General features: G+C 39.8%; 3 protein-coding genes and 3 pseudogenes across 3 annotated transcripts; all 6 read right to left on the bottom strand.

The window, feature by feature from the left end:
* Positions 1–23,613: 23,613 nt before the first annotated feature.
* On the bottom strand, positions 23,614–24,690 carry Taar7f (trace amine-associated receptor 7F). Its single transcript, NM_001010839.1, has one exon. The coding sequence runs from the start codon at positions 24,688–24,690 to the stop codon at positions 23,614–23,616; it is 1,077 nt and encodes a 358-aa protein (NP_001010839.1).
* Positions 27,934–28,652, bottom strand: Gm6884 (predicted gene 6884; annotated as a pseudogene).
* Taar7e (trace amine-associated receptor 7E) lies at positions 35,510–36,586 on the bottom strand. Its single transcript, NM_001010835.1, has one exon. The coding sequence runs from the start codon at positions 36,584–36,586 to the stop codon at positions 35,510–35,512; it is 1,077 nt and encodes a 358-aa protein (NP_001010835.1).
* A 9,315-nt stretch (positions 36,587–45,901) lies between these two features.
* Positions 45,902–46,978, bottom strand: Taar7d (trace amine-associated receptor 7D). Its single transcript, NM_001010838.1, has one exon. The coding sequence runs from the start codon at positions 46,976–46,978 to the stop codon at positions 45,902–45,904; it is 1,077 nt and encodes a 358-aa protein (NP_001010838.1).
* Positions 52,396–52,969, bottom strand: Gm15136 (predicted gene 15136; annotated as a pseudogene).
* Taar7c-ps (trace amine-associated receptor 7C, pseudogene) lies at positions 59,676–60,730 on the bottom strand (annotated as a pseudogene).

The following is a 72,089-nucleotide window of genomic DNA, read 5'->3' as shown; positions in this document are numbered from 1 at the left end:
GGGTGTACAATGCTAAGCTTGGGACTGTTTTATGAAGTATTGCATGATTACCCTCTGGCATTAGTATCATGTGCATATGTGTGTATGTTTGGACAAAGTAAAACATCTAAATAGTTTCCTATGAGATTCTTGAGTCGAAAGTCTCTGCCTTGTACTTCTGGAAATATTGGAGTAGGATTTATTTTTCTGGTCTAACCTGTTCACAATGAGAATAGAGTGTTGACTTTAAAAACATATGTGGATATAGTTACCCTAGCTTCAGAATTTGGGGAATAAAGTCTCTAAAATGGTTTCTTATTTACTTTTAAAGTAATATTAACAATCAGAAAAACAAAATACTATTTCTAAAAACCCACATAAAAAACTGTTCATATAAGCATCATTTTATTTTGTAATTACATTGTCTTTATTCTTTACACTTGGATTCCTCATCTTCTTGTGGACACCTGATACTTCACGCAAGATTTTTTTTCTTTTTTTCAAAAAAAGAACTTTGTTTTTTAAACACATTTTATAGGACATGCATTAAAATTTCTTGAGTGAAACACCTTATTGATTTTTTTTCTTGCACACATCATGTTACAGTGTTTCAGCAGCTTGATCCATTTTGCTTTCCAGACAGTTCTTCACGGACAACACTCCATTTTACCTCCATTTTCCAGACGAGGCCTCAGTCTTGCAAATAGCAAGTAACTTAACCCAAGTGAAGCCTGTGCATGATGTAGAGGATTTTGGGCATTTCACACACAGGTCTATGACCTCAGGAGCTCCCTCTGAACCCTTGCCTTGTGCACAGCTTCTTCAGACAAAAGAAAAAGCAACTGGCATCCAATCAAACGTGCCGTACGCAGTCCTTATGAGATATTGGCTATATGCTGTCAGTTAAGAAGAATTATTAATATTTACACATTTTCCGTTTTATAAAACCAAATAAAAATGAAAAGTCATTTAAGTTTTTAAAAGCAAAAGACTAATGAGCCATTATTAAATGGTTGAGAAATTAAAACTTGGTGACTTGTTTACTTTAAGAAATATTTTTAAAGGTTTAAAATTGGAATATTCAAAAAAGGTGTAGCAATTTTGTATTTTCTGTAAACATCCAATTTCTTGATTTATAAAGGACATAAATGTACCTACCTAAAATGGAAAATATTTTTACACTATTAATTATTATAACACATGGTTTTGTACAATAGAGTATATGACAGCCAGAGAGGTGTCTCAGTGATAAGGGTGCTTGTTGCTCTTCCAGAGGACCTGAGATCACACATGCTCGAGGCAGCGTACAATCTTCTGTAACCCTCGTTACAAGAGATCTAATGACCTTTCATTGACCTACACAGGCACCTACATACAAGCATACATCAACACAGACAGACAGAAAGACAGACAGACAGACCAGACACACACACACACACACACACACACACACACACACACACACACACACACACGAAGGCAGAAGAGACAGAAAAATGGAGGAAAAAGGAGAAATAGGAATGGGTCAAATATCTGAAATAAGTATTGTCAGTCACTCTTAGTTTTTAACATAAGAAAACTCTTAACAATCTAGGGCATGTATGTTGCCCTTAATGGTTATTTTAAAGTAATTAGATGTTGAAACTAGTATTTCAAGTATTGTTCTGTCACTGTTTATGTATATATATATGTGTGAGAAATGTGATTGCTTAGGGCTGAGCTTCCAATGTGTGAAAGTAAGACTGAGTCAAAGGCAGAAGAGAGAAAGAAAAACAAACACGACTTCTTGATGGGGAAAAGTAAAGAGGCCATGACACCCAGCTAGGGAAGCATTTAGTGTGGCTTCTGTTACAAATGAAAACCTCTACTGCAGCAATGCTTGGTCTCATGGGTAGTTCTTAGAGGTCTAGGTGTGAATGATGACTGTTATCATTCATTCATTCATTCATTCATTCATCCATCCGTAGCCATGCTAGGCATGAGAACTGTGCCCTCACACTTACTAGGCAAACTCTATCACTGTTCTCTACCCTAATCCACTATTACTGTGTCTGTATCTTGTTACTGATAAGCTATTGATAGCCTTACCACTAAATTATTGGAAAAATTGCCATATTGATGGAAATATGTCTGATGGAAATTGCCTGATTACTGATATTTTATGGGATATGTCTGAGCACATGTAAAAAATATACAGAGCGCTATACAATTTAGTTTTCATTTAACTATCAACCTGAGAAAACACATGTGAACAAAAGCTATTGTGAATAAAGAAACACTTTAAAACAGATTTATACTTAGTCAATAAAACTAAGCTTGTAACTTAATAATAATCTTTCTATATGAGAAGCATAGTATTTCAATATTTCTGCCAAGGTGGAAGTGGATCCATTATTCTTTTAATAGTATGGAACCTTTTATTGGACAAAGCAAATTAGTCAAGAGCTACATACAGATCACTAGGCTGAAGGACCAAGTTCAGCTCCATGTCTGAGACCATTGGGACCATCGGAGAGTAGAGCTCTCATCCCTCTTCCATGGATCTGACTCTGAACACATCGATGACTCTGCAGGGTCTTGATGTGTAGAGGATAAAGGTTTATGGTTGATTTCTAAGAATTGGGGTGTCATCGTTGAGAGGATGGGCCAGTGTTAACACTGCGGTTGATCTTGAGGAAAGCGACTCAGGAGTTTGACCAGAAGCTGTCCTTTGGAAGGGCATAAAGAATAAAGAAACAAGAAGACCATTGAGTGGGAGGACATTCTATACTTAGTGATGCTGGGAAGAACTTGAAGGCATTTCTGGTCAGGAATTATTACTTTTATAATCTATTCCTCTAAGAATGTGCTCTACAGAGTAAAAAAAAAAAAAAAGGAGCTAAAAATGAACAGCATAGAATGAACTTCTCAATAACTTAGGGTTCTTTTCTCTACTACCCCAAGTGTTGGTACGAAGTTGACATTTGCAGCTGAAGGAAAGACCATGTTTGGATAAAGACATGTCTGACGCACAGGCTAGCAGACACAGCTTTCAATCGCTTCTTTAGGAGTGAGACCACAGCACAGCAGCTTAAGGCAATCTCTTGGAAGGCGAGCAGCAGAGCATTGAACTGTGGTTGTTTTCTGAACCACACCCAGCTGCTCAGCTGGGAAGCTTCGTGTCCCCTTTCTCCTCTTTTAGCCTCTTCCTGCTAAACACTCTCAGCTCTACTTAAAATGTATCAGCACCAACCATCACGTGGCTTAACTTTTCTGTGAAGTGTTTCCAGACTGGTTCATGTGTATGGACTGCAGCAGGAATTCTATGGAACACTTATGGGACTATCTACATGGAACTGTGCCACTTGAAATATCAGCTTGTTATGGAATCCTGTGTGTGGCTGGCTACCTACACAAAGATGGAAGGCTATCATTCCAGAAAGTTAGAAGTATGTCCTCTCATTAGGTGTTCTCAGGTCATACTCTATCTTGAAACACACAACATGTATTTTAGTCAAAATGAATTAAAAGTCATGTTGATTGAGAAATGTGTAACAGACTAGAAAGTGGGAGCTATTCCTGGAGTAGCTATCTGAATTTTTGCTGTATTAACACAACCCTTCATTCACTCAGGTTTTATGTGGTTTTAGCACCATGTGCTTTCTTTGACTCAAAGGAAGATCTCAAATGTTAAAACACTAATTTGAATTAACACTTTAAAATTTGAAATTCACATCTTACTTCAAAATTTAAAAAGAGTAAATAAGACACAGGCAGATCTCTTTGAGTTCAGGGCTGGTCTGGTCTAAATAGTAAGCTCCATAATGAGACACTGTCACAGAAATAACGAGACAAACAAACCACCCCTAATCAAGTAGACAGACCGTCTTTTTATTCACATGCAGATCCTGGTGTACTGTATGTTGCTCTGACAGGTCTTACAGGATGCTCAAATTCTGTCTAGCATGGGCTCCACAGGAATTTTGGGTTTAAATCCTGGTTTGAGAAGCTGCCTGCTTATAAACAGGTAGAGATAGAAGTGTGAGTCTATTGTTTTAAAGATTGTATAATAAGGTCTGCAAGATAACTAACTGATATTCTCTAACGTGGGCTCCATGGGAATCTTGGGTTATTATCCTGCATGGCAAAATAGAAAAAGCCTAAGAATAGGCACATACAGTATTTTAGTTTATTTTATTTGTTTTGGATTGTTTTAATTTTCGAAATGGGTGTGATTTTGAGTTTTGTGGTTGTATTATTCCTCTGGGAGAGAGGTCAAAATAAAGGTCTTTCTGGTTACTGGCTCAAGGATATGCCGATTTGGGAAAAAGTTTTTGTCTTTGTGTTTTTAGGAAAGGATATTAGTGTCTATACACACCTTCCAGAGTAATATGGATCAGAAATGATGAAGGGAGAACCCCTGAAGAACTAGATCCCAGAGAATCAATCAAAAAAGTTATCTTGATGATACTAAAATTTTGTTTTGAGATTTGTATATAACAGAATATACAGCCTTGGTGAGTCTCATCGTCAGACATGCTGAACTGACCTGCTTGAACTCCTGATGTCTTGGAATTTCAGCCAGATCCACTCAGGATACAGACATAAGAGACTATAACAGACCCCTTCAGCTCCTTGGGTGCTTTCTCTAGCTTCTCCATTGGGGGCTCTGTGTTCCTTCTTATAGATGACTGTGAGCATCCACTTCTGTATTTGCCAGGCACTGGCATAGCCTCATATGAGACAGCTATACCAGGGTCCCTTCATCAACCCAATAGGTGGAACAACAATATGAACTAACCAGTACCCCCAGAGCTCATGTCTCTAGCTGCATATATAGCAGAAGATGGACTAGTCGGCCATCATTGGGAAGAGAGGCCCCTTGGTATTGCAAACTTTATATGCCCCAGTACAGGGGAATGCCAGGGCCAAGAAGCGGAAGAGGGTGGGTAGGGGAAGGTATAGGGGACTTTTGGGATAGCATTTGAAATTTGAAATGTATATAAAGAAAATATCTAATAAAAAAAAGGAAAAAGAAAAAAAGAGACTATAACAGTCATTGGTGTGGCCTTGAGGCCAACCAACTCCCCCATTTTCCCTACACTTCCCCATCCCCTTCAAAGATATCTCAATACCCATATTCGGCTTGAAGAAGTTATGAAAAGTTGTCATTCCAGTTAGCTGAGCTTTGGGGCTGGAGGTGGTCATTCTAAGGTTGCCTTTCTAGGGAATTTAAAAATGGTCATGGTTGGAACAGGATTAATTGTATAGCCATAATCTCATTTAGTAGAAATCTTTATAATTACTACTAAGTTGAAGTCATAATTTCTTATTTTGGCACAGAATTTATTTTGATGCAGAATCAAGATTTCATTGGTACAAATTTCTTCTATTGATACAAAAATTCTAGAAGTGCACAGCTTGGACCCAGTCCTTCTACAACTGTTATTATAAACTGATCTGAGATGTTTAAACCTGTGAGTTAAGGGCCAAATAGCAAATGCATGGTTCTAAGTGTATTGCTAGGGTGTTTTCAGATATTTTAAAGCTGAGAGTAGTTAACGGACAACAGTCCAGATTACTTTACATAGATAGTTGTTTTTTTAAAAACATCAGAAACCCACAGAATGTGACATTTAATGCCATTTATGCAATTGTTATTGAGACAAATCTGCTCCTAACAGCTAACCCATTTGTGGATTCAAAGAAGCAGTTGAGCATCTTACCTTCAGGTGAGACTATACATTGTAGCTAGGTGGCCACTGGGCAGAAATTACCTATCACTCTTGCAGACCTGTACTGTCCTTGAGAAGACATAAGTTACAGGTTAGGACAGCATAGTTCTGCTGAGACAGAACAACCTAGTCCTTAATAATTCCTGTTTTTCATTGTCTGTCAGAATATCCTGGGCCAGAAAGCTTAAGACTGATGCTCCAATTCCTGATTTACTGGTGCTGTATAGGTAGGCAGCTGTCTCTATAACCTGTCTCAGTTCTGGAAGCTGTGTTAGGCTTCCTGTATTTTCAGATAATGTTGGTCATTCTTGGATTTCTGATGGGGTTGAAAGACTACTTATAGTCTCAAAGCCAACCCAGGCTATTTAACATTGAGAGAACAGATTTGAGAGGATCAGTTCCAGATGGCATACAATCTCAAGCCAGGATATAAGTCAGGTGTAGGATTATAAGTTTTTAAAGTTAGGATAGATGACAGAGTGCTCTATTTTATCGACAAAAATGTCAAATTGGGTGTTAGGTCTATCTTGTACTTTATAAATTACAAAATGGTAATAGTTGTGCTCAATTTACATCTGAGATAAAAGTCTTTTAAGTGGACAGAAAGGGGGAAGTTGTGGATGGCCCTGGTACTGTCTATATTTTGATGTTAATTCTGCTTTCCTAGGAGGGGCTATCTGGACCGAGGAATGCGTCACATACTCAGGTGACTTCTTGTGAACCTTCCCTGAGTGAATAAAGGAACCAATCACTGGGCAAATAGGTGGGACTTTTGAGTTGGAGGAAGGAAGAGGAAGCAGGAGAGAGATAGGGGTATTTTTGGATGGGGATAGCAACAGGACAAGATGTAGCTGCTAGTATATCCCGGGTTAGATGCCCAATCCGCCAGGATTTACCACTGGAGGATTTAAAATGGCTTACAAGATTAGGATTCTAGTTGATAAACCCAGAGATTGAGTTACCATTGTTTCTGAAGTAACTCTGTGTGGTGTTTTCCTTTACTCGGTGGCTCAACTGGGTTTCACACAGCATAGACTTTGCCTGATGTTCACCTCAAAAGGACATGGAAGTTTTGAAGCATGGGGCTGAAGTAGTAACAACCTGCCAATGGAAACTTAGTGATCTCGGTGGAGAGATTTCAGAGCTGAGTCAGAGAGTCTCCACGAGATAAGAACAGGCTGGCCAGCCTGTCTGAGCATTGATGGAAATAGCGTGGGAGTTTTTAATATTTCCTGCAACAGTTCTCTAAGGTTAAAAATAAACATTTCAGGAATTTGTAATTATGTTTACTTGTTCCGAAAGATATGCTTTAAAGAAGGCTTTGTCCACTGAAAACATACATTCATGCTCCTAAGAGCTTCTTTTCCTTATTGTTTCTGTCAATACCTGAACACTCATGGAGAGTGGGTGGAATTACAATCCTTCAAATTACTCAAAGAATGGAGTAGATATTTCAGAGCAAGGCAAAACGTTGAGGAGCACTCCACATTGGAAGAAATTAACAGATCAAGGTAAATGTCACTCAGCCCTAAAATGTACATACACACTAATGAAGAAAATGCTTCAGAGTAGCCTTTGAACATCAGATCTCCTGCTGGGTGAATTACCGGACCTCACTAGATCAGAGGTTTAGTTTTACCTCTGACCTTAATTAAACCCTAGTCAGATTTCAAATCTCTGCTGTGACTGTTTTAACCTGCACCTGCATCTTCAGAGAGTAGACTGGTTGTTGATCAATCAGCCCTGAAGACTTTGCCACTCACAATAAATTTTATTGCCTTACGAAACCAAGGATTAAAAAAAGGCATATATCAAGGGGTTCATAGCTGAATTGTAGTAAACACTCTACACTAATGTTGTGGGTGGGCCTGGTGCTGTTTGTATGTTGATGCTAATTCCACTCTCCTGGGAGGGGTTGCCAACAAGGAGCAAGTCATACTCAGGTGACTTCTTGTGAACCAATCAATCGCCTAATGAATAAAGGAGCCAATCAATCACTGGGTGAGTTATTTTTATTAGATATTTTCTTTATTTACATTTCACATGTTATCCCCTTTCCTATCCCTTCCACCCTCCCCTTGCTCCCCAACCCACCCACTCCTGCTTCCTGGCCCTGGCAGTCCCCTATACTGGGGCATAGAACCTTCACAGGACCAAGGGCCTCTCCTCCCATTGATGACTGACTAGGCCATTCTCTGCTACATATGCAGCTAGAGCCATGATTCCCACCATGTGTTTGCTTTGATTGGTGGTTTAGTCCCAGGGAGCTCTGTGGGGTACTGGTTAGTTCATATTGTTGTTCCCCTTATAGGGTTGCAAACCCCTTCAGCTCCTTGGGTACTTTCTCTAGCTCCTTCATTGGGGACCCTGTGCTCTGTCCAATGGATGGCTGTGAGCATCCATTTCTGTATTTGTCAGGCAATGACAGAACTCTCAGGAGACAGCTATATCAGGCTCCTGGCAGCAAGCTCTTGTTGGCATCCAAAATAGTGTCTGGTTTTGGTGGTTGTCTATGTGATGGATCCCCAGGTGGGGCAGTCTCTGAATGGTCATTTCTTCAGTCTCTGCTCCACATTTTGTCTCTGTAACTCCTTCCATGGGTATTTTGTTCCCTCTTCTATAAAGGACCGAAGTATCCACACTTCGTTCTTCCTTCTTCTTGAGTTTCTTGTGTTTTCCAATTCTATCTTGGATATTTTGAGCTTCAGGGCTAATATCCACTTATCAGTGAGTACATATAATGTGTGTTCTTTTGTGATTGGGTAACCTCACTCAGAATGATATCCTCCAGATCCATCCATCTGTCTAAGAATTTCATAAATTTATTGTTTTTAATAGCTGTGTAATACTACATTCTGTAAATGTACCACATTTTCTGTATCCATTCCTCTGTTGAGGGACATCTGGATTCTTTCCAGCTTCTGGCTATTATAAATAAGGCTGCTATGAACATAGTGGAGCATGGGTCCTTATTACATGTTGGAGAATCTTCTGGGCATATGCCCAGGAGTGGTATTGATAGATACTCTGGTAGTACTATGTACAATTTTCTGAGGAACTGCCAGACTGATTTCCAGAGTGGTTGTACCAGTTTGCAATCCCACCAGCAATGGAGAAGTGTTCCTCTTTCTCTATATCCTCACTGTGGAGAGGATCTGCTGTCACCTGAATTTTTGATCTTAGCTATTTTGACTGGTGTGAGGTGGAATCTCAAGGTTGTTTTGATTTGCATTTCCCTGATGACTAAGGATGTTGAACATTTCTTTAGTTCTTCTAGGCCATTTGATATTCTTCAGTTGAAAATTCTATGTTTAGCTGTTTGCCCCATTTTAAAATAAGGGTTATTTGACTCTCGGGAGTCTAACTTCTTGAGTTCTTTGAACATACTGGATCTTAGCCCTCTATTGGAGTTAGGATTGGTAAAGATCCTTTCGCAATCTGTTGGTTACTGTTTTGTCCTATTGACAGTGTCCTTTGCCTTACAGAATCTTTGAAATTTTATGATGTCCCATTTGTCCATTGGTGATCTTAGATCATAAGCCATTGGTGTTCTGTTAAGGAAAATTTCCCCTGTCCCCATGTGTTCAAGGCTCTTCCCCACTTTCTCCTCTATAAGTTTCAGTGTATCTGTTTTTATGTGGAGGATCTTGATCCACTTTGATTTGAGCTTTGATTAAGTATATAAGAAGGGGTCAATTTGCATTTTTCTACATGCTGACCACCAGTTGAACCAGCACCATTTGTTAACAATTTTGTCTTTTATTCACTGGATGGTTTTAGTACCTTTGTCAAATATCAAGTGACCATATGTGTGTAGGTTCATTTCTGGGTCTTCAATTCTATTCCATTGCTCTTCCTGACTGTCTCTTTACTAATACCATGCAGTTTTATCACTACTGCTCTCTAATACAGCTTGAGGTCAGGAATGGTGATTCCACCAGGCGTTCTTTTATTGTTGAGAATAGTTTTTGCTACCCTGGGTTTTTGTTGTTATTGTTGTTGTTGTTGTTATTCTAAATGAATTTGCAAATTGGTCTTTCTAATTCTATGAAGAAATGATTAGGAATTTTGATGGGGATTGCATTGAATCTATAGATTGCTTTCAGCAAGAGAACCATTTTTACTAGATTAATCCTGCCAATCCATGAACATGTGAGATCTTTCCATCTTCTGAGAACTTTGATTTCTTTCTTCAGAGACTTGAAATTCTTGTCATACAGATCTTTTCCTTGCTTAAAAGGTTAGAGTCGGAATGGGTGGGTAGGGGAGTGGGGAGGGGGGAGGGTATGGGGGACTTTTGGGATAGCATTGGAAATGTAAATGAGGAAAGTATCTAATAAAAAATATTAAAAAAAAAGGTTAGAGTCACACCAAGATACGTAATATTATTTGTGGCTATTGTGAAGGGTGTCGTTTCAATAATTTCTTTCTCTGCCTGTTTATCCTTTGAGCAGAAGAAGGCTACTGATTTGTTTGAGTTAGTTTTATATCTGGCCACATTGCTGAAGTAGTTTATCATCTTTAGAAATACTCTGGTGGAATTTTGGGGAACACTTAAGTATATGATCATATCATCTGCAAATAGTGATATTTCTTTCCAATCTGTATCCTTTTGATCTCCTTTTGTTGACAAATTGCTCTGGCTAGAACTTTAAGTACTATATTGAATAGATAGGGAGAGAATGGGGAGCCTTGTCTAGTCCCTGGTTTTAGTTAGATTGCTTCAAGTTTCTCTCCATTTAGTTTGATGTTGGCTATTGGTTTGCTTTATATTGCTTTTAGGTTGGGGCCTTGGATTCCTGATCTTTCCAAGACTTTTAACATGAAGGAATGCTGAATTTTGTCAGATACTTTTTCAGCATCTAATGAAATGATCATGTGTTTTTTTTTTCTTTCAGTTTGTTTATGTAGTGGATTAAGTTGATAAATTTCCATATATTGAATGATCCCTGCATCCCTGGGATGAAGCCTTCTTGATCATGGTGAATGATTGTTTTGATGTATTCTTGGATTCAGTTGGCAAGAATTTTATGGAGTATTTTTGGATCAATGTTCATAAGAGAGATTGGTCTAAAGTTCTCTTTCTTTGTTGAGTCTTTGCGTGGTTTAAATATAAGCATAATTGTGGCTCAATAGAACGAATTCTATAGTGTTCCTTCTGTTTCTATTTTGTGGAATAGTTTGAAGAGTGTTGGTATTATGTCTTCTTTAACAGTCTGATAAAATTCTCACTAAATCCATCTGGTCCTAGGCTATTTTTTTTTTTTTTTTTTTTGGTTGGGAGATTATTAATGGCTGCTTCTATTTCTTTAGGGGTTATGGGACTGTTTAGATCATTTATCTGAACTGGTTTTAACTTTGGTACCTAGTATGTGTCTAGAAAATTGTTCATTTCATCCAGAGTTTTCAGTTTTGTTGAGGATAAGCTTTTGTAGTAAGTAGGATCTGATAATTTTTTGAATCGCCACAGTTTCCATTATTATGTTTTCATTCCTTATTTTATTAGTTTGGATACTGTCTCTATGCCCTCTGGTTAGTCTAGGTAAGTGTTTATCTATCTTGTTGATTTTCTCAAAGAACCAGCTCCTGGTTTTCTTGATTCATTGTATAGTTCTTTTGTTTCTATTTGGTTAATTTCAGCTCTGAGTTTGATTATTTCCTGCCATCTACTCCTCTTGGGTGTATTTGCTTCTTTTTGTTCTCGAGGTTTCAGATGTGCTGTCAAGCTGTTAGTGTAAGGTCTCTCCAGTTTCTTTTTGGAGGCACTTAAAGTTATGAGTTTTTCTCTTACCACTGCTTTCATTGTGCCTCATAAGCTCTGGTATGATGTGTTCTCATTTTCTTTAAATTTTAAAAAGTCTTTAATTTCATTCTTTATTTTTTCCTTGACCACTTTATCATTGAATAGAGTGTTGTCCTGCTTCCATGTATATGTGTGTTTTGCGATGTTTTTGTTGGAATTTAAGACCAGCCTTAGTCTGTGGTGATCTGATAGGATGCATGGGATTATTTCATTCTTCTTGTTTCTGTTGAGGCCTGCTTTGTGACGAATTTTATGGTCAGTTTTGGAGAAGGTACCATGAGGTGCTGAGAAGAAGGTATACTCTTTGGCTTTAGGATGAAGTGTTCTACAAATATCTGATAGATCCATTTGGTTCATAACTTCTGTTAGTTTCACTGTGTCTCTGTTTAGTTTGTGTTTCCATGATCTGTACATTGCTGAGAGTGAGGTATTGAAGTCTCCCACTATTATTGTGTGAGGTGTGATGTGTATTTTGAGCTTCAGTAAAGTTTCCTTTATGAATGTAGGTGCCCTTGTGTTTGGAACATTGATGTTCAGAATTGAGAGTTCATCTTGGTAGATTTTTACTTTGACCAGTATGAACTATCCTTCATTATCCTTATCAATAACTTTTGGTTAAAAGTCAATTTTATTTGATATTAGAATAAAGTCCAGCTTGTTTATTGGGACCATTTGCTTGAAAAATTGTTTTTCAACCTTTTACTCTGAGGTAGTGTCTGTCTTTGTTACTGAGATGTGTTTCCTGTATGCAGAAAAGTGCTGGGTCCTGTTTATATATCCAGTCTGTTAGTCTAAGTCTTTTATTAGAAAATTGAGTCCATTGATGTTAAGAGATATTAAGGAAAAGTGATTGTTACTTCCTGTTATTTTTGTTGTTAGAAGTAGAATTATGTTTGTGTGGCTATCTTCTTTTGGATTTGTGGAAAGACTGCTTTCTTGCTTTTTCTAAGGTATACCTTCCCCCCTTGTGTTGGTGTTTTTCATCTTTTATCCTTTGTAGGGATGCATTTATGGAAAGATATTGTATGAATTTGGTTTTGTCATGGAATATCTTGGTTTCTCCATCTAGGGTGATTAAGAGCTTTTCTGAATACAGTACCCTGGGCTGGCATTTGTGTTCTCTTAGGGTCTGTATGACCATCTTCCCAGGATCTTCTGGCTTTTATAGTCTCCAGTGAGAAGTCTGGTGAATTCTGATAGGTCTGCCTTTATATGTTACTTGTATTAGTTAGGGTTCTCTAGAGTCACAGAACTTATGGATAGTCTCTATATAGTAAAGGAATTTATTGACGACTTACAGTCTGCAGTCCAATTTCCAACAATGGTTCAGTAGTAGCAGTGAATGGAAGTCCAAGGATCTAGCAGTTACTCAGTCCCACATGGCAAGCAGATGAGGGAGCAAGAGTGAGACTCCCTTCTTCCAATGTCCTTATATTGTCTCCAGCAGAAGGTGTAGCCCAGATTAAAGGTGTGTTCCATCACACCTTCAATCCCAGATGACCTTGAACTCGGAGATTTAATCTTCTGAAATCCATAGCCACCATGCCTCAAGATCTCCATACCAAGATCCAGATCAGAAACTTCTATCTCCAAGCCTCCAGATAAGGGTCACTGGTGAGCCTTCCAATTCTGTAGTTCATTCCAAATATAGTCAAGTTGACAACCAGGAATAACCACTATAGTTACTTGCCCTTTTTCCCTTACTGCTTTTAATATTCTTTCTTCATTTGGTGCATTTGGTGTTTTGATTATTATGTAATGGAAGGAATTTCTTTGTGTTTCTTCTTTAAGGACTTCTACCTGTTTAGCAGTGTTTTCCTGTAATTCTTTAAGGGCTTTTTGTGATTCCTCTTTAAGGCCTTCTACCTGTTTAGCCGTAATTTCCTGTATTTCTTTAAGTGAGTTATTTTTTTTTTTTTGGTTTTTCGTTAAGTGAGTTATTAATGCCCTTCTTAAAACCCTCCACCAGCATCATGAGATATGATTTTAAATCAGAATCTTGCTTTTTAGGTGTGTTGGGGTATCCAGGACTTGCTGTGGTGGGAGTGCTGGGTTCTGATGATGCTGAGTGGTCTTGGTTTCTGTTAGTAAGATTCTTATGTGTCCTTTCGCCATCTGGTAATCTCTGAAGTTAGTTGTTATAGCTGTCTCTGGCTGGAGCTTGTTCCTCCTGTGATTTTGTTAGCCTCTGTCAGCACTCCTGGGAGTCCACCTCTCTCCTGAGTCTCAGTTGTCAGAGTACCCTCTGCAGGCAAGTGTGCAGAGGTTTGGATCGCTGCTCTGTCTTTTGGCTGAAGATGAAGGCCCAAAAGGACCTTGTCCCAGAGCTATGTTGCTTCTGCTGCCCATGCCCATGAGTTCTCCTGCACAGACTCTTTATTTACATTTCAAATGTTATCCCATCTCCTAGTTTCTCCTCCAAAAATCCTCTATCCCCTCCCCCCTCCCTCTGCTCCCCAACCCACCCACTCCCATTTATTGTCCTGGCAGTCCCCTATACTGAGGCATAGAGCCTTCACAGGACCAAGGACCTCTCCTTCCATTGATGACCTACTAGGCCATCCTCTGCTGCATATACAACTAGAGCCACAAGTTCTACCAGGTTTTCTTTCCTTAGTGGTATAGTTCCAAGGAGCTCTGGGGGTACTGGTTACTCCTCCCAGGGAGTCCCTGTGTCATGAGGTGTGAATCATAAAAGAAACTTTGCTTTGATAATTGTAATCACTAAGTTCTTATGTGAAATGCTTTCTCTGTGCTGAGCCACTTTATACAGGTGTTTCTGTCTCTCACTACCAAGGATTTCTCTCAGTTCAACAGTGTTGAAAGAGCCCAGGTCAGTATTAGAGTCCGGTTTGATGTTCATAAACCTCCCTTCAAGTTTTATAAGGCCCAGGACAAAAGAATGAAGGAAAGAAAGGCTATTTACTTTAAAATACGGGGAACCATCTGAGAGGCCTGAGACATCAGGCTCTTCCCTGTCTTTTGTGTTCTCCTGGTGTTTGGTGTTTGGTGTTTTCAATGCTTCCCGACTGTTGCAATTACTTTTTAAATGGCATGACAAAGAACCAAAACCAAAACATGTGATTTGGGCTCACAGTTCCAGAGGGTTAGAGTCCATGGCCATCATGGTGGGGAGTGTGGCAGAAGGCAGGCATGGCACTGGAGTAGTAGTAGTTGAGAGCTTACATCTTGATCCATAAGCACCAGGTAGAGAGAGCTAACTGAGATTGGCAAGGGTTTTTGAAACCCCAAAGCTCACCCTCCGTGATGCACCTTCTCCAACAAGACCATGTCTCCTAACATGTCTCCTAATCCTTTCTAAAGTGTTTCACCACCCGAGGACCAAATATTCAAACATACAAACCTAAGGGGGCCATTCTCATTTAATCTACCATATAGCTACAAAGGGTTGTTTTTATAAGCAATATGAAAAGCCTCACAGATGCCTACGTCCTCTGCCCCACAGCTCAACCTGTGTGTGTCACAGACACTGATATATTTACTTCCTGCCCATGCTTAAACTATACATCATACTCATGATGGAGAAAAGGAAGTAGACCCAGACAGCTTCCCTTTTCATAGACCTGCCTCTTCAACCTCAGAAAGACAGCTGACTGCAAAGGAATTGTCATCGTTATAGCACAAGTAACCTGGTTTAGGGAGGGTGGAGAATTGGCCTTTATAATTAGGGTGACAAAATATTTCTGACACCAGCCTCGGCATGGTTCTGAGACTCATTGGGAATACACAACCACAATTCTGTCCATGCATCCAGGTGGGTAGAGACTGTCAGGGTGGCTAGTGTGGAAGGAGCAATTTCAAGAAACTCAGAGGGGTAGGTGACTGAACCTATGAAAAATGAAGAGATGGGGTATGTATGTATGATACAGAAGCATTATCCTGTTGGAGTCCATTAAGTAGAAATTGAACAAAAATATTTCTAAGATAAGATAATAAATAAATAATAATAAATATAAATAAAAATAATAAATAAATACAAAGGAACAAATAAATTCAAAGCAACACTTTCAGACACCAAGGTCCAATTGCAAGGCTCCACTACTACCCCAGTTGCAGGCTTCTGGCTTCTGGCCCAACAACAGTTCTTACTCCATTTCATATATTGTTATATCTTGGTAATAGCAATTCAGTGATGAAGTTAAGAATAGCGGGTACTATGCTTTATTGTATGACCACCAGCTACAGGGGGTGGAAGGTGAGGGCCAGGAAACTACAACATCAGCATCTTTTCTGACTCAGAATCTTGCACTCTGAATTTATCAGAGTATGGGAAGCCCAGAGGACAACGAAGAGCAGAAGCCCCAAGGAATTTTTTTTGTCTGTGAAGATAGCTTCCTTTGATCTCATAAGCCAACTATCAGCTGGAAGATAATAAATACTTTTTTCACAGCAGTGTGTTAAAGATTGAAATAGAAAAATAACCTACCAATGGATACAGAAAATGTGGTACATCTACACAATGGAGTACTACTCAGCTATTAAAAAGAATGAATTTATGAAATTCCTAGCCAAATGGATGGACCTGGAGGGCATCATCCTGAGTGAGGTAACACATTCACAAAGGAACTCACACAATATGTACTCACTGATAAGTGGATATTAGCCCCAAACCTAGGATTCCCAAGATATAAGGTACAATTTGCTAAACACATGAAACTCAAGAAGAATGAAGACTGAAGTGTGGACACTATGCCCCTCTTTAGAATTGGGAACAAAACACCCATGGAAGGAGTTACAGAGACAAAGTTTGGAGCTGAGATGAAAGGATGGACCATGTAGAGACTGCCATATCCAGGGATCCACCCCATAATCAGCATCCAAACGCTGACACCATTGCATACACTAGCAAGATTTTATCGAAAGGACCCAGATGTAGCTATCTCTTGTGAGACTATGCCGGGGCCTAGCAAACACAGAAGTGGATGCTCACAGTCAGCTAATGGATGGATCACAGGGCTCCCAATGGAGGAGCTAGAGAAAGAACCCAAGGAGCTAAAGGGATCTGCAACCCTATAGGTGGAACAATATTATGAACTAACCAGTACCCCGGAGCTCTTGACTCTAGCTGCATATGTATCAAAAGATGGCCTAGTCGGCCATCACTGGAAAGAGAGGCCCATTGGACACGCAAACTTTGTATGCCCCAGTACAGGGGAACGCCAGGGCCAAAAAGGGGGAGTGGGTGGGTAGGGGAGTGGGGGTGGGCGGGTATGGGGGACTTTTGGTATAGCATTGGAAATGTAAATGAGCTAAATACCTAATAAAAAATGGAAAAGAAAAGAAAAGAAAAGAAAAATAACCTACCAAAGAGGAAAAAGGTGTTAAAAACACATTGGAATGATATTAGGAGATAACAGTAGGAAAGCAAGTATTAAAACTGCTCCTTGCAAACCGCAACTCAGTTAATCATCGCCCTCATTCAGGTAACTGTCTCCCTCATTCAGTTAACCACCTTACTCGTTCAGTTAAACGCCTCCCTTATTCAGTCCATATCTGAGTGTTACTGTCACCTTTTCTTCCAGTGGTAGATATGCAATAGCACAGAATGTTGGGTTTAAAGAAGATAATTAACTTTGCTTATATTAATTATATATCATTACATTCATTATCACACAAGAAGTGGAAAGGGGGAGATGAAAATAAGATAATTTTGTAGCCAGTTGTGTCTGCTCACACCCCCTCGTGTGGGCTCCCTGTCTGTATTAGGCCCCTGCTGATTGCCTCATCTTCAGTACTCCATGGGAAGCATAAAGGCCCCACACACAGGAGGCTCTCACACCAGGCTGGCCTCTTTCTGTTTCCCTTTCAGCTCCTGCATGGACTCCATACAGACTCTGCCAAGGCTCCATGTCGTCCATGTGTGCTCTGTGTCGTGTGGAACTCACACTTCTTTATTACATGCCAGAGAGGGCTAATGGAGGTTTCGCCTCTTTACTCAAATTGCATTCTTAATTCTTCCTTTCTTCTGCTCCAAATATACACAGGGAAAGTTAAGAAATATTGCAGAATAAGGACGCATAAGTGGGGAATAAAGCTTGAAACTTCTTGTCAGTATCGTCTTCAAAGTTATGAATGTCCTTTAGACAACATGACCATTTCAAAATCCCACAAAGTTTTCTGTCATGGGGACTTCCAACAGGAATTGGGAATGATCCACTGAAAACCCTATATCTTTGGGTTGGGGGCAGTATTCTCTCAATGGAATGAGGTATGTACCATATCAGAGAGCTTGCACTTGTTTGGAGACCACACTGACCCCTTCTTACATGACCCCACATGACTACTCGGTAAGGTATTTTCCTAGTACCAATATCTCTTTGTTTCATCTTTCTTAGTTCTGGACATTGAGTGGGTTTATAAGACAGGGGGTGCTTTCCCAATAGCATCCCTGCTGGAAGGCATCTATTGTGGAGAATGACATATGGGCATCCAATCAAAGTAGTCTATTGTGGACAATGACACAGGTATTTAGCTCTTAGCTCTATTTAAAGGTCAGGCACTTTGGTGAGTATATAGACAACACAAATTGGACTTTTTTTTTTTTTTGGTGGGGAGGAGGTTACAAATGTCAAGGGGGCTGGGAAGGAGTGGGAAGAAAACACGGAAGGGGCGTATGCTGTGAAATTCCTTAATGAAAGTATCATGTTGTAAAAAGAGAGAGTAAAGAGAATGAAAATTACAAGATATGCTTCTCTGATTTGGAAATCAGCATAGGCAGGAAAGGTAATGTGCTAAACTGCACATGATTTTGGAGTTTTAATTTAAATTATATTCGGACAGAACTTTAAATATATAAACTAGCGGGTAGGCAATGGAGTCCATCTAGTAGCTTAATAAAAGATGGTGAATGGACAGAGGGAGAGTAAATAGAGAAGTGAAAAAAAAAAACCCACGATAAAGCCACTTTGTGTTTGTGATTCACCAAATGTAGACTAAATTAAACTAGAGACACATTTAACTAGTTAGGCTCATGGTGCAAGTAGAGATAAGGAGGATTTTGATGGTTAAAGATTGTTCTTTGTTCATTTTCTGAACACTTTAAATGCTCTACAGCACACTATCACAGGTTTCAAGATATCTTATTTAACATAAATAGCTGATTAAAGTTAGTATTTTTAGTACATCTTAAATTTCTATATTTGGGCTTGCATTATCAAAAGTTAACCTTATTGTGGTGAATATGTTCAAGATGTCCTCACTTGATTCCCAGGTTCATATTCAGACTCCGTATCCCCAAATGGGAGGAGCAAATGGCAGGCAGCAGTCAAAAGAATCTCTAATATCCTGAGGGTAGAGCATAGCCCTGAGATGACATCAGTTTCTGGACCATGCTACAGCCTGAGAAGTATGGAGGAATGACTCAAGTCACATGGAGCTCAAGGCCTGGATATTTTCTGATAAGTGATGGAGCAATTTCCAAGCTCAATAATTAAGTGGTTAATTCAGTGTCCAGGACCTAAACATCACACTGACTAAATGCAAAGTTTTATTTATACTATTCCTAAATTCTCATTGAAATTCTTTAAGACACATCCCTGAAAGATCAAAAGCAAAAGTGGTCAAATTAATGGATAAAACAATAGTACACACATGCCTGCACATGTGCTCATGCATGGACACACACTGACATAAATACACATACATAGATAAATACACACATACAGGTACATTCACACATATACTCATTTACATACAAACACATGTACATATATGTATATACACATACACATATATACTCAAACACAAATACACACACATTGAGATATTTAATTGTATTTTTAATGAAATCATATTTTCCCTTAAAAAAATTATGTGACATTTACTTGTTGAAAAATTATACTAAAGTGAGGATACCTCAGCCCCACTTGGGAGGGAGAAGGAAACAATGACAAGGGGAGAGGGAGGGAGGGACCTAGAAGGCAAAGTGGATGGAATTGGGGGAAAGAGGGGATTATGATGGGGTATTATGTGGGGGAAAAGGACTGAAGCCCTGAGGGGCAGCAGAAAGAATGGAAACAGGCACCCTAGGGAGGTAGGAGGTTGGGGGGACCCTCCAGAATGAATGTCTCAGGACTCAAAGGGAGGGACCTTAGATGAAATGCCCTACAGTGGGGAGAGGGACCTTGTAGAGCACACCTCCAGCAGAAAGACTCAGCATCAAGTAAGAGATGGGGTTACGATCCCACAGTCAAAACTCTGACCCATAATTGTTCCTGTCTGAAAGAACTGCAGGGATAGAAATGGAGAGGAGCCTGAGGAAAAGAAGGTTTCCCAAGGCCTGACACTATTACTGGGGCTATGGAGCATCCACAAAAAGGGGCCTAGCATGACTGATCTCCGAAAGATCTAACAAGCAGTTGAAAGAGTCAGAGGTAGATATTTGTACCCAATCACTGGACAGAAGCTACTTACCACTGTGGTTGAATTAGGGGAAAGGGAGGGTAACCCTGTAGGAGGACCAGTAGTCTTAATTAACTTGGACCCCCGAGATCTCTCAGATACTGGACCATTAACAAGGCAGTATACACCAGCTGATATCAGGCCCCCAACACATATACAGCAGAGGAATGCTGGGTCTGGGTTCAGTCAGAGATGCTGCACCTAACCCTCAAGAGATGGACAGGAGGCCCCAGGGAGTTTAGAGGTCTGGTGGGGTGGGGGCTGGGAGGTAGGGAAATCCTCATGGAGACAGGGGGCAGGGAGGAGGTATGGAATGTGGAACAGTCAGAGCACGGACTGGGAGGGGAATAAAATCTGGAGTGTAAAAAGATAAATAAATAAAAGATTAAAAAAAGAGATATGTAGGGTTATTATTAAAGAAGTATCTAACACCAAAAAAAAAAAAAAAAAAAAGAAAAATTTTACTAAGTAACTGGGCCTTGTTCTTCTTTTGATGGGAGAAATATTGGGGAGCACTGTTCCCATTAGTCTCTGAGATCAGTGTGGTGCAGGCTCACATCTGATTACAATGACATTAGGCATGAGCCTCGGCCTCTTCTGACCTAAGCACACTCACTAACAGAGGAACAATCCTACCTAATTTACCACGGTGTGGTGAAGAGTCAATGAGCTCTTCTTACTGAAGCAATCTAGAGCACAAAGTAAACACTCTACAAGATCACATACGCGCTTCAGAAGGCTTGAGTTCCCTCCTTCATGTTCTTCCAGTTCCAGACTCTGTTTGCTTGTTACTGGATAGCTTAATAAATGGTCACTGAAACAGGACTCATGCTAGAACCAACACACGCAGAGGAAGTGCAGAGAATAACAATGCACTAACATGTTCAAATTTATACTCAGTTTTCCAGTGCATAGAAAAATATTCAGAAAAGTATATTGGTTAAGGACAGAACATGGTAAAATTACTTGTCTATAGTGTGTTTGAAAGGTGTCTTAGTCAGTGTTTGTACTGCTGTGATGAATCACCATGACCAAAGCACCTTAGGGAGGAAAGAGCTTATACTTCCTGTTTAGTCTATGAAAGAAGTAGGGGTTTGAACTCACACAGGCCAGGAACGTCTTAAACGTAGGAGCTAATGCAGCGACCTGAACACTTACTTGCTAGCTTGGTCTGCTTTCTTATAAAACCCAGGAGATCCAGCCCAAGAATGGTACCACCCACAATAGCCTGGGCCTTCCTCCATCAATCACTACGAAAAGTCATTACAGCTGTGTCTTATGGAGGGCTGTCCTCAATTGAGGTTTCCTCCTTTCATATGCCTCTGGCTTGTATCAAGTTGATATAAAACCACCAGCCATATCCAGGGATCCATCCCATAATCAGCCTCCAAACGATGACACCATGGCATACACTAGCAAGAGTTTGCTGAAAGGACCCTGATATAGCTGTCTCTTGTGAGACTAGGCCGGGGCCTAGCAAATACATAAGTGGATGGATCCTCACAGTCAGCTATTGGATGGATCACAGGGCCCCCAATGGAGGAGCTAGAGAAAATATCCAAGGAGCTAAAGAGATCTGCAGCCCTGTAGGTGCAACAACATTATGAACTAACCAGTACCCCCGGAGCTCTTGACTCTAGCTGCATATGTATCAAAAGATGGCCTAGTCGGCCATCACTGGAAAGAGAGGCCCATTGGACATGCAAACTTTATATGCCCCAGTACAGGGGAATGCCAGGGCCAAAAAGTGGGAATGGGTGGGTAGGGGAGTGGGGGGGAGGGTATGGGGGACTTTTGGGATAGCATTGAAAATGTAATTGAGGAAAATATAAAATAAAAAAAACATTTAAATTAAAAAAAAAAACACCAGCACAAATGACTACTAATAAAGGAATTGCTTCTTTGGGTATATTGAACTAAACAAAAGAGTTTCTTTTGAATGCAGACAATTACAATAAGCACCAGCTACTGTTTATCTACACTGTCACTGCACTAAAGAAGGGTTACAGTTCTGTGCGTGCAGGATAAGCCACTCGAATCTAAACAGCCGAAACCAAAATAAACCGATGCTGTTTAAGGGCTGATATTAAGCAGTCTTAGGAGCCTTTAGTCATCTGTCAATCACAGACAAACTTCTTCAAACACATTAAAACAGAAAGTAAGTGAAAGGTGGTAGCTTAAGCCTTTAATCACAAGGTTCAGAACGCTGAAGCAGAGTAACTGCCTGAAGTTACAACCCAATATAGGTTAGTCTGAGCTACAGAGAAAGACTCTGTCTCATATAAAAACCAGAAAGAAGACTGCAACCAAGGGAGAGCTTTACCAGGTTAAAATGTATCTGATAGTAAATACTCTTGGTAGTTGCCAACATAGAAATTGGAGACTAGTGACTGGCAAGAGTATATGTATTAATAAATTGCCAAATACATGGAACTCAATTTTTTTTTCTTTTTATTCTTGTTACTATGTGTAAAAGTGTTTTGCTAGCATGTATGTCTGTACATCATGTGCTTCCAGTTTCAGTGGAGAACAGGACTCAAGTTAGCTATGCCTGTGAGTTGCTGTGAGATGCTGGTAATTGAATCCTAATCCTCTGGTAGAGCAGCTAGTGCTCTAAACTGAAGAACAAGCTCTCCAGCCTTAACTCTTGGAGTCTTGGAATTTTTTTTTTCTATGAAACAAAATAGTTATAAGTAGAATATGGGTTTGAGTGTTCCTCTGCTGTACAATGCTCTGTAGTTTACAGTCTAGTGAGTCACATCTAAAACATCCTGTTGGCTTGATCAAGAGCAAATTATACAGGGATTTGGACCTTTATGGAGGGGGAGTTTTAGAAAACTATCTTGGAACCTAATAGAATGAATACACAAGACTCAGGGTGGCTGCATATTCTGCTTTAGTGTTTGAGTCTTCTAAACACATTATAAATTTGGCTTTTGTCTTCGAAAACTCTGCACATCTTTACAAACTTTACAAGAGCAAGGTTTCCGCTAATTTACAAAGCACAGTGGATAAAGAATGATCAACTTTAAATCATCGATTTGAACACATACCCACTTGGAAATCTGTAGGATTGTGACCATTTCCTTCGGCGACCTTCCATAGATAGCAGGTCACTCAGCAGGTGATCCTATTGTAACACTGTTTTTATTTGCCTCTAAAAGCAACTGAGTAAATGTTAGTGAATACATAAACATCATGTCTTATTTTTCTAACCTTAAGAATCATATTATTAAGTGAGCAAATCTGAGCCTCAGTTGACAGAGTCCCATTCTTAGTATCCCCCTTCCCTGAGCAAGAAACAGCCCTTGAGAGTCTCTGTTTTATTTATATTTACTAGAAATACATTACAAAGAGATTAAAGGACTATATATTCAAATTTGAGACTTAAAAGGTTTAACCAATGTCAACAATGAGGACTATAGGAAGGCAAGGGGGAGGAGGTTCTTAGCCGGGGCAACAAAGCAAGAGTAACAAGCACAAAATACAGTGAAAATTGGTTAGACCCAAGCTCACCTAATTCTCTAATTAATCTAGAAATTAATTTTACATTTATTGAAAAAAACAGAAGCTGGATGCATGTGATGGTCACAGCTGAAGCATAATTCATTATTTTACAGAAACAGACCTGGGCACTCAGTCTCCCCAGTGATTTTCCTGCTGTGATTCTCTCCAATCCCCAACTAAACCAAGAATCTACTCAGAAAACAGATTGGTGGTTGAGGAATTTTCCCTCAAGATTTTGCCAGTAACAGTGAGTTTGATGGCTTTTCGAAACCAAGGATAAAAGAAAGCATAAATCAAAGGGTTCATGGCTGAGTTATAGTAAACAATCCAAACTAGGATTTCATACACATACGTGGGCGTGATGAACCCTAGGAAGGCATCAATAAAGGAGTCAATGAAGTATGGCAGCCATGAAAGGAGGAAGGCAGCCACTGCGATGCCCAGGGTTTTGGCTGCTTTCCTCTCCCTCTTGGCCACCCTGTCCTTGTAGCTGTCTGATGCCCTGGCAGTCTGCTTGCTCATCTTCTCAATGTTCTGAGCCTGCTGTTTAGCAATGAGGAAAATCTTAGAGTAGACAGTTATCATCACAAGGGTGGGAATGAGAAATACTGAGAAGTTGATAAAGACCCAGGTTTGATTCACTGCGATTTGACAGCCACCCACACAGGTGAGGGAACTCACTAGATCCTCCAGCCCAGCTTCACTTGCTCCTGTGTAAATGAGGGAAAACCCATAGCTGATGGACAGGAGCCAGGAGAAGGTGATGCACTTGCCAGAAACAGATGCAGTAAACCTGGTGGGGTAGGCCAGGGGGTCACTGACTGCAATATATCTATCAACAGAGATGAAGCACAAGTGGAAGAGAGAACAATAGCAGAAAGATACATCAAAACAAGTGTGTAATTTACAGTAACTGTCTCCAAAGTACCAGCAGCCCTCCACAGACCTCACCATGCTAAAGGGCATCACCATCACCCCTACCAAGAAGTCAGCACAGGCCAGGGATGCCACCAGGAAGTTGGCAGGAGAGTGCAGCTGCCTGAAATGAAGAATTGATGTCATCACCAGGAGGTTTCCACACACAGCCAGCACAGCCCCAAAGCCAAAGACTGCATAGAGGATGAGGCGAGGGCCTGGGGAGTATGGGCTTCTGACACAGGACCTGTTCAGGTTCTCATAGCACAGCTCTGCAGATGTGGCAGAGAACAGATCTCTGCTCAGGATGCTGTCTTGGTTCCAGGAAACAGTTTCATCAGCTATAGACATATATGCTATTCCAAAGATCCTCAGAAAAATTATAAATGTGTAACTACTAATACATTTTCATTTCCTAGTTAATGTATTTCCTAATTCACAGTATACCTTCCTAATGACAAGAAGACTCTTTTAAATCTATTTTAATATTTTTATGCTTCATCTATTTCTTCACATCTCAAAACTCCAGTGTATTCTGAGATGCACATTTAACTCTGACCTGCTCTTAGCAATTTCAGAGTTCTTTAACTAGTCTATATTAATACCCCAAGCATTCCTAACCCTCAGGAAAACCTCCCTAGTGATGCCAAATACAGTGTGTTCCTAGGAGTGAATCCCCATGGTGTAAGGTGAGACAAAATGCCTGTCAGTTCGCATGTTGTTTATGCCATGACCAAATTTCCCCCTGCTAATTTGCTACAATGACCTTTCTCTGTAGTATAGTCGGGTGTGATAACTGCCCCCATAGAACTTTACTGAGATTTGAAGTTCTGTTCATAGAGATGGCCTTTGCCCTTTGTGAGTAATGTTATCTATGACATTCCTATTCAAAGTGATCAAGATTCCTGCATAAAAGTTTTCTTTTCTCAAGCATTGTTCTGTGTTGACAAAACAAGATCTAGCATCACGAGAACACCCTCCTTTCTCCAGTTTCAGCTTTAATAGTTTTGCCTTGGAAAATTGAGGGCATGGACAGCCAGATTTGCTCCCGGAATGTAGCACAAGGGCTCTGTAAACAAGCAGGACTGTCTTCTCCATGGGCTCTGGGTTGTTTAAGGGGATCTCAGGAGCAATGTGCAATTTCTGTATGTCACCATTTCAAACATTTATTCACCTTCTTAGTTTCCATTTCTGTGACAATTACCCCCAAACCTACATTTATAATTTATAATATTAATATTTTGTCCGTGAAATAAAGCCAACATTTTCTTCTAATATTTTATATCTAAAAGAATTAATCATAATTTTGTGAGGGATATGGGTAATTAGTTAGAGTTTTTAATCATCCCTTTACTCCAATGTTATTTCTTCAATAAACTATTCTTATTCAATGTCTTACATTGTGGGTTTCTTTTTACTATCAATATTATATAAATATAGGTGTTTAGAAAATAAAGGCATTCATGATAGGTCATTTTTTTGTGAGTGTCCCATAGCCTCAGTAATAGTGTCAGGTCTTGGGGCCTCGCCTTGAGCTGGATCCCACTTTGGGCCTGTTGCTGGACCTTCTTTTCCTCAGGCTCCTCTCCATTTCTATCCCTGCAGTTCTTTCAGACAGGAACAATTATGGGTCAGAGTTGTGACTGTGGGATGGCAACCCCCCTCAATTAATGCCCTGTCTTTCTGCTGGAGGTTTTCCCTCTCCCCAGTGTAGGGCATTTCATCTAATGTCCCTCTGACTGCCCTCCAAAAGACCCAGCAAGCAGCTGAAAGAATCAGATGCAGATATTTGTGCCCAACCAATGAACAGAAACTGCTTACCACTGTGGTTGAATTAGGGGAAAACTGGAAGAAGCTGAGGAGGAGGGCAACCCTGTAGGAGGACCAGTAATCTTAATTAACCTGGACCCCCGAGATCTCTCAGACACTGGAACACCAACCAGGCAGCATACACCAGCTGATATGAGGCCCCCAACATATACACAGCAGAAGACTGCAGGGTCTGGGTTCAGTCAGAGAAAATGCACCTAACTCTCAAGAGACTGGTGGCCCCAGAGAGGTTAGAGGTCTGGTGGGGTGGAGGTTAGGGTTTGGGGATAACCTCATGGAGACAGGGGGCTGGAAGGGGAAATAAAATCTGGAGTTTTAAACAAACAAACAAACAAACAAACAAACAAACAAATAAATAGTTTTAAAGCAAATAAATAAAGACATTGTGACATAAAAGATTTCAGAGATAAGGGGATAAAGCTATTTTGTGTTTGCAATAGACCCAAAGTAGGATAAAATGAAACTAGAGACACACGCCACTGCTCAGGGTTCACTGTACAAATAGACATACAGAAGAATTTGATGGTTAAAACCCTTATTTCTTTTCAGAATAGATTAAATACTCCACAGCATACTATCACATAGATATTTGAGATATCTCATTTGTTTGTTGAACATAAATTGTAACTGATGCTTTGATACTATTGAATACATTTAAAGTTTTATATTTTACATGTATTATCAAAATTTAAATACATGGTAGTAAAAATGTTCGACAATAACAGCACGTTACTGGCAGTAACACCCCAAAATCTATGATATGTTGGTGGTGGAGCATGGCCATCGGCTCATCAAATAAGCTCTGGACATGTGGCCCCTGTCAAGTATGAAGGAAGGAGTCAGATCACAGAGCAGAAGTCCTAGATATTTTTTAATAACTGATGGGTCAGCTCCACATTTTAATGATCAAATTATTGAATCAGTGTCCACTACCTAATATCACAGTATATGGATACAACATTTTGCTTGCATTATTCCTAAATTTTCACCAAAATTCCCTAAAACATATTCTTGATAGGTAACTAATTAAGTAATCAAATTGATAAAAAAATACAGAATAGCACATACTCATACAAACACACACAACACATACACACACACATATATATTCTTACATATAAGAATACATACTTATATGGCCAAATACAAATCTACATATATTTACTGATTCAACAATTCAATTATTAAAAGGTAGAGTTTCTCCATCAGTTATTAGAAAATATCCAGGTCTTCTTTCCCCATGTGATCTGACTCTCTCCTACACAGTTCTCAGGCTCTTGCATGGTCTGGAGCTTATATATATATGCATCTACATATATATATATATATATATATATATATATATATATATACACACACATGTATATACATATATACATACACACACACAATAATATATTTATACATATATGCCCACATGAAAGAACACATACATAATATATATCTACACAATACACACGTATATATAAGAATATACATATATGCATATACAAATATACATATATATATACAATACATACATATGCATACAAGTATATATACATATGTGTGCACATACAAAAATACACAAAAACATATATTTTTTTACTTTATTTTAGCTTTAATTTTTATTAATGAAAATCATTTTCCCTTACAATAATCTTGTGAAATCCCCATCAAAATCCCAACACAATTCTTCAAAGACATTGAAAGTGCATACTCAAATTCATCTGGAAAGGCAAAAAAATCCCAGTAGAGAAAACCATTCTTTTTTTTTTTTTTTTTAAGAAAGGCAATTTTATTAAAAAGAAAAACAACAAAAGAGAAATGAGACCAGAGCAGAGGTTAGTCGTCCATCTGGGCCTTCAGCGTCCTGGTGGTGATCTTGTCTTTCTCAACGATGTGGACAATGATGTCCATACCTGATACAGCATCCCAGTCCACAGCATTCAGCATGGCCTAAGAAATGGTGTCAAACAGGTGTTCTGGATCCATGTCGGGCTCCCAGAGAGATTCACATATCCCATACATTTGTTCAGAGCAGGTACCACTGACTAAGATGTCATCGGTCACCATGGGGCAGCCAATGAGGTCCAGAGAGCAAATGAAGGGCTTGAAGATCTTCCAAGCCAGCAATGACAGGCTCTGTGTAGTAGGGACCAAACCACTTCTCATACAGGAGGTTGGCTACCATGCTCATGAGGGTGTAAGGCTTGATCTGCCAACCTTCTTTCAGCTCATACAGGTTTAGTCGGAACTTGAGACACTGGCAACTGTCTGGATGTTAGTGGCCAGGCCGGCCAGGCCTATGTAGAGCCTGTCACCCATGGGAAAGATCTTCTGGATGTCTGTGGTCACCATCTGGGCCTGGATCCCGAAATGCCTGTCTGCAGCAATGGCCACACAGTTCTTTCCCTTTGTGGCCATGACAGCCCCTCCATTAAAGGACATAATAGACATGATTGTGCTGGAGTGAAAGCCTGATCTCCACTGCCAAGAAAACCATTCTTAACAATAAAAGAACAGCTGCGGAGAATCACCATCCCTGACCTCAAGCTTTACTACAGAGCAATAGTGATAAAAACTACATGGTATTGGCACAGAGACAGACATGTTGATCAATGGAATAGAACTGACAACCCAGAAATAAAACCACACACTTACGGTCACTTGATCTTTGACAAAGATGCCAAAAATATACAATGGAAAAAAGAAAGCATCTTCAATAAATAGTGCTGGTCTAACTGGCTGTCTGTATGTAGAAGAATGAAAATAGACCCATATTTGCCACCTTATGCAAAGCTCAAGTCCAAGTGGATCAAAGGCCTCAACATAAATCTAGGTACACTGAATCTAATAGAATAGAAAGTGGGAAAGAGCATTGAACTCATTGACACAGGAGGAAATTTCCTAAACAGAACTCCAATGGCTCAGGCTCTAAGATCAACAATTGATAAATGGGACCTTGTGAAACTGGAAAGCTTCTGTAAGACAAAGGACATAGTCAGTAAGACAAATCAGCAACCTACAGATTGGGAAAAAAAAATCTTCACTCACCCCACATCCGATAGAGGGCTAATATCCAAAATATATAAAGAACTCAAGAATCTAATGGGTTATAAAACTAAACCAAGAATTCACAACTGAGGAATCTCAAATGGCTGAGAAGCACCTAAAGAAATGTTCAAAGTCCTTAGTGATCAGAGAAATGCAAATCAACACGACCCTGAGATTCCACCTTACACCAATCAGAATGGCTAAGATCAAAACCTCAGGTAACAACACATGTTGGAGAGGATGTGGAGAAAGAGGAAAACACCTCCATTGCTGCTGGGATTGCAAACTGGTACAACCAGTCTGGAAATCAAATCTGGAGTTTCTCAGAAAATTGGAAATAGATCTACCTGAAGACCGAGCAATACCACTCTTGGGACTATACCCAAAAGATGTTCTACCATGTCACAGGGGCACATGTTCCACCATGTTCATAGCAGCCTTATTTGTGATATCCAGAAGCTGGAAACAATCTAGATGTCCCAGGACAGAAGAATGGATACAGAAAATGTGATTCATTTATACAATGGAATACTACTCAGCAATTAAGAATGAGGACATCCTGAGTTTTGCAGTCAAATGGATGGAACTAGAAAATATCATCCTGAGTCAGGTAACTCAGACCCAAAAGGACCTGCATGATGTGTACTTACTAATAAGTAGATATTAGCACCACCCCCCAAAGTACAAAATACCCAAGATACAGTCCACAGAATTTTAAAAGTTCAACAAGCTGAAGTGCCCAAGTCAGTCCCACTTGGGAAAGAGAAGAAAGCAGTCACAAGTGGGGAGCGAGGGAGGGACCTGGGAGGGAAAATGAAGGGGGGAATCAGGAGGGAAACCTGATCTAATATTGGGTGAGGGAAAAGACTGAAGTGCCACAGACCCTCTTGGTCCCTTGTCTGCGTAGAACGGGTCTCTGGTTGCAGATGGACAAGGAATCGGTGAATAAATGACAGACAGACGCAACACAGGAGATTGTGTAGAATCTGAATGTATTGTCACAAAGTGAACACCAGTCTTATATAATACAGACAATAAAGGGGGTAGGATGTCACAGCAGGCAAAGTACATTGAAGTTAGCTGACACAAAACAAAGGAATGACTTCAAAGGACTTACAGGAACCAGGTAATATTTACAGTAAAGATAAAACAGCTCTGCTTAGGGTCAGCTAATGACAGGTAAGGATTTCACTCCCTAGACACAATTTGTGCTACTCCTTTGAGCCTTGTGAAAGCTAGCACCAGGGGGTTCTGCTCTAGCAGACCTTCTCATGAATAACACAATACCACAACCCCCATTTCCTAGGCCTTGATAAATTCTTGTATGAGTGTAACTTGGCTGTTCTTTTAAGTATCTGTGGAGAATCTACATTTGACAGAAGAATTCAACAACTTGCTTCTAATATGCAGTGTAGCCTGCTATACCTGGCTGTAGTGAAGATTCCTGTCTCAGTGGGATTCCCTAACTCTTACATGGTAAACTCACCTATTAGCTAGGCCATTGTGTATTCCCTTGTCTGGGTAAGACTGGCTATTGTCTCAAGTAAACACTCTGCAGACCAGCCCTGAGCTTTCTGGCTCTGTTCTCTGTAATGTGTCTCTACAAGAAGTAAATTTGAATGTTACTGAATAGGTAACCTTCTTACTGAATTCCTACTGAATTCCAAGTTTGTCGGCTTCAAGGATTTTCTGGGACATTGGAACACTGGCGAAGGCTTAGCTATGTCAGAATTCAATCTTTAAAGGCACTTATAATAAAATAATACTAAAAGGGAGCACGTGGATCCATACACCAGACTAACTCGGGGATAGGGTATGAATATATGGGTTATGAGAACGCCAAGGTTCCAGGAGGTGAGTTTCTCTGAAACTCTTTGCCTCGTGAGTGCTCCCAGGCCTCTCAGCCTGCCAAGCAAACTTCACTGGAGTGTGCATAGCACTGAAGCCTTGAGGGCCAGCAGAAAGAATGGAAACAGGCAATCTTGGGAAATAGGATGTTGAGAGAACCCTCCATAATGCACCAGAGACCAGAGAGGTGAGAGACTCTCCAGACTCAAAGGAAGGGATCTTGGATGAAATGCCCAACAATAGGGAGAGGGAACTTATAGAGCCCACCTCCAGCAGGAAGACAGCATCAAGTGAGGAATGGGGTTGCCATCCCACAGTCACAACTCTGACCCATAATTGTTTTCATCTGAAAGAATTACAGGGATAGCAATGGAGAGGAGTCTGAGGAAAAGATGGTCCAGTGACAAGCCCAAAGTGGGATCCAGCTCAAAGGGAGGCCCCAAGACCTGACACTATTACTGAGGCTAAGGAGGGCTCACAAAAAGGAACCTATCATGACTGCCCTCCGAAAGACCCAACAAGCAGCTGAAATAGTCAGATGCAGATATTTGTACCCAACCAATGGACAGAAGCAGCTGACCACTGTTGTTGAATTAGGAAAGGCTGAAAAAAGCTGAGAAGGACGATCCTGTAGGAGGACCAGCAGTTTCAATTAATCTGGCCCCCTGAGATCTCTCCAACACTTGACCACCAACCAGGCAGAATACACCAACTGATAGGAGGCCCCCAACACACATACAGTAGAGGACTGTCAGGTCTGTGTTCATTCAGAAATGATGCGCCTAACCCTCAAGAGACTGGAGGCCCTAGGGAATTTAGAGGACAGGTGGGGTGGGGAGTAGGGACATCCATGTGGAGACAGGGGCGTAGGGAGGAGGTGTGGGGCTTAGAGCAGTCGGAGGGTTGGTGGGAAGGAATACAATATGGAGTGTAAACAATAAAAAACAACAAAAATATAACTAATAATAATAATAATCTTGTGAAATATATGTACGCTAAATTTTTCTTTTTTGGAAACAGGGTTTCTCTGTGTAGCTCTGGCTGTCCTGGAACTCACTCTGTAGACCAGGCTGGCCTCAAACTCAGAAATCCGCCTGCCTCTGCCTCCCAAGTGCTGGGATTAAAGGCATGTGACACTACTGCCCAGCATACTCTAAAATTTTACTGAGCAATATGTCATCAGTGACGGACCTCATTCTTTTTTGTGACAGGGGAATATTTGGGAGCTGCCTTCCTCCCATAGTCTCTGAGATCAGTGTGGTGCAGGCTCATGTCTGACTATGGGGAAATTATGCATGAGCTGTGGCCTCTTCTGACCTAAACACACTAAAAGACGAACCGATTTACCAGGGTGTGAGCTGTTCTAAAGCAGTCCAAAATGCAGAGTTGACAACACAAGATGACATGCAATCTTTGGAAGGCTTCAGTTCACTCCACCCTGTGCTTCCAGTTCCAGAGTCCCCGTGTTTGCTACTGGGTAGCTCCATTAACAGACACTGAAACAGGGCTCACGCTAAAAGCAGCACAAGCAGAGGGATTGCAGAGAATAATGATGCACTAGCATGTTCAGATTTATACTCAGTTTTCCAGTACACAGAAAATATTCAGAAAAGTATAATGATCACGGATGGAACATGGTAAATTCACTTGACTAATATGGTTCCAGGAGTCTTAGTCAGGATTGCCATTGCTGTGTGTTCACAGATAAGCAGTAGGAGAAGCAGGAAGGTTGAACAATCAGGGGAACCTTCACTGTGCAGGAGACCAAACAAAATACTGCATTCCACCCAGAGAGCTGAGAGTGGATGTTGTTAGTGTCCTGGTGACATTTTTGCTAGCAGTAGAGGCAGACATGTCCCAAGTCCTGCAGAATGTTTATCCTAGAATTTTCCTCACTGAATTCATCTGTAGCTCCCAGGTAATAGAACCCGCCCTTGAGGGAGATGTCACATGTACTTAATACCGTGTGGACCTCTATGCTGTCACAACTAGAGACCACACTAGATTCTAGACCTTTTAGTTGGACAACACACGCTCATGTACTTTGCAAAGGAGTTTCTCTGTATTCCCATATTAAGCTTTATTGTGCATCTTAGAACAGAAGTGGTTGTTGCCTGGAAACCTTTATCCACGTTATATTGTGTTTAAATATGCTGGCAGTAAATGTCCAGGCATGAACTACCTAAACTTTGTTCTAGGTTGACTAAGTTAGTCAGAACCAAGTTTTCATTCTCCACTCTTGCAGGTTCTTTTCCCTGCCTGCTATGACACCCCCAGGGACCCCCTCAGCTGTGATAAATCACTATGACCAAGGCAGCTTTTGGAGAAAATGATTCATTTCAGCCAACACTTCCAGTTAACATGCCTTCACTGAGAGAAGTTAGTCAGGGACTCAAACAGGTCAGGAACCTGGAGGCAACAGGTGATGCAGAGACCATGAAGGGATGCTAAGTACTCTCTGGCCCAGCATGGCTTGCACAGCCTGCCTTCTTTTACAACCCGAGAGTCCAGCCCATGGTGGAAGCCACCCACCATTGGCTGGGCCTTCTCCCATTAAGAAGTGCCATTTCAATCACTAAGAAAATTCCTTACAACCAGGCATTTTCTCAAATGAGGTTTCCTCCTTACACATAACTCTAGCTTTGGTCAAGTTGATATAATACAAGACAGCACAAAAGGCTACTGAAAGAGGAACCTCTGCTTTGCTTATGTTGAACTACACATTAGTGTTTCTTTTGAATGCAGACGATTACAGTAAGCATCAGCTAGTCTAAAGCTTTTGTTTATCAACACTGTCACTCAAGTGAAGACAGTTGTGTGCATGCAGGATAAGCCACTGGAATCTAAACAGCTAAAGCCAAAATAAACTGATAGTGTTTAAGGGTTGAACTGAAGAGCCATGAGCAGGGGACATTAAGGAGTCTGGGGAGCTTTTGGTCATCTGTCAGTCTCACAAGGACAGACTTCCTCAATTGTAGTAAATAGAAAGTAACCCATGGGTGGTAGTTTAAGCCTGTAAGTAACACTCAAAAACCTGAGGCAGGGGAATTGCCTGCAGTTATAACCCAATATAGGTTAGTCTGAGCTGCAGAAAAAGACTGTCTCAAATAAGAATGAGAAATGGAATTGCAACTGAGGGAAGGATTTCAGCTTTAAAAATCTGACAAAAAGATATCATACATTATTAATAAACAGTCTTCATGTTTGTTCACATGAAATTAAAAATTAATATCAAGAACATTTCTTATGTGTTGACAACTTTGTAACTGCCTATTTCGCCCTTTATCTTCATGTTTTCTTCTGAACACCTTATTAACTTTGCTTTTGTGCATATCTTTGAACACTTCTAAACATCTCTAAGAACGGGAAAAACAAATAAGTGAGGGATCAGCAAATTTATAAATCATAGTGAATAAACAATGATCATCTTTAAATCTTTAATTTAAACATATGATAATTTAAAAAGGTTTAGGATTGTGAGCGTTCCTCTGTGTGTGTGCTCCCTCAAAAGCAGCTCACTGAAGAGATATTACAATTTGTGACACTCTTTATTTTCTTCTGTAAACAACTGAGTAGTTGTTAATTAATACACTTTCAATGAGCAAAGCTGGATCTCAGTTACTATATCCTTGCCCCTTTCTGAGTAAGAGATGGCTCCTGTGCTCCAAACACTTCTGCAACACCCTACCCCCCAACACACACACACACACACACACACACAGAGAGAGAGAGAGAGAGAGAGAGAGAGAGAGAGAGAGAGAGAGAAAGAAAAGGCACAGATAGAAAGACATCAAAGAGAGCCCATAAGCGTTGAGATAATGTTGCTGGTCTGTAGCTCTTCACAGTTGATAGCTAATGATGGTAGGAATGGAATGGACTCAGGTTGTAGTGCTGGCCCCTGGAAGTTAGACCATGTACCAATGAGTATATTTCCAGCACAAATTGTACTTGGTGTATTTTTTAAAAATATTCATTTATTTTTGGCTGGGGAAAGGCAAAGAACAGGAGGGAGAACCTGGGAGCAAGAGAAAGCAAGGGTAGTCAAGGTACATTGTGCAGCATTGTGTCCCAATTAATCAATAAAAATATTATGGGGGAAGAAAAAGAAAAATACTACTAAGACCTTTAAATATTATATATTAAAACTTGAAGGAAAAAGTTTAACAAATATGACCATTAGAATTTCAGAAGGGCAGGAAAGGGGACTACTAGCTATGGATATAGGGAAAATAATGGACACAAACCAGCACAAATATCAGAAGAATGAATTAGATCTGAATCCTCAGATTTCACCAAAATGAAAAATTAATTGTACATTTTTAAAAGACGTTAGATTTATGTGTTTGGGTCACGGCAGAAGCATAATTCATCACTTAACATTAAGAGATCTGGGCACTCAGTCTCCCCACTGGTTTTCCTGCCGTGAGTCTCTCCAATCCCCAACTAAACCAAGAATCTACTCAGGAAACAGGTTGGTGGTTGAGGAATTTTCCCTCAAGATTTTGCCAGTAACAGTGAGTTTGATGGCTTTTCGAAACCAAGGATAAAAGAAAGCATAAATCAAAGGGTTCATGGCTGAGTTATAGTAAGCGATCCAAACTAGGATTTCATACACATACGTGGGCGTGATGAACCCCAGGAAGGCATCAATGAAGGAGTCAATGAAGTATGGCAGCCATGAAAGGAGGAAGGCAGCCACTGCGATGCCCAGGGTTTTGGCTGCTTTCCTCTCCCTCTTGGCCACCCTGTCCTTGTAGCTGTCTGATGCCCTGGCAGTCTGCTTGCTCATCTTCTCAATGTTCTGAGCCTGCTGTTTAGCAATGAGGAAAATCTTAGAGTAGACAGTTATCATCACAAGGGTGGGGATAAGAAATAATAGAAAGTTGATAAAGACCCAGCTTTGATTCACTGCAAGTTGACAGCCACCCACACAGGTGAGGGCACTCACTAGATCCTCTAGCCCAGCTTCACTTGCTCCTGTGTAAATAAGGGAAAACCCATAGCTGATGGACAGAAGCCAGGAGAAAGTGATGCACTTGTTAGAAACAGATGCAGTAAACCTGGTGGGGTAGATCAGGGGGTCACTGACTGCAATATATCTATCAACAGAGATGAAGCACAAGTGGAAAATAGAAGAACTACAGAAAGATACATCAAAACAAGTGTGTAATTTACAGTAAATCTCCCCAAAGTACCAGCAGCCCTCCACAGACCTCACTGTGCTGAAGGGCATCACAGTCAGACCCACCAAGAAGTCAGCACAGGCCAGGGATGCCACCAGGAAGTTGGCAGGAGAGTGCAGCTGCCTGAAATGAAGAATTGATGTCATCACCAGGAGGTTTCCACACACAGCCAGCACAGCCCCAAAGCCAAAGACTGCATAGAGGATGAGGCGAGGGCCTGGGGAGTATGGGCTTCTGACACAGGACCTGTTCAGGTTCTCATAGCACAGCTCTGCAGATGTGGCAGAGAACAGATCTCTGCTCAGGATGCTGTCTTGGTCCCAGAGAAAACTGTCATCACCTGTAGCCATGTATGCTATTCCAAAGATCCTCAGAGAAATACAGGATGTAATTCCTAGTGCATTTTGATTTCCTGAAAGAGTTGCTCCCTATTCCACAGTAAACCTTCCAAATGACATAAAGGTTCTTTAAGTCTGTTTTAATTTTTTTCTCTGCTTCATCTATTTTTCACTCTTCAAAAGCAACAGTGTTTTCTGCGATGTACATTTAAATCTCACCGGTCATTATCATACTCAGTCTCATTTAACTAACCTACCATAAGCCTACTAATGCCATAAGCACTCTTAAGCCTGAGGAAAGCCCCTTAATGAAGCCAAATACAATATATCCCTAGCTCTAAATCCCCATGGTATCAGGTTAGGTGAGAGCTTGTCAGTATGCATGTTGTTTACACCACAGCGAAATTGTCCCCTGCCAATTTGCTAGTGCCGTTGACCTTTTGGTATAATGTAATTGCATGTATTACCTGCCCTACTGGAACTTTACCTAGAATCTGAAATTTTTTCATTTCTTAGAAATGGCCCTTACCCTTTGTGAGAATTGTTATCTATGACATTCCTATTCAAAGGGATAAAGATTTCCACATAAAAGTTTTTTGTCTGCAACATTGATTTGTATTAAAGCAACAAGATCTAGCATCCTGAGAACACCCTCCTTTCTCCAATTTAAGCTTTAATATTTTTGCTCTGTAAAATTGAGGGCGTGGACAGCTAGAATTTGTTCATAGAATGACGCAAGCGTACATTAAGACAAATTGGTGTTTCTTCTTCATCAGCTTTGTTTGATTTAAGGGAATCTCACGGGTGATGTGCAATTTCTACACATCACCATTTCAAACATTGATTCAGCCGGGTGGTGGTGGCACACGCCTTCGATCCCAGCACTTGGGAGACAGAGGCAGCCAGAATTCTGAGTTTGAGGCCAGCCTGGTCTACAAAGTGAGGTCCAGGACAGCCAGGGCTACAGAGAGAAACACTGTCTCGAAAAAACAAAAAACAAAAACAAAACAAAACTAACATTTATTCAACTTCTTAGTTTCCATTTCTGTGACATTTATCCCAAAACCTAAGTTTATAATTTATAGTACTGCTATTTTGTCCAAGAAGTAAAACCAATGTTTTCTTCTAATATTTCATATCTAAATGAATTAATTATATTTTAGTGAAGGATATCAGTAACTTATTTAGTAGTTTTTAAATATCCCTATTCTCCAATATTATTTTTAAAATAAGCATTTTCAGGTCTTTTTCTACATTGTGGTTTTTTTTAATATTACAACATTGTTGAAATATTAATGTTTGCAGAACATAAAGACAACATTGCTGTGTATTATTACATAGAATATACAAAATTTCAGAGATAAAATGATAAAGCCATTTTGTGTTTGCAATAGGCCCAGTGTAGTTTAAAATGAAACTAGAGACACACACCACTGCTCAGGATTCATCATAGAATTAGACACATGGAAGAATTTGATGGATAAAGTCTCTTTCCTATCCCTTTTCTGAATAATTTAATTTCTCCACAGCACACTAACACATTTGAGCTATCTCATTGTCTTGTTGGACATATATAGTAATTGAGGTTTTGATACTTTTGACTACATCTTAAGATTTTATATTTTGGCATGCATTATCAAAAGTTTTATTTTTTGTAGTGAAAATGTTCAACAAGCTGTCATAACTAGTTCCTTGAGTTCATATTATTGAGTTCATATTATGACACCATATTGTAAAACACTATATATGATGACATGTAGAATTTCTATATGGTGCCATGCAGAAATTGACCATAGACCCTGAGATATGGGCAGCACCCCCCCAGAATCTATGATATGTTGGTGGTGGAGCATGGCCATCGGCTTATCACATAAGCTCTGGACATGTGGCCCCTGTCAAGTATGAAGGAAGGAGTCAGATCACAGAGCAGAAGTCCTAGATATTTTCTAATAACTGATGGAGCAACTCCACATTTGAATAATCAAATTATTGAATCAGTGTCCACTACCTAACATCACACTAACTGAATATAACATTTTCCTTGTATTATTCCTAAATTCTCACTGAAATTCCTTAAGACATAGCCCTGAAAGAAAACTAACAGAAGTCATCAAAAAAAAAAAAAAAAAAACCAAAGCAAAACAAAATAAAACAGAAAAGCCCATACACATATACCCACATATCCAAACACACACACATACACACATATATATACATACAAAAATATATACATTTATGAGCACTTACAAATGCACACACATGTATAAATACACATACATATATGTATACACATATATGCATAAATATATTCATGCATATTCACATACAGATACATACACACATAATTATACACATTTATACATATGTGTATTCACATACAGATACATACACACATAATCATACACATATATACATATGTGTACATACAAAACATATATGCATATACAAATATGCACATATATACATATACCTACCCACATACATCAAGAATATATATACATAAATATGCACATACCTGTATATTCATAATACCCAGATATAGATAGATTTTAATTCTAATTTTATTAATGAAAATCATTTTCCTTTACAATAATCTTGTGAAATATATGTGCTCCAAAATTTTTACTAAACAACTTTTTATCAGTGATGGGGCCTCGCTGTTTGTGATGGTAGGAATATCTAGGAGCAGCCCTCCTCCTGTAGTCCCTGAAATCAAGGTGGTAAAGGTTCACATCTGACTATGATGATATTAGGCATGAGCCTTGGCCTCTTCTGATCTAACCACACTCTAACATAGGAATAATCCTACCTGATTTACCAGGGTATGGGGAAGAGTCAATGAGCTCTTCGAACTAAAGCAGTCCACAACACAGAGCAAACACTCTACAGGATTACATGTGATTTTCTGAAGGCTTAAAGCTCCCTTCTTCATGGGCTTCCCTTTCCAGAGTCCCTGTGTGTAGCTCCATTAACAGACACTGATACAGGGCTCAAGTAAGAAACCAGCACAAGCAGAGGTATTGCTATTGCATATTCAGATTTATACTCAACTTTCCAGTGCATAGAAAATATTCAGAAAAGTATATTGATTAAAGAGGAACATGGTAAAATGACTTGATAGATGTTCAGTGTGTCTTAGTCAGGATTGCTATTGCTATGTGTTCCCAGATAAGCAATAGGAGAAACAGGAAGGTTGAACACATAGGAGCACCTCCTCTGTGCAGGAGATGAAACAAAATATGAAATTACACTCAGAGAACTGAGAGTGGATGTTATTAATGTCCTGGTGACATTTTGCTATCAGTAGATAGCAAATAATCCCATAATTCCCTCACCATAATTCCCTCATAATGTTCTTTTTTCTCTCTCTCTTAAACATTTTTCTTAGATATTTTCTTAATTTACATTTCAAATGTTATCCCCTTTCCTAGTTTCCCCCCGAAAAACACCTATCTTCTAACCCCTCCCCCTGCTCACCAACAAACTCACTCCCTCTTCCTGGTCCAGGCATTCCCCCACACTGGGCCATTGAGCCTTCACATGACCAAGGGACTCTCCTCCCATTGATGACTGACAAGGCCATCTTCTGCTACATATGCAGCTAGATCCATGGGTCCCTCCATGTGTACTCTGGTTGGTGGTTTAATCCCTGGGAGCTCTGGGGGTATCACAGAGACAGCTGAACTCTGAAGAGTTCTGACACAACTAGGATCACAGGAAGGACAGGCTTCAGTCCGATATACCAACAGCAGGTAGCACTAGAGATAATCAGATGGCAGGAGGCAAGCATAAAAACATAAGCAACAGAAACCAAGGTTACTTGGCATCATCAGAACCCAAGTCTCCCACTATAAGAAGTCCCAGATACACCATCACACGGGAAAAGCAAGACTCATATCAAAAATTACTTCTAATGATGATGACAGAAGACTTTAAGAAGGACATAAATAACTCCCTTAAAGAAATACAGGAGAAGACAGGTAAACAGCTAGAAGCCCTTAAAGAGGAAACACAAAAACCCCTTAAAGAATTATAGGGAAACACAATCAAACAGGCAAAGAAAATGAACAAAACCATCCAAGATCTAAAAATGGATAAAAAAACAATAAAGAAATCACAAAGGGAGACAACACTAGAGATAGAAAACCTAGGATCGAGATCAGCAGTCATAGATGCAAGCATCACCAACAGCATACAAGAGATAGAAGAGAGAATTTCAGGTGCAGAAGAAACCAGAGAAAACATTGACACAACAGTCAAAGAAAATGCAAAAAGCTGGTAACCCAAAACATCCAGGAAATCCAGGATACAAGGAGAAGACCAAACCTAAGGATAATAGGTATAGAAGAGCGTGAAGATTCCCAACTTAAAAGGCCAATAAATATCTTCAACAAATTATAGAAGAAAACTTCCCTAACCTAAAGAAAGAGATGCCTATAAACATACAAGAAGCCTACAGAACTCCAAATAGACAGACCAGAAAAGAAATTCCTCCTGTCACATAATAATCAGAACAACAACAAAGATAGAATATTAAAAGCAGTAAGGGAAAAGGTCAAGTAACATATAAAGGCAGACCTATCAGAATTACACCAGACTTTTCACCAGAGACTATGAAAGCTAGAAGATCCTGGACAGATCTTATACAGATGCTAAGAGAACACAAATGCCAGCCCAGGCTACTATACCAAGCAAAACTCTCAATTAATATAGATGGAAAAACCAACATATTTGTTGATGGTTTGTATATTCTTGGGCCAGGGAGTGGCACTATTTGGAGGTGTGACCTGGTTGGAGTAGGTGTGCCTCTGTGGGTGTGGGCTTAAGATCCTCACCCTAGTTGCCTAGGAGTCAGTCTTCCACTAGCAGCCTTTGGATGAAGACATAGAACTCTCAGCTCCTCCTGTACCATGCCTGCCTGGATGCTGCCATGCTCCTACTTTGATGATAATGGACTGAACCTCTGAACCTGTAAGCCAGCCCCAATTAAATGTTGTTTTTACAAGACTTGCTTTGGTCATGGTGTCTGTTCACAGCAGCGAAACCCTAACTAAGACAATATTCCATGGCAAAACCAAATTTACTCAATATCTTTCCACAAGTCCAGCCCTACAAAGGATAATAGATGGAAAACTCTAACACAAGGAGGGAAACTACACCCTAGAAAAAAGCAACAAAGTAATTTTCTTTCAACAAACCCAAAAGGAGGCAGCCACAGAAACATAATTCCACCTCTAACAACAAAAATAACAGGAAGTAACAATCACTTTTCCTTAATATCTCTTAACACCAATGGACTCAATTCCCCAAAACAGACATATACTAATGGAATGGATATGTAAACAGGACCCAGCATTTTGCTGCATACAGGAAGCACACCTCAGTGACAAAGACAAATACTACCTCAGAGTGAAACGCTGGAAATCAATTTTCCAAACAAATGGTCCCAAGAAACAAGCTGGAGTAGCCATTCTAATAATGGATAAAATTAATTTTCAACCAAAAGTTATCAAAAAAGATAAGGAAGGATACTTAATATTCATCAAAGGAAAAATCTACCAAGAAGAGTTCTCAGTTCTGAACATCTATGCTTCAAATGCAAGGGCACCCACATTCATAAAAGAAACTTAACTAAAGCTCAAAGCACACATTGCACCCCACACAATAATATTGGGAGACTTCAACATCCCACTCTCAGCAATGGACAGATCATAGAAACAGAAACTAAACAGAGACACTGTGAAATTAACAGAAGTTATGAACCAAATGGATCTAACTGATATACATAGAACATTTCATTGTAAAGCAAAAGAATATACCGTCTTCTCAGCACCTCACAGTACCTTCTCCAAAACTGACCATTTAGTTAGTCATGAAACAGGGCTTAACAGATACAAGAAGACTGAAATAAACCCATGCACCCTATCAGATCACCATGGACTAAGGCCAGTCTTGAATTCCAACAGAAACAATAGAAAGCATATCATACTAAAGGGTATGGGACACAATGAAAGCAGCACTAAGGGGAAAACTCATAGCTCTAAGGGCCTCCAAATAGAAACTGGAGAGAGCTTAAAACAGCAGCTTGACATCACATCTGAAAGCTCTAGAACAAAAAGATGCAAATATACCCAAGAGGAGTAGACTACATGAAATCAAACTCAGGGCTGAAATCAACCAAGTAGAAACAAAAAGAACTAGACAAAGAATCAACAAAACCAGGAGCTGGTTCTTTGAATATTAACAGTTGAAAATATTAAAATCATGTTGTTTAAAAAAAGGTTACATTTGTAGAAGGAAGGAACTATTATCCACTTTCCATAATATAAAACGAAGAAAAAAATGTCTACCATTATTAGTCACTCATCTCACAATTAGCTAGATAAGAAATCTATAAACATCCTATAGAAACTTGTAAAATTAAAAAAAGAATATTTAGCAAAAGAAAAAAAAAAGAAAAAATGTTTTCTCCAAGGGGGTTTCATAGGGGAAACAAACTGCTTTTAAGGGTATTCTGCATGCCCAGCAGCAGATGGTCAACAGAAATGGAACTCAGTAGCAATTTTGGTAGTCCCTTGTCTCATAGTGTCATGTCAGATTTTCTCTTTTTTAAAATTTTAACTCTTTAAAATTTATTTCACACACACACACACACACACACACACACACACACACACACACATCATTGTGCTTTTTCTTGGGCTCCTTCCCTTCTGTTTTGTCCTATTCAGAGTTGTTTTGTTTCATTTTATTTAATTTTACCTTATTTTTTTATTATTCCATAAATGCCTGTTTGTTTTCTAGTAAGAGACAGAAATGGGGTGGATCTGGATGAAAGGCGAGGTAGGGAAGAACTGGGAGGAGTAGAGGGAGGGGAAACCATGGTACAGATATATTATATGAGAAAAATATTTTAATCAAATAAACATGTAATGAAAAAATTGGGTACAGAGCTAAACAAAGAATTCTCAACTGAGGAATACCGAATGGCTGAGAAGCACCTAAAGAAATGTTCAATATCCTTAGTCATCAGGGAAATGCAAATCAAAACAACCCTGAGATTTCACCTTACACCAGTCAGAATGGCTAAGATCAAAAACGCAGGTGACATCAGATGCTGGTGAGGATATGGAGAAAGAAGAACACTCCTCCATTGCTGCTGGGATTGCAAGCTGGTACAACTCTGGAAATCAGTCTATTGGTTCCTCAGAAAATTGGACATAGTACTGTCTGAGGGCATAGCAATATCAATCCTGGGCATAGCTCCAGAAGATGCTCCAACTGGTAATAAGAACACATGCTCTACTATGTTCATAGCAGCTTTATTTATAATGGTCAGAAGCTGGAAAGAATCCAGATGTCCCTCAACAGAGGAATGGATACAGAAAAGGTGGTGCATCTACACAATGGAATATTACTCACCTATTAAAAACAATGAATTTATGAAATTCTTAGGCAAATGGATGGAACTAGAAAATATCATCCTGAGTGAGGTAACCCAATCATATAATGTTCATTCTTGACTCTTCCCTCCAAAGGCCATTATCCGTAGCTCCCAGTTACTAGGAACCCCCCCCCCCTGGTGGGGGGGGGGATGTCGCAGGTACTTAATGCCCTGTGGACCTCGATGCTGTCTCAGAGACACCACTAGATCCTAGACCTTCATGGTCACCTGTAGTTTGGAAAGGAGTTTCTATGTAGTTCCATCTTAAGCTTTATTGTGCACCTGCAACTGGAATTAGGCATCTCTCAGTCAAACAAAGACAGAATTCCTGAATCACATTTCAATAGGAAATAAGCCAAGTGTGGTAGCTTAAGCCTCTAATCAAAAAAAGTCAGAAATCCAAAGCTGAGACGGGGACTCCCTGCAGTTACAACGCAATATAGGTTAGTCTGAGCTACAGAGAAAGAATCTGTCTAATATAAAAGTCGAAAAGAGGATTGCATCAGAGGGAAAAATTTACCAGCTTAAAAAATATGACAATAAAAAAGTATACATTAATAACAAGTATTCTTGGAGTTTATCAACATAGAAATAATACCAGCAATCAAGAACATTTCAATATGTATTGACAACTTTTCCAAATATATGGGGCTCAATTTTTTTCTTTACTTTTCCATTATAAGTGGGAATGTTTGCTTGCGAGTCTGTCTGTGCATTGTATTTGCAGAGTCTGAGGAAGCCAGAGTTACAGACAGGTCCATTGTTATCTCTGGTTCTGAGCTGCCATGGAGTGCTGGTAACTGAATCCTTGTCCTCAGGAAGAGCAGTTAGGACTCTAAACTACTGAGCTACCTCTTCAGGCCTAAGTCTTGGAATTTTTGTAATTTCTTCTATGAAACCAAGTAATCCTGAGTCAAATATGGGTTTGATTCTTTCTCTGCTGTTTACTTTCCTGTAGTGTACTATCAAGTGAGTCATGTCTAAAACATGCTGTTGACTTTATCAAAGGCAAATTATACAAGGAATTCAAACCTTTACGGGAGGGGACATTAGAAAGACATCCTGGAAACTGATAAAACGAGTTTACAAGACTAAGAGTTAACTTGGATTTTTATACTTTTGAACACAACGTTAATTAGGCTTTTATGCATATGTTTGAAAACTTCTATACGTCTTTAAAAACATTACAAAATAAGTGAGGGAATCAGCTAATTTATGAATCACAGTGAAAATGAATGGCCACCTTTAAGTCCTTGATTTAAACATATACCAACTTGTACAGCTTTAGAATTGTGGCCTACGTGATGTTCCCTAAAAGGCAGGTCACTGAGGAGATGTGACTGTGACACTGTTTTCTCTTTCTTCTATACACAACTGAGTAGATGTTAGTTAATACATAAACATCTTGGCATATTTTTCTTACCTTAAGAATCATATTTTTAACTGCTCAAAACTTGGGCTCAGTTAATAGAGTCCTGCATATGACTCTATGCTGAGCAAGAAACAGCCCCTAAGAGTCTTGGTGTCTTATTTCCTACTACAAAGGGAATTAAAGACTATATATTCAAATTTGAGGCTTAAAACATTTAACGGCGGTCAACAAATAGAATTTTATAGAGGGCAAGAAAAGGGTCACTGATTCAGGGAAAACAAATGACACAAACCAGAAGGGGACACAGTAGGAAATGGTCAGATCCAAGCTCATCTAATTCCATTACATCTAGAAATTAATTTTACATTTATTGAAAATACAGAAGCTAGATTTATGTGTTCAGGTCCCAGCTGAAGCATAATTCACCACTTAACAGTAACAGGGCTGGGCACTCAGTCTCCCCAGTGATTTTCTGCTGGGAATCTCTCCAATCCCCGACTAAACCAAGAATCTATTCAGGAAACAGGTTGGTGGTTGAGGAATTCTCCCTCAAGATTTTGCCAGAGACAATGAGTTTGATGGCTTTTCGAAACCAAGAATAAAAGAAAGCATAAATCAAAGGGTTCATGGCTGAGTTATAGTAAACGATCCAAACTAGGATTTCATACACATACGTGGGCGTGATGAACCCAAGGAAGGCATCAATGATGGAGTCAATGAAGTATGGCAGCCATGAAAGGAGGAAGGCAGCCACTGCGATGCCCAGGGTTTTGGCTGCTTTCCTTTCCCTCTTGGTCACCCTGTCCTTGTAGCTTTCTGATGCTCTGGCAGTCTGCTTGCTCATCTTCTCAATGTTCTGAGCCTGCTGTTTAGCAATGAGGAAAATCTTAGAGTAGACAGTTATCATCACAAGGGTGGGGATAAGAAATAATAGGAAATTGATGAAGACCCAGGTTTGATTCACTGCGATTTGACACCCACCCACACAGGTGAGGGCACTCACTAGATCCTCCAGCCCAGCATCATTGGCTCCTGTGTAAAGGAGGGAAAAGCTGTAGATGATGGACAGGAGCCAGGAGAAGGTGATGCACTTGCCAGAAACAGATGCAGTAAACCTGGTGGGGTAGGTCAGAGGATCACTGACTGCAATGTATCTATCAACAGAGATGAAGCACAAGTGGAAGAGAGAGGAATAGCAGAATGACCCTTCAAAGCAAGAATGGAATTTACAGTAACTCTCCCCAAAGTACCAGCAGCCCTCCACAGACCTCACCATGCTAAAAGGCATCACCATCACCCCTACCAAGAAGTCAGCACAGGCCAGGGATGCCACCAGGAAGTTGGCAGGAGAGTGCAGCTGCCTGAAATGAAGAATTGATGTCATCACCAGGAGGTTTCCACACACAGCCAGCACAGCCCCAAAGCCAAAGACTGCATAGAGGATGAGGCGAGGGCCTGGAGAGTATGGGCTCCTGACACAGGATCTGTTCAGGTTCTCATAGCACAGCTCTGTAGATGTGGCAGAGAACAGATCTCTGCTCAGGATGCTGTCTTGGTCCCAGGGAAAACTGTCATCACCTGTAGCCATGTATGCTACTCCAAAGATCCTCAGAAAAAATACAGGATGTAATTCCTAGTGCATTTTGATTTCCTGAAAGAGTTTTTCCCTATTCCACAGTAAACCTTCCTAATTCCATGAAGGCTCTTTAAGTCTGTTTTAATTTTTAATCTTTGCTTCATCTATTTTTTCACATCTCAAAAGCACCAATGCATTCTGAGATGCACATTTAACTCTGACCTGCTATTAGTATTCTCAGCCTTATTTAACCTTAATACCCCAAGCACTCTTTACCCCCAGGAAAGTGTCCTAATGAAGCCAAATACAGGTTGTCCCTAGAACCAAATCCCAATGGTGTGAGGTGAGATAAATTGAGAGCTTGCCAATGAACATGATGTTTACACTACAGCTAAAATTTCCTCTGCTAATTGGATGGTGACAACAGACCTTTCTGTATAATGTAGGTGGATGTGACTTCTATTCCCATAGAACTTCACTCAGAATTTGTTGTTTTGTTCATTTATTAGAGATGGTCTTTATCCTTTGTGAGAAATATCATTTATGACATTTCTATTGAAAGTGATCAAAATTCCTGCATAAATGTTTTTTTTCTTTCAAACGTTGGTTTCTGTTATGGAAAGTAGATCTGGAGTCATGAAAACACCTTCCATTTTCCTTTCAGTTTTAATATTTTTGCTTTGGAAAATTGAGCACTTTGACATCCAGAAGTTGTTCATGGAATGTAGCACGGGGACTCTGAAAACACATGCGAGTGTCTTCTCTGTGGGCTTTGTTTGGTTTAAAGGAATCACTGGAAAGATACTGTAAAAATCCAATGTGGAAGGAATGTTCAGAGTGCGGGTGCTTACATATGATTCCATTTTACTCAAGAAATGTGTCTGTTTCCCCCCAAAATACTGTTACAGAATCTCTATACATTCTAAATACAGTTTGTCTTTGGAATGTATGGAAATTGTTAGTATTGTTTGGTTGGGTTTGTTTTTTGTTTTGTTTTTTTCTCGTGTAAATTATACTTTAAATACTTCCCATTAAAATTTTAATAATTTAAGACCATTTTTGCTTTCATCAGCACAAATGAACATGAAACTTCCCCTTTGGCTCAATTTTGGTTATCCTGGCATTCTTATTTCTCATCATCATCATAAATAATAATAATAATAAAATATCAATAATAGTATACAAAACTTGACTTGACTACCTTAACAACAAAAGGATAATACACTTCAAATTACAGTCATGGTTCTATGCTAATAAAGCTACACTTTGATGGCTGGGAGTTTCCCAGTAAGTAGGTACTGGCAGTGCACATGTGGCAATGGGTGTGTGCACCCTCAGAGCCTTGTAATGCCTAGGGGACACGGATGCCCACTCTCCTTTCCAGTGCTTAGACAGAAGAAACAGTGGATTCTCAGAACAAGTGGGCTAGCTACAATATCAGTATTAGCAAGCTGTAGGTTCAGCTGAGAGATTTGCCTCAAAGAATCATGAGAGTACAAGTATACAAGTGTCCCAAGGTCACCTGTAGGCTTCTATACATGTGCACTCACATGTAGACACTCATACAGATGCCAAAAATAATGAGAAGAAATAATATTTCATTCTCTGTTTTATTGTAAACTATCCATTTTATTATTTGAGATGTCTTGCCTATAGTTTATGATTTAGGGATTATTGATTTAGTTTTAATTGTATGAATTTCAGATGGCACCATATTACTTTTTAATATATCTCAGGGGTCATGTAAAATTTCTATAGGTCACAATTTCAAACATTCATTATGGTTTTAGTTTCCATTTCTATGACAAATATCCCAAAATCTACATTTATATTTTATAATATTAATGTTTGTCCAAGAAATTAAACTGATATTTTCCTGTAATATTTGATATCCAAAGAAGTTTATTTTAATTTTATGAAAGATCTGAATAACTTCCTTAGTAGTTTTTAAATAACCCTATACTCCAATATCATTTCTTAAACAATCTATTCTTTTCCCATATCTTATTCTACATTATGGGGTTTTTCTTTTATTAACAACATTGTAAAAAAATATTGTTATTTGTAGGAAATAAAAAGAACATAACTGTATATTATGACACTGGACACACAAAATTACAGATAAAGTGAAAAAGAATTCCACAAAAGACCATCTAGATCATGGAGAAGTTGCACAATGGCTAGGAATACTTGTTACTCTTACAGAGGACCTGTGTTCAGTTTCCATGACCCACATGTTGGCTCAAAATTTTCTGAAAATCCAGTTCCAAGAAATCTAATATTGTCTTCTGATCTCCATTGGCACCAAAATACACTTGGTACACAGACATACTTATAAGAACAGCACTCACATATTAAGTTAATAAATACAATAAAATATTTTTACATTTAAAAGTAAACCTCTATTACAGGAATTGCATCTATTCTCATAGAAAGACATGGATGGGAGCCTTGCATAGACAATAATTACTGACAGAAAACATGAGCATCTAGGATAATTTAAGGGGACTAGGAAACACTGCAGAAATGATTATTTAGTAAACCATATTTCTATTATGACATTCAAGATGATCATACAACCAAAAAGCTACTAGAATGAAGGCTATGCCATGAAACTTAGATGTTATTTCCCCTCCCTGCTTTCCAGCAGCGTGGCCATGGACTATATAACTGTCATGATCACAACAAAATTCCCTGACTATCAAGAGCTTCCTTAATTACAGATTGGGCTGGATTACCATGTGATGAATTAGTAGTAGGTGTCAGGCTACAGCAATAAAGCTTAAATCAAAGTATGTGGAGATGAGTTATAGGAGTTAACCAGCAAAATGTTTGTAAAATAAGGAAAGCTGTTAGGAACTTTTTAAAATAATCAGTGAAGGACCAGATCATACATAGTCATGGATGATCATACATAGACACAGACGATCACACATAATCATAGATGATCACACATCATCATATATTATCATAGTCAGGGATAATCATACATAACCATAGTTGATCACACATAGTCAGAGATGATCATGCAGGGTCATAGATAATCACAAATGCTAATGATTTGACCCCAGCTTTGGTAGCATTTCTTTCTCCTCTTACCATGCTGTCTTAGTCAGGGTTTCTATTCCTGCACAAACGCCATTGTTACCTCCTTCCAGCCTAGCAAGGCTGGCTGTGACCATTCGCCACTTAGGTGGAGCCACCTGCTGTGCTGCTTCTCATCACTCTCCTTTGATGTGCCACTATCTGCTACCTGCCTGAGGCCAAACCGGTTCTCCAAGATTTTCCAGAGTTAGCACAGAACTGACCTTAGAGTTCCTACTAAAAGGCTGATCTGACAACTTCAAAGGAACTTTGCATGACGGAATGGGCCTCCTCTCTTTATAAAGCGTGTTTGCCAACATTAAAGTTGAGTCTTGATCAGAATACTGTCTTGACTCCATTTCTCTCTTTACCCGCCTAGATTCCCTCTTTTCTTTCAGTTCCAAGATGCATCCCAGGCTCGAACCCAGACATGAGAGCTGCAGGCCGGTCCCAACACACCATGACCAAGAAGCAAGTTTGAAAGACCCACAACGTGAGGACTCCCCCACGTTCTGACTCAGGAGAGGCAACACCCCAAAATCACCCACAAGAAACGGTCTTGTTGCAAACTGCAAGAGGATTTTTATTCAAGAGCGCTCTCGGGCCCACGGTCATACACCACACAGGGGTAGAGGACCGTGGCACCCCGAGTAGCTGGGTAAGGGGGTATTTAAAGGAAGAAACCACAACTCAAGGAAGTGGGGAGGGCGTTGTTGGAAGATACCAAAGATACCAGTTAAGAGTCACAAGGAAGTGCAAAGTTACAAGAGTCACAAGGAATACCTGGTAATTGTTAACTCTCAAGACAGCTTCTAAGAGCCCCTAACAATAGCACATTTGCATTGCAGGTTCTGGTAATGGTCAGGGTGACTTTCTTTGAATGAGCGCTCTTTGAACCCAGGAAGCGGGTGGGTGGAGGAATGTCGCTATCTGTTTTATGATTAGCATACCTTTACAAAGGCCACATTCCCAAGCCTGGGCCTAAAGGCCTAGAATTCTGTTTTTACTTTGTTATACTTTCAAGTTGAGGTGGAAAGGGTTTATTCAGCTTACTCTTCCACACTGCTCTTCATCACCAAAGGAAGTTAGGACTGGAACTCAAGCAGGGCAAGGAGCAGGAGCTGATGCAGAGGCTATGGAGGGATGTTACTTTCTGGCTTGCTTCTCTTGACTTACTCAGCTTGCTTGCTTATAGAACCCAAGACTACCAGTCCAGGGATGTCACCACCCACAATGGGCCCTCCCCCTTGATCACCAATTGAGAAAATGCCTTACAGCTGGATCTCATGGAGGCATTTCCTCACCTGAAGCTCCTTTCTCTGTGATAACTCCAGCTTGTGTCAAGTTGACACACAAAACCAACCAGTACACCGTGCTGACTTTCTACATCCTGAAGCATGATTCTCCATACTGGGAAAGAGAACTGGAATTGGTGTTGGGGAGCAGGATGGGCCATCTACGGAATGAGCTAAAGCTTAGGATAATAGAGACTCTATTAGCATGACCCTAGTTAAGACTCATAGCAATAGGGGATATAGAACCTGAAATGTACACCTCCTGTACCCAGACAAGACTTCCAATAAGGGATAAGGACACCAACCCAGCCATAAAATCTTAGACATACAAAGTGTCCTGCCTACAAGATGTTCATGGATAAAGTTGGAGCAGAAATTGAAAGAATGACCAACCAATGACTGGCATAACTTGAGATTCATACCAGGAAAGTGAGAACCCACCTCTGACACGATTATTGATATTCTGCTGTACTTGCAGACTGGTGCCTAGCATAACTGTCATCTGAGAGGCTTCACCCAGTGGCGGATGAGTGCTGATGCAGACACCCATATGCAGCGCTCTGGGAATCTTCTGGAAGAGGGAGAGGAAGTATTGAAGGATCCAGAGAGGTCAAGGACACTTCACAAAAACCTACAGAATCAAGTAACCTGGAACCATAGGGGTCCACAGAGACTAAACCAGCAATCAAAGAGCATGCAAGGGATGGATCTAGGCCTTATAAACATGTGTAGCAGATGTTTAGCTTGGCTTTTATGTGGGAACTGTAATAGCAGAAGCAGGGCCTGTTTCTGACTCTGTTGTAAATTAAAAGATAGAAATCCCTGTCCCATAACTGGGCTGCCTTGTCTAGCCTCAGTAGGAGAATCTGCACCTAGTTCTACTGCAATTTGTTGGGCCAAGGGTGGTTGAAATCCATGGGAGGACACTTCTTCAATAAGAAAGGGAGGTGGAATGGGAGAAGAGGTGGTGACAGTGAAGGACTAGGAGGAAAGGAGGGAGGAAAACCTGTGATTGGGAAGTAAATTAATTTATTAGTAAAAATGATTCTCCTTCTGTGTAACATTTTCTGCCTTTTTAATTTGTTTTTCTAGTCACTATAAAAATATGACTATATACAATATGTAAAATAGAGGCAAGTCTGAAAAATAAGACAATCTATGAATACTAAGCTGTCATTTATATCTTACTGACATCCTTCAATTGATAGTTCCTGAAACCCATGATCATAGACCCTAGTAGAGTCGGGGCAGAGTCCAGGAGATGCTGATGCAAATTTCTGACCCAGACACTGTGAATGAGGTGGGATAGACCAGAGGGTCAGTGACAGCCATGTACCTGTCAATAGAGATGCTCAGGTGGAAGAGAGAGAGAACTAAGTGCTACATCACAACAGGTGTGGAAACTGCAGAGCTTCTTCTAAAGCTCCAGCAGCTCTCCATGAACCTCACCATGCTGAAGGGCATCCCAGAGAACCGCACTCAGAAATCAGAATAGGACAAAAAGACATAGTAAATTCCAGTTGCCTGGAATTGAGGATGGACATCATCTTCAGGAGGTTCCAACCACGGCTAACCCAACCTCGAAGCCAATGACTCTGTTGGAGATAACCAAGGGCCCAGGAGACTAGGATTTCTCCTAGAATTCCCTCAGGCTCTTGTAGAGGATGAGTGTGCATGAGAAGCAGATGCTGTTGCATTGGTGTTCATTTGGACACACGTTTTGAATGTTCATCAATGGCGTAAGACAGACAGTTTGAGTTTTGCCAAAAGTAAGAAAAAAAAAAAACTTCATTAACTTGGAATTAACCTGAGTCCCCCTCGCATCTTGATTTCAGCTTTATTCTTTGAGCCAATAAAGCAGTTGTGGGGTCTACTTAAAACTGTGTGTTCCATAAATGTCATATTTATGGTCATGTTTCATATCTCACTGTAGTCTGCAAAATATATGTTACTTCAGCAACAATTAGTCTTCATATACATCTGCATAAACCTTCTGCTGCCACAGGTGGTCTCTTAGTTTTAGTTTCACCAGTCCTTGTCAGTATCTGGTCTGTATGTCTAGCACCTTCCTCATTGTTAAAGCCCTGATATGTGATGAGGTTTGACAAGTGTTACTCAGTTCTCACAACTTCCAATTGTAATGCTCGGTAATGAGACAGAAAATCTCCCAGGAAACACACCAAACTTCACATCAGAGACTCCTTCCTGTTGTTAATAAAAATTTTAAAAAAGGAAAAGGCTGGCCTGAGGCAAAAAATTTATCTATGCTCAATAGTTCTGCCTGAACTCTTAGGGCTAAAGAAAAAAACCTGTCTCCATGGGATTCCCTAACTTTTCTTATGGTAAACCGTATCTGGATAAGACTGTCCTTTCTATCCTAGTAAACAACTAACAGAAAAGCCCTAAGCAGTAGGCTCTGACTTTATAATGCTAATTAGTGCTGAATAGGTAACTTCCTAGTTGGATTTTAAGTAGGGCGTTAGAACCCTGGTGGAACTTTGAACAAATTTGAGATGCACTCTATTAAGAATAGCACTGAGTAGATATTCCTCCGCATTTTTGGATGACAGGTGGGAAACAGGGAGAAGGGGGTAACGACGGGCTCTGACTACAAGGCCAATTGGCTTTTTTAGGGTGGGAGGCAGTGAAGGGCTTGCCCTTCCAACAGTACAGTCTCCAACCTCTCTCCCCCCTATTAATTAAGTTTAATAAGGCAATGCTTAACTGAGGTGATCAAATGATTTTCTCATCCATAGATGAGTGGGCTTTTAACCTTGGCTTGGGTGGACATTGATCGATTCCTTCCGTGGGTACTATCATGACCCACACCTGTGGCTCTTGGTATCTTTTGGGGATGGGAGGCAGAGCCTTAGATATTTTTGGTTTTTAGCTGTAAATAGATACCAACCTCCGTCAAACCGGTTTTATCCCACAGGAAACTCAGAAATGGTCAAGCTGGATCTTCCTCTGCAGTAGTTCTCTACACCAAGCGATACCCATACTGTATTCGTATGATCACGAACCAGTATGCACAGTTCTGAGTACTGTGCAGCTCCTAAAGGAGAATTGTCAACCTCAGATTTAGCAAGGCCTAGACAAGAATTATGTCATTAGTAACACAACGATTTGTGGCTAAAATAGGAGCTGGAAGTCGTTCCTCCTCATCTCTTTTATTCCCATAGCCTGAGGAACTAAGGACACCTTGCAGTAACAGCAAGGGTGAAAAGCCAGAGGCCAGCTAAGGGACTAAGCCCATCTATTAAAATAAAAACCAATCTCTTTTAATATAGAAATATCTGCCTTACTAGCCCTCTTGGTAAACTGAAATTTCAACTCAGAGTGAAAACCACGTGCTGGAATGTCCTTGGAATGAAGATAGCAGTTGCCACCTGTGTGCTCTTGGGGGCGGGGGATGCACTTCCGGCTGGAGAATGTTGATTAACCTGCTTGAAAAACAAAAGATCTAGACAATGAGAAAGTAGGAAAGCAGATCTTCTTTTGGGGAAGTCTATGTACTTTATTCAGTTGCAAATTTGCAAGGCACAAGCTCAGTCTCTGGGCTGGTTTTAGAATAGTAAAAAGGCCAGAAACTCTCTGGAAGTGGGGGATGTGCTCTGAATTAACTTTGCTGGGTAGTTAAGAATATAGAAATCTCTAACATTGGACTGAATATTAGACCAGTCTAAGAAATGACTGGTCATACTGAAGAAAAGAGAAAAATCATTATGACTCTATTAAATGACTAATTTTACTAAGTCTGAACATACAGTTTCTGATGTACTATTGCCATAAAGTTAAAAGTCTAGAAGTTAGTCTAAACTGGAAAAACGGCAAGCAAGGATGGATCTAAAACATGAATTTAATTTAGTTTTTTAGTCATTTCAATCAGGACACTGAGTCAACTTACCTGCCAACTCGTCACATGCATCAATATGCTTCTGCAGCGTTCTGTGGAGAGAACCTGTTTTTTCCTTTCCTAATAAGGTAGCTGTTTTAGGATCAATCTATAAGCCAATAAGTAGATCCCTTTAAGATACTATAAAGCATTTATTAAATTCTTTGACATTTAAATTTCAAATTTTGAAAATAAAGGTATGATTTAAATAGTGTGCATGGGAATGCACTAAATAGTATGTACAGGGATACAATTTCTCTTTTTTGTCTTTTAAGAAGTTAAAGTTTTAAAATTTTACAATACCTAACCTTTTGAATTAATAACTTGTTGACAAAACATTTTAAATACTTGGCTGTAAAGGGGCAGTGACTAATTGCACTTTCAATCATTTTTCTTAAGGAGCGGTTGTAACTAGAAAGCTTGCAAAGTTATTAAGAGTCACATGTGCATAATTTATTTATTAACTAGAAATATGCATAAGCAATTGCAAATTTGAGAATTAATAGTATCTGAGGGACGAGCAATTTTAAGCAATTGTGAGCTCAGAGATATGGCATTGACTATTAATATACAAATCAAGGTTTGATCAGCATTTTAAAACAATATCTACAGCACACAACTAGATTATTTGTGCTGGAACAGGGGAAACTGTGTGTTTTAAGACTCCGCCCCATAGCAGCTAGTTGGGCCCACGTGGGCCAACGATCGGCTGGGAGGATGAGAAAAATGACTTTACAATAATGTTTTTTCTGGCCAAAGAATTGTCTTGAGGACAACTAATATTTAATTACCAATGAATATAATTAATAACAATTATAAAAGCTTTCTTTATTTTTTGTAAAACCTTTTGTAGTAAACTAAAACCCTAAGTAATAAAAGTATACTGTCTCTGAATCCTTTGGGTGAGAGCAAGGATTTAAGGTAAACTTCCTTTCAGAAGCATTAGTTAATAAAATACTTTTCACTTAGGAAACAATATACACTGAAAGATTAAAACTCTTGGCTTCTTGTATAGAAGCAGAAACAATAAAAATTTTTCTTACATAATGTAAAGTTACACTAGCCATACCTAGAGGCAAAATTTTCTAGTAATTACCAGTTCACTAGAAGCAAAACTCTTTGAATTTAAGCATTATTCTAAACATCTGAATAGATCTGCAACACTGTTAAAAAGAAATTCTCTTGAACACAGGGAAAAACTTTCTCAGGCACTGTTTGCAAAACAAAAGAAAGGCCACAAACTGCTCTGGGGCTGCCCAGAGCCCTGCATTGACTCAAACGTGAAATACCTTTTAATCTGAGCATCTTGGCCCTCCTGCAATAAGGACCGATTCTAGAGGAACAATATGACAGTCTATGCCTCTAATTTTTGATACTCTATCTTAAGATGACCTACAGTTTTAATGTTCTACATTTTAATGTTCTTCACAACTTTAGTGTTGTGAAAAAACTGCCCATACTGCAGTTTCCTGCCAGGCAGCAACTATAGCCAAACTGATTGTTTGAGGGTCTAATCTATTCACAAAGACAAACATAACTAGATAACTTTGTCACAGTTTTGTATGAAGTGGGCTGTATTAGCGCTTTCAAAAGATAATTACTCCTATAATTATCTTAATTAACAATATATGGGTGAGTAGAACATCTTAAATTTGCAATCAAACTGCAAGCTGCAGTCAATGGAACACTGGCAGTTTTAACCATAATTTTTAAGTTTCTTGTGCAAGGTTAGGATAATATCTACAACCTTGGGAAAGCAAAACCCAAGTTTAAAACAATTTATCATCTTTAAAATCAATATTAGAAGCATTATTATCATATTACGAAGTTTGGATGCCAATTAATACCTATGAATACCTATTAAAGCAAGCTTTAATGCTTTAATAAAGAGGCATTGCTTTAAATCTTATCTTAAATTTTACAATTTAGGATAGGAACTGCATTAATTATTATCTAAACTAGAAATATCTTTAGAGACCCAGCCTCTTGGCCTGCCTTATGCCACGTGTCGGAAGGACTCTAAACTTGAGTTATCAAATTTAACACTAACCATCTGTAGCAATGTAACAATTATTAATCTTAACTAACAACTTATGAGCTGAATGTGAAAATATGCAGAACACATTATCAATAAAAAAGAACCAAATGAAGCAGTTACATTTAGACCAATCAGAGAATATTAATTTTTGTAGCTACAATCATAGAATAAAAGGCACTTTACCATTTGTCAAACACATTAATCACAAACCATTTATCAGCTTTTTTACTCCGAAACTAAGAGGCTGTGCACTTGCCCTTTTTTCCTAAAACGAACAGTTTTTCCAGCAGGGGCCCTCCTGCCATGTGTCTAATTCCTGGCTGAAGCACGTGGCAGCTCTCGGCTTTGCAGATAAAGTTTTTTTATACCATCTTTATTATCCAACATAAAACATAGAACATTCATTCATACAGACTGGACACGAACATACATGAATTGAACACGAGAACAGATTGGTGCACCAGACATTAGACAAGACACAAAAGGGGACACAGTACTATTTCTGCTATAAGGCCCAGAGAGAACAAAGCATGGCACTCCTGAAATTTCTCTCTACTTTTTGGGACAATTTCCTCCCTCATGATGCAATCCGCCTGATTATTAATTTCCTTTTAATAAACCCTTTCTTTTCTCACGCCTAAAAATGTAGCTTTGGAGAGCCACAGCCTACCGCCTGTTATAGTTCCTAGCTCCTCTTAAGCTTCACTGCTGAACCTAAGTGAACCAGCGCTCGGGTTTAACGCTGTCTCAGCTTGGCCCATACCTTCTCCGGTATGAATTTCCTTTAATTATTTTCTTCTTCCATGGAGCTCCAAACCAGCAGTGCCTCTTCCAAAAATCTTTTGCCCTTTCTCAGTCCTGCATTGGTTCGCCAAATGTTGTGTCTGGCCAGTAGATCACAACCTGGGTTCTAGCCTAGAAAGGCATTTTGGAAACCTGGAAGAGAAGAGGGGCTAGGTGGCGAGAGAAAGAAATGCAGCTAAGACAGGCATTCTGATCAAAGCTCAATTTTACTGTTTCGCACGCAGTTATGAAGCAGGGGAAGGGGCCCGATTCCCGCCAATTAGTCTTGGAGTCCAATAGCAGGGTGGCCACGTGCACGGCTCTGAACAGCAAAGAGGCAGGTTCCAGCAGTGGGCATGGCACAATGATTGAGCCGGAAGCTCCACCCCTGAGCAAGCAGGTTTCAGGCTGGGGGAGGGGAGACTACACCTGTGGAGGCCAGAGTTACAGACAGGGCCAATGTTATTATCTGCTGAGCTATCTCTCCAATCCCAAGGCTTAGACTTGTAATTTCTTGTCTGAAACATAGTTATCTGGAACAGAATATGGTGGTTGCTTATTTTGCTGCTCTATACTGCTCTCCTCTCTCTCTCTCTCTCTCTCTCTCTCTCTCTCTCTCTCTCTCTCTCTCTCTCTCTCTCTCTCTCTCTCTCTCTCTGTTTTTTACCATTAAGGAAATCAACTCAAAAACACCCAGCTGGCATTATCAAGGGTAAATTTTAGTAGGAATTCAGGTATTCAGGGGAGAGGGCTTCACAAAGACATTAGTAGATCCTAATAGAATGTATTTCCAGACAAGAGCTGACTACACAGTTTGTCCTTTATCTTGGCGTTTTCTTCTTTTGAACACATTATTAATTTGGCTTTTGTAAATCTTATAAAAAAAACTTCTGTAAAGTTTTACAAACTATATTAAATAAACAAGGGACCAACTAATTTATAAATTGCACTAAACAAAAAAATGATGATTTTGAAATCCTTGATTTAAATATAAAACAACTTATAAAACTTTAGGATTGTGACCATTCCTTTATGTGTTTGCTCCCTATAAACCAGGTCTCTAAGCAGATGTTACTGTGTGTGACACTGTTTTCCTTTTCCTCTGTAATCAACTGAGTAGAAGTTAATTAATACATAAACATCGTGGCTTATTTTTCTGGCCTTAAGAATCACATTTTTAACTGTGCAAATCTGGGCCTCAACTAATAGAGACCCACATATCTTGCCTTTCCAAGAAAGAGTGAGCCCCTGAGAATCACTGTTTCACTTATATTGTTTCTAAAAGATGCAAAGGGATTTAAATAGTACATATTCAAACTTGAAGCCTAAAGTGTTTAACAAAAACCAACATTATAATTTTAGAGAACAAGGAAAGAAAGCAAAAAGCCATGGATCCAGGGAACCAGGCAACACTGATCAGCACAAGTCTCAGGGTAATCTAATGCTATTAGCTCTAGAAATTAATCATACATTTATCGCAAAACACAGAACCGGGATTTATATGTTGGTTAACAGTTGAAGCATATTTCATCACTTGACAAGAGTAGATCTGGGTATTCTGTCTCAAGCGATCTTCTGCTGTGAATCTCTCCAATCCCCGACTAAACCAAGAATCTATTCGGGAAACAGGTTGGTGGTTGAGGAATTCACTCTCAGGATTTTGCCAGTGACAATGAGTTTGATGGCTTTTCGAAACCAAGGATAAAAGAAAGCATAAATCAAAGGGTTCATGGCTGAGTTATAGTAAGCGATCCAAACTAGGATTTCATACACATACCCTAGGAAGGCATCAATAAAGGAGTCAATGAAGTATGGCAGCCATGAAAGGAGGAAGGCAGCCACTGCAATGCCCAGCGTTTTGGCTGCTTTCCTCTCCCTCTTGGCCACCCTGTCCTTGTAGCTGTCTGATGCCCTGGCAGTCTGCTTGCTCATCTTCTCAATGTTCTGAGCCTGCTGTTTAGCAATGAGGAAAATCTTAGAGTAGACAGTTATCATCACAAGGGTGGGGATAAGAAATAATAGGAAGTTGATGAAGACCCAGCTTTGATTCACTGGGACTTGACAGCCACCCACACAGGTGAGGGCACTCACTAGATCCTTCAGCCCAGCTTCATTGGCCCCTGTATAAAGGAGGGAAAAGCTGTAGATGGTGGACAGGAGAAGGTGATGCACTTGCCAGAAACAGATGCAGTAAACCTGGTGGGGTAGATCAGGGGGTCACTGACTGCAATATATCTATCAATAGAGATGAAACACAAGTGGAAGATAGAAGAGTAACAGAATGACCCTTCAAAACAAGAATGGAATTTACAGTAAATCTCCCCAAAGTACCAGCAGCCCTCCACAGACCTCACTGTGCTAAAGGGCATCACCATCACCCCTACCAAGAAGTCAGCACAGGCCAGGGATGCCACCAGGAAGTTGGCAGGAGAGTGCAGCTGCCTGAAATGAAGAATTGATGTCATCACCAGGAGGTTTCCACACACAGCCAGCACAGCCCCAAAGCCAAAGACTGCATAGAGGATGAGGCGAGGGCCTGAGGAGTATGGGCTCCTGACACAGGACCTGTTCAGGTTCTCATAGCACAGCTCTGCAGATGTGGCAGAGAACAGATCTCTGCTCAGGATGCTGTCTTGGTTCCAAGGAAAACTGTCATCACCTGTAGTCATGTATGCTACTCCAAAGATCCTCAGAAAAAAAATATCACATTTTCATTTCCTAAATGTTTCCTTCCTCATCCACAGTTAAACCTTCCTTATGACATGAAGGCTCTTTAAGTCTTTCTAATTTTTTTCCTCTGCTTCTTCTATATCTTCACATATCAAAAGCACCAGTGTATTTTGCAATGCACATTTAAATCTCACCTTTTATTAACATTCTCAGTCTTTTTTCACTAACCTACCTTAATGTGATAAGCACTTCCAACCCTCAGGAAGTGCTCTAATGATGCCAAATGCAGTTTGTCCCTAGGACCGAATCCCTGTGGTATAAGGTGAGATAAAGTTAGGGCTTGCCAATAAGCGTGTTGTTTATTTCACTTCACAACCACCCTTTTCTCTTGCAAATTTGCTAATGACAACTGACCCTTTGGCATAATGCAATTGGATGTGATATCTGTCCCAATAGAACTTTACCAAGACTTTGAAGGTTTGTTCATTTCTTCTAGATGTCTTGTATCCTTTGTGAGAAATGTTATCTCTGACATTCCTGCTGAAAGTGATCAAGATTCCTAAATAAAAGTTTTCTTTTCTCAAGCATTGGTCTGTGTTAAAGAATCAAGAACTTAATGAGTGTCATGAGAACACCTTCCTTCCTCCAGTTTCAGCTTTAATATTTTTGGTTTGGAATATTAAGGGCATTGACAGCCAAAATTTGCTCATGGAATGTAGCATGGGGGTTTTGTAAACAAGCAGGACTTTCTTCCCTCTGTGTGGTTTAAGGGTGATGTGCAATTTCTTTTTTGTTGTTGTTGTTGTTTTTTGGTTTTTGTTTTTCTTTTTTTTTTAATTAGGTATTTTCCTCATTTACATTTCCAATGCTATCCCAAAAGTTCCCCATACCCACCCCCACAATCCCCTACCCACCCACTCCCCCTTTTTGGCCGTTGCGTTCCCCTGTACTGGGGCATATAAAGTTTGCAAGTCCAATGGGCCTCTCCTTGCAATGATGTCCGACTAAGCCATCTTTTGATACATATGCAGCTAGAGACAAGAACTCCAGGGTACTGGTTAGTTCATATTGTTGTTCCACCTATAGGGTTGCAGTTCCCTTTAGCTCCTTGGGTACTTTCTCTAGCTCCTCCATTGGGGGCCGTGTGACCCATCCAATAGCTGACTGTGATCATCCACTTCTGTGTTTGCTAGGCTCCAGCATAGTCTCACAAGAGAGAGCTATATCTGGGTCCTTTCAGCAAAATCTTGCTAGTGTATGCAATGGTGTCAGCGTTTGGAAGCTGATTATGGGATGGATCCCTGGATATGGCAATCACTAGATGGTCCATCATTTTGTCACAGCTCCAAATTTTGTCTCTGTAACTCCTTCCATGGGTGGTTTGTTCCCATTTCTAAGAAGGGGCAACGTGTCCGTGTCCACACTTTGGTCTTCGTTGTTCTTGAGTTTCATGCGTTTAGCAAATTGTATCTTATATCTTGGGTATCCTAAGTATCTGAGCTAATATCCACTTATCAGTGAGTACATATTGTGTGAGTTCCTTTGTGATTGGGTTACCTCACTCAGGATGATGCCCTCCAGGTTCATCCATTTGCCTAGGAATTTCATAAATTCATTCTTTTTAATGGCTGAGTAGTACTCCATTGTGTAAATGTACCACATTTTCTGTATCCATTCCTCTGTTGAGGGGCATCTGGGTTCTTTCCAGCTTCTGGCTATTATAAATGAGGCTGCTATGAACATAGTGGAGCATGTGTCCTTCTTACCGGTTGGGACATCTTCTGGATATGTACCCAGGAGAGGTATTGCGGATGTGCAATTTCTGTGTCACCATTTCAAACATCAAATATTCATCTTCTTAATTTCCATTCTGTGAAAATTCTCCCAAGACCTAAGTTTATAATTTATAGTACTAATATTTTGTCCATGAAATCAACCCAACTTTTATTTTTAATATTTCATACCTAAAGGAAATAATAATAATTTTGTAAAGGATATGAGTAACTTAATTTAAAGGTTTTTGAACAGCCTTATACTCCAATGTTATTTCTTAAATAATCCAGTCTATTTCCAAATTTAGTCTACATTGTGGATTTTTGGTTTTTGGGTTTTTTTTTTTTTTGTTGTTGTTGTTGTTTTGGTTTTTTTTTTTTTTTTTCAAGACAGGGTTTCTCTGTGTAGCCCTAGCTGGCTGTCCTGGAACTCACTTTGTAAACCAGGCTGGACTCGAACTCAGAAATCCGCCTGCCTATGCCTCCCAAGTGCTGGGATTAAAGGCATGCGTTACCACTGCCCGGCGTGGATTTTTTTTTGTTATCAATATTTTAGAAATATTATTTGTAGAAAATAAAGACAACATTGCCATATACTGTGACATAGAACATACAAAATTTCAGATATAAGGGAAAAAGCCATTTTGTGTTTTCAACAGACCCAATGTAGACTAAAACTAGAGACACATTCCACTGCTAGGATTCATTGCACAATTAGAAGTACTGAGGAATTTGATGGGTAAAGTCTCTTCCTTGTTCCTTTTCTGAATAATTCAAATACTCCACAACATACAACCACAGGTTTGAGATATCTCATTTGTTTACTGAACGTATATAGTAATTGATGCTTTGATACATTTGAATACATCTTAATTTTTATATTTTGACATGCATTATCAAAATTTATATTTATTTTATGTGAAAATATTCAACAATATATTATCGCTAGATTCCTGAGTTTGTATTCAGGCTCCATATTCTAAACCAGAAGAGCAAGGGCAGTAACCCACCAGAATCATCACCCAAGCTCTGGACCACGTAGCCACCTGCCCAGTATGAAGGAAGGAGTCAGATCACAGGGCACGAGGCCTGGATATTTTCTAGTAACTGATGGAGCAATGCCACTTCTTAATAATCAAATTGTAGAATCAGTGTCCACTCCCTAACATCACACTAAACAAATACAAAGTTTTCCTCCACAAGACACAGCCCTGAAAGAGAAAAATAGTAGCAACCAAATTGATGGGAAAAACAGATTAGCACACACACACACACACACACACACACACACACATACAGACATACACATACACACATACATATATATGTCTATGTGTGTATATATGTGTGTGTGTGTGTGTATATATACATATATATATGTATATGCATATATGTATATATATATTTACACATATGCCAACACACACATACTCACACAAACATATATAATACATACACATATACGAATACACACACACATATATACACAAACATATATACCAAAACATACATATATATACATCCTTGTATACCAACACACACACATGCAGATACACATATAACAACATAAAATCACATATATATATATATATATATATATATACATATATACATGAAGAATATATTTACCATCATATGCACATACCCATACTTACATACATACACATATATAGACCTTTAATTCTGATTTTATGAATGAAAACTGCTTTCCCTTAACATAATGTCATGAAATTCATATGCTCCAAAATTATACTAAATATCTTTTCCTCAATGATGGGCCTTGTTCTACTTTGTGATGGGAGGAATATTGGGGAGCACTGTTCCCATTAGTCTCTGAGATCAGTGTGGTGCAGGCTCACATCTGATTACGATGACATTAGGCATGAGCCTCAGCCTCTTCTGACCTAAGCACACTCACAAACAGAGAAACAATCCTACCTGATTTACCACGGTGTGGTGAAGAGTCAATGAGCTCTTCTAGCTAAAGCAGTCCACACACAGAGTTAATACTCTACAAGATCACTTGCAGTCTTCTTTTATTTTTTAATGGATATTTTCTTTATTTACATTTCAAATGTTATCCCCTTTCCTGGTTTTCCCCCCTTCACTGAAACCCCCTCCCCCATGCCCCTTCCTCCTGCTTCTATGAGAGTGTTCCTCCACCCACCCACCCACCCACTCCTGCCTCCCTGCCCTCAATTCCCCTACACTGGGGCATCTATTAAGCCTTCATAGGACCAAGGACCTCTCCTCCCATTGATGCCTGACAAAGCCATGCTCTACTACATATGCAGCTCGAGCCATGTATACTCTTTGGTTGGTGGCTTAGTCCCTGGGAGCTCTGGGGGGTCTGGTTGGTTGATATTGTTGTTCTTCCTATGGGGTTGCAAACCCCTTAAACTCCTTCAGTCCTTTCTCTTACTCCTCCATTGGGGACCCCGTGCTCAGTCCAATAGTTGGCTGCGGGCATCTGCTTCTGTATTTGTTCTGGCAGAGCCTCTCAGGAGACAGCTATATCAGCTCCTGTCAGCAAGCATTTCTTGGCATCCACAATAGTGTTGGGGTTTGGAGACTGTATATGTGATGAATCACCAAGTGGGACAGTGTCTCCATGGCCTTTCCTTCAGTCTCTGCTCTACACTTTGTCTCTATATTTGCTCCCATGAGTATTTTGTTCCTCTTTCTAAGAAGGACTGAAGCATCCACACTTTGGTCTTCCTTCTTCTTGAGCTTTATGTGATCTGTGAAATGTATCTTGGGTATTCAGAGCTTTTGGGCTAATAGCCACTTATCAGTGAGTACATATCATGTGTGCTCTTTTGTGATTGGGTTACCCCACTCAGGATGATATGTTCAAGTTCCATCCCTTTGCCTGCGAATTTCATGAAGTTTTTGGTTTTAATAGCTGAGTAGTACTCCATTGTGTAAATGTACCACATATCTGTATCCATTCCTCTGTTGAGGGACATCTAGGTTGTTTCCATTTTCTGGCTATTATAAATAAGGCTGCTATGTACATAGTGTAGCCATATGCGATCTGAAGGCTTGAGTTCACTCCACCGTGTGCTTCCAGTTCTAGAGTCCCTGTGTTTGCTACTGGGTAGCTTCATTAACAGACACTGAAACAGGGCTCACGCTAAAACCAGCACAAGCAGAGGGGTTGCAGAGAATAATGATGCACTAGCATGTTCATATTTTTACTCAGTTTTCCAGTGCATAGAAAATATTCAGAAAAGTATAATGATCACGGATGGAACATGGTAAATCAACTTGACTAATATGGTTCCAGGAGTCTTAGTCAGGATTGCCATTGCTGTGTGTTCACAGATAAGCAGTAGGAGAAGCAGGAAGGTTGAACAATTAGGGGCACCTCCTCTGTGCAGGAGACCAAATGAAATACTGCATTCCACCCAAAGAGCTGAGAGTGGATGTTGTTAGTGTCCTGGTGACATTTTTGCTATCAATAGTGGCAGACAAGCCCCAAGTCCCCCAGAATGTTTATCCTAAAATCTTCCTGACTGGACTATTATCTGTAGTTCCCAGGTAATAGAACCCACCCTTAAAGGAGATGTCACATGTACTTAATGCCCTGTGGACATTATTGCTGTCTCAACCAGAGATCACACTAGATTCTAGGCCTTTCAGTCAGAAAACACACCTTCATGGTCATATGTACTCTGCAAAGGAGTTTCTATGTATTTCCATCTTAAGCTTTATTGTGCACGGAATGCATAAAAATGATTGCTGCCTGAGAAATTTTATTGATATTCTATAGTGTTTAAATATGCTGGCAATAAACCCCTGGCATCTGACTACTTAGTTTGATTCAGGTTGACTAAGTTAGTCAGAACTAAGTTTTCATTCTCAACTCTTGCAGGTTCTTTCCCTGCCTGCTAAGACACCCTCAGGGACCCCCTCAGCTGTGATAAAACACTATGACCAAGGCAGCTGTTGGAGAAAATGGTTTATTTCAGCCAACACTTCCAGGTAACATGCCTTCACTGAGAGAAGTTAGTGAGGAACTCAAACAGGTCAGGAACCTGGAGGCAGCAGGTGATGCCGAGACCATGGAGGATCAGTGCTTAAGAGCTTGCCCAGCATGGTTTGCTCAGCCTACCTTCTTTTACAACCCAGGACTCCAGCCCATGGTGGGGACTGCCCACCACGGGCTGGGTCCTCTGCCATTAATCACTAAGAAAATTCCTTACAATCAGGTCTTATGGAGGCATTTTCTCAAATGAGCTTTCCTCCTTACACATAACTCTAGCTTTGGTCAAGTTGATATAAAATAAGACAGCACAAAAGGCTACTGCAGAAGGAATTGCTTCGTTGTTATATTAAACAAAGCAGCCATTGTATTATATTAGACTTTCTTTTGAATGCAGATGATTACAGTAAGCATCAGCTACTCGAAAGCTTTTGTTTATCAACACTGTCACTCAAGGGAAGACAGTTCTGTGCATGCAGGATAAGCCACTGGAATCTAAACAGCTAAAGCCAAAATAAACTGATAGTGTTTAAGGGTTGAACTGAAGAGCCATGAGCAGGGGACATTAAGGAGTCTGGGAAGCTTTTGGTCATCTGTCAGTCCCACAAGGACAGACTTCCTCAATTGTAGTAAATAGTAACCCATGGGTGGTAGTTTAAGCCTGTAAGTAACACTCAAAAACCTGAGGCAGGGGAATTGCCTGCAGTTATAACCCAATATAGGTTAGTCTGAGCTGCAGAAAAAGACTGTCTCAAATAAGAATGAGAAATGGAATTGCAACTGAGGGAAGGATGTCAGCTTTAAAAATCTGACACAAAGATATCATACATTAATAATAAACAGTCTTCATGTTGTTCACATGAAATTAAAAATTAATATCAAGAACATTTCTTATGTATTGACAACTTTGACAAGTATATAAGGCTCAATTTTTTCTTTATTTTTCTACAATATGTAAACGTATTTTGCTTACATGTCTGTCTACCAACCATATGTTTAGAGTGCCTGTGGAGGCTGAGTTACAAACATGACTAGAGTTATCTGTGGTTGTGAGCTGCCATGGAATGCTGTTAATGAGTCATGGTCCTCAGGAAAGCAGCCAGTGCTCTTACTGCAGAGCTCTCTCTTCTGCTCTATAGCTTGGAGTTTTACCATTTTTGTCTGAAACATGCAAATCAAGAATACAATATGAACAATACCCAGATGTAGAACCACTCCCAGAAGCTCCAACACTCCCAGGATTATAGGATCAGAGCCACTCCCACAACACCCAGAGGAAGCTCTACTCCCAAGCAGTCTAATACACCCAGGATCATAGGATCATAGGTGAGGAGGACACAGCATCTAACCCAGCACCAAGTGTAACTAAAACCAGTGGGACCCAGGCACCCAGGAACTCTGCCCGACCAGTGGTTCCTTCTGGTTCTGAGCCAGTGTCTTGAGCAGATCTTGGGTGCAAACTCTGCAGCCAGTCCCACAACACCCAGAGGAAGATCCACTCGAAGGCACTCTATCATGCCCAAGATCATAGGATCAGAGGTGTCCTGAGCAGACCTTTGCCACTAACTCAGCAGCCATTCCCCACAACACGCAGAACAAACCCCACTCCCAGGCGTTCTAACAAACCCAGGATCACAGGATCACAAGAGCTTGGTCATACCATGGTCTCAGTGTCCCAGATGCAACTTGACTCCTAGAAGCTCTGACAAATCCAGGATCTCAGGATCATAGGATCACAGGATCACAGAGACAATTGAACTCTGAGGAGTTCTGACAACCAGGATCACAGGAAGGACAGACTCTAGTCAGATATAGCAAGGGCAGGTAGCACTAGAGATAATCAGATGGTGAGAGGCAAGCATAAGAACATAAGCAACATAAACCAAGGCTGCTTGGCATCATCAGAACCCAAGTCTCCCACCATAAGAAGTCCCAGATCACACTGGAAAAGCAAGATTTAGATCAAAAATCACTTCTAATGATGATGACAGAAGACTTTAAGAAGGACATAAGTAACTCCCTTAAAGAAATACAGGAGAAGACAGGTAAACAACTAGAAGCCCTTAAAGAGGAAACACAAAAATCCCTTAAAGAGTTATAGGGAAACACAATCAAAGAGGCAAAAGAAATAAACAAAACTATCCAAGATCTAAAAAATGGAAACAGAAACAATGAAGAAATAACAAAAGGAGACAACCCTGGAGTTAGAAAACCTAGGAAAGAGATCAGGAGTCATGGATGCAAGCATCACCAACAGAATACAAGAGATAGCAGAGAGAATTTCAGTTGCAGAAGATACCATAGAAAACATTGACACAACAGTCAAAGAAAATGCAGAAAGCAAAAAGCTCCTAACCCAAAACACCCAGGAAATCCAGGATACAATGAGAAGACCAAACCTAAGGATAATGGGGATAGAAGAGAGAGAAGATTCCCAACTTAAAGGCCCAGTAAATATCTTCAACAAAATTATAGAAGAAAACTTTCCTAAGCTAAAGAAAGAGATGCTCATGAACATACAATAAGCCTACAGAACTCCAAATAGACTGGACCAGAAAAGAAATTCCTACTGTCACATAATAATCAAAATACCAAATGCACAAAACAAAGAAAGAATATTAGAAGCAGTAAGGGAAAAAGGTCAAGTAACATGTAAAGGCAGACCTATCAGAATTACACCAGACTTCACACCAGAGACTATGAAAGCTAGAAGACCCTGGGTAGATGTCATAAGAGACAAACACTACCTCAGAGTAAAGGCCTGGAAATCAATCTTCCAAGCAAATGGTCCCAAGAAACAAGCTGGATTAACCATTATACTAAGGGATAAAATTGACTTTCAACCAAAATTTATCAAAAAAAAAAAAAAAAAAAAAAGATAAGGAAGGACACTTCATACTCATCAAAGGAAAAATCTACCAAGAAGAATTCTCAGTTCTGAACATCTATGCTCCAAATGCAAGGGCACCCACATCCATAAAAGAAACTTTACTAAAGCTCAAAGCACACATCGCAACCCACACAATAATAGTGGGAGACTTCAATACCCCACTCTCAGCAATGGGCAGATCATGGAAACATAAACTAAACAGAGACACAGTGAAACTAATAGAAGCTATGAACCAAAAGTATCTAACAGATATTTATAGAACATTTTATCCTAGAGCAAAAGAATATTCCTTCTTCTCAGTACCTCACAGTACTGTCTCCAAAACAGGCCTCAATAGATACAAAAAGATTGAAATAATCCCATGAATCCTATCAGATCACCACAGACTAAGGCTGGTCTTAAATTCCAACAAAAACAATGGAACAGATACACATGGAAGCCGAACAACGCTCTACTCATTGATAACTTGGTCAAGGAAAAAATAAAGTAAGAAATTAAAGGCCTTTTAGAATTTAAAGAAAATGAGGACACATTATACCAAAACTTATGGGACACTATGAAAGCAGTGGTAAGAGGAAAACTCATAGCTCTGAGGGCCTCCAAAAAGAAACTGGAGAGAGCTTACACTAGCAGCTTGACAGCACACCTGAAAGCTCTAGAACAAAAAGAAGCAAATACTCCCAAGAGGAGTAGAAGGTGGGAAAGAATCAAACTCAGGGCTGAAATTAACCAAAAAGAAACAAAAAGAACAAAGAATCAACAAAACCAGGAGCTAGTTCTTTGAGAAAATCAACAAGATAGATAAACCTTTTGCCAGAGTAACCAGAGGGCAGAGAGACAGTATCCAAATTAATAAATCAGAAATGAAAATGGAGGCATAGGAACAAAATATGTCTTAAAACTATTCTGCTTGTTTTATATTAACAGATGAAAATATTAAAATCATGTTCTACAAACATCATGGAAATATTATTGATAATTTTTCTCACTGTGCTTGAAATTAGCATTTTCTTAATATTTAACTTATTTTGAAAATTTTAAAATATACTTACTGATAAAATAACTTCTTTCCCAGAAACACTGGTAATGCTTTTTTTTTTTTTTTTTTTTTTTTTTGGTGGTGTTTTTTTCAAGACAGGGTTTCTCTGTGTAGCCCTGGCCGTCCTGGAACTCACTTTGTAGACCAGGCTGGCCTCGAACTCAGAAATCCACCTGCTTCTGCCTCCTGAGTGCTGGGATTAAAGGTGTGCACCACCACACCCAGCCTGGTAATGCTTTTTAAGTAAACTGATTGTTTGACAATGTACACAGATATATAATGCATTTTAAATACTCTCTCACTATGTCAGGTGGTATCATATAAGGACTTTTGAACATATTTCTTAATGATTTAGTTTTTAATATTTTATGCTCTTTTATTATGCTTAATTCTCAAAGAATATTTTGTATGTTTGAAAAAATTAGTATTCAACATTAGATATAGGATCCTCAGTTATGGATAGTATTAAATATTCATAATGATATTTTAGGGTAAGGATATGAATATAAAGGTTGAACAATTTTTTATGTATTACTTGATTCTTAAAATACTCAATATTATTATATTTGATAGAACACAACATGAAGTTTCTTTATTCCTGTGCTATATATTACCCTCTAGTTTATGATTAAGTAAGAAATCTCAAAAACATCCTGTTGGCTTTTTCCAAAGTAAATTGAACGAGGAATTCATACCTTTACTGGGAGGAAGCTTTACAAAGACATCTGTCTGCCTTGGGCTCAAACTCAGCGGACAGTCCCAAGGTCCCCAGAGGACTCTCCACTCCCCAGGCACCCTAGCACGCCCAGAATCTTAGGATCACTGGTGAGTGGAACACAACATCTGTTCCCACACAACCAGGAGAGCCTGCGTCAGCATGAACAGGGACACAGGAACCCTGCCCGACCAGTGGCTTGGGTTCCTTCAGGTCGGCACTAGTCTACCTTCTCGGTTTTGAACTCAGTGGACAACCCCACTGTCCCCAGAGGAGGTATCACTTCCAAGGCGCTCTAACACGCCCAGGATCTTAGGATCCCAGGATCTTGGTCACACCAGGATCTCAGGGTCCCAGAGGCAGCTTGACTTCAAAAACTTTGACACACCCAGATTCTCAGGATCACAGGATCTCGGAATCACAGGATCACAGAGAAAGCTGGACTCTGAGGAGTTCTGACTCAACTGGGATTACAGGAAGGACAGGCTCCAATTAGATATATTGAGGGGAGGGAGCACTTGAGATAATGAGATGGCAGGAGGCAAGCTTAAGAACAGAAGCAACAGAAACCAAGGTTACTTGGCATCAACAGAACCCAACTCTCCCATCATAGCAAGTCCAGGATACACCATCACACCAGAAAAGCAAAATATGGATCTCAAGTCACTTCTCATGATGATGATGGAGGACCATAAGAAGGACATAAACAACTCCCTTAAAGAAATACAGGAGAACACAAGTAAACAGCTAGAAGCCCTTAAGGAGGAAACACAAAATTCCCTTAAAGAATTACAGAAAAATACATCCAAACAGGTGAAGGAACTGAACAAAAACAATGCAGGATCTAAAAATGGAAGTAGAAACAATTAAAAAAAAATCATAAAGGGAGACAAAGACATCTGTCACCCTAATGAAGTGAGATTTCCAAACTGTGTGTGGTTACCTATTTCCCCG

Source organism: Mus musculus, chromosome 10 (genome assembly GCF_000001635.26).
Source record: "Mus musculus strain C57BL/6J chromosome 10, GRCm38.p6 C57BL/6J".
Taxonomy (NCBI): Eukaryota; Metazoa; Chordata; class Mammalia; order Rodentia; family Muridae; genus Mus; species Mus musculus.
The sequence above is the reverse complement of the archived record's forward strand: the minus strand, read 5'-3'. Positions and strand labels throughout refer to the sequence as shown.

Excerpts from the sequence above, each read along its gene's own strand:
- Taar7d (NM_001010838.1), bottom strand. The coding sequence starts at position 46,978 with ATGGCTACAGGTGATGACAGTTTTCCCTGGGACCAAGACAGCATCCTG.
- Taar7e (NM_001010835.1), bottom strand. The coding sequence starts at position 36,586 with ATGGCTACAGGTGATGACAGTTTTCTCTGGGACCAAGACAGCATCCTG.
- Taar7f (NM_001010839.1), bottom strand. The coding sequence starts at position 24,690 with ATGTCTATAGCTGATGAAACTGTTTCCTGGAACCAAGACAGCATCCTG.